Source organism: Cupressus sempervirens, chromosome 9, assembly GCF_028749045.1.
Source record: "Cupressus sempervirens isolate cs-2001-9-10 chromosome 9, ASM2874904v1, whole genome shotgun sequence".
NCBI lineage: Eukaryota > Viridiplantae > Streptophyta > Pinopsida > Cupressales > Cupressaceae > Cupressus > Cupressus sempervirens.
Window position 1 is genome coordinate 131,458,970 of NC_143126.1, and position 72,089 is coordinate 131,531,058.

The 72,089-nt window shown below is 34.9% G+C and overlaps 1 protein-coding gene across 1 annotated transcript; it reads left to right on the forward strand.

The window, feature by feature from the left end:
* Positions 1-17,684: 17,684 nt before the first annotated feature.
* LOC149537874 (origin of replication complex subunit 6-like) lies at positions 17,685-35,534 on the forward strand. The gene is made up of 10 exons (XM_089799271.1): positions 17,685-18,056; positions 18,167-18,213; positions 18,577-18,681; positions 18,797-18,877; positions 19,281-19,392; positions 19,708-19,770; positions 19,928-20,015; positions 20,551-20,645; positions 34,949-35,045; positions 35,125-35,534. The coding sequence occupies exons 1-10, from the start codon at positions 17,937-17,939 to the stop codon at positions 35,202-35,204; spliced, it is 888 nt and encodes a 295-aa protein (XP_089655397.1). The 5' UTR covers positions 17,685-17,936; the 3' UTR covers positions 35,205-35,534.
* The last annotated feature ends 36,555 nt before the right edge of the window (positions 35,535-72,089 follow it).

The window sequence follows — 72,089 nt, forward strand, 5'->3', positions numbered from 1 at the left end:
TATTAATCACATAGAACAAATGCACTATTCAAGTGATGGATGTGCAATACATAGTATCATAAGTGCAGGAACAAGTACATATGCACAAAACTATACGTGATAGCCAAAAATGAAAGTTTACAAATGTTGACTCCAACCTACAACCAAAATAAGCACATCTCCACATTGAGGAGCACCAAGTACACCAATCTCAAGTCAATTACTCTGAGTGAAAAGAATGAAGCCATAAAAACATAAGCAATAATTAAAACTACATACAATAGTACATAAGTGAGAGAAAATTTGCAAGGGGTACATAATGCAATAAAGGGGCAGAATTATAATCGTAGATCATTGAATATTTATTCAATGGTCCCCAATTTTCAATTTTGTGCCATTTATTATGGAGTGACTAATTTCAATAGTATTTTTATATGAAATTATTATCAACAATCTTTGTAATTAAAATTTGAAGTAAAAATTGAAAGCAAGTTTAAAAAAATTGTGAATATACGTGATTTTTTTCAATATACATTTCCCAATCCTTTTTTTTCAAAATATATTTTTAATTCTTAAATATAATTTCTAATATATCTTTTTCCCTTATTAAAAATCTGTACAAGAATGATCACAATAATTTCTAAATTCTAATATGTATTTTTTCTTTAACCAAACTAGAAAAAAAACATTTTTTACTACTTTATTAAAACATGAAATAATATTCAACAATTAAAAAATTTAGAACAATGAAGAGCAGCGAATAGCAAATAATAGCAGTAAATGATCGAGATTCATACAATGAAAATGAAAGTGATTGATTGGGAGGAGGAACATTAATATTACTTAGGCTCTAAATTTTTGTTTTGGAAAAGCCAAACAATGGTCACAAGTTTGAAATGCTGGGAGACTATCTTGCTACCAATGTATACACAAGAATATTTCACAATTATCGATCTACCAAGGAATTTGGTCCGAACATTTAACAATTAATAATTAAAGAGCATTCATACATGCATTGAACCATTAGAACATCTTTTATATCTTTAGTCCCTAAATTATACTACAAAACAACAAATATTATGAGGACAGTTCATCCTAGCTGACAAAACATAAGCACTTTATGCAATAACACTCGAAATAAACAAATCATAACATATTTGGTTATTATTTTGCCTCAACTATATAGAAAGGCTAGGACAAATGAAAAAAAAAACATATTGAAGGCGAATAACGATCAGTTTCCCATGGATAGTTCTTGTCTGGAGAAATATGCAGAGAAGATAGGGGTTTGGTCAGTAATCAATCCAAATGGATATATTAGCATGGTTCAAAGATTTCTGAACCAAAATGTCTCGATTGTGAATAAGGAAAGCTATCCATCTAATATAATTTTTTCTATTGATAGCCTTGACAATCAATTTTGGTTTTTTAATACAAAATATGCTTCCCGCAAGAGATTGCCTCTATATTCCCAACAGATAGGTCCCGCTGATAAACCTTATGTGAATTCCCCCAAAACCCTTGAAGCACATCTTTGTAGGCCTGAATCCTCAAAGTTCAAACCCTCACATAACCTTCCAAATGTTGACATTATAGTCATGTTTTTTATTGGTGACACACACTTATTCAGACAGATAGTATCTACCGAGCTTATTGTACAGTTAATAGTGTTAACCAAGCATTTGAAGCTTTATTGAGTTTTACAGTTGCTATTGAGTTCAAGGAATAGTATTTAGTTTGTGCTGAGTAGTTTCTACCATAATGGTGATTAGTAGTGTAAATCGAGCTTCGTAAGGTTTACCAAGTTCCTCAGTGCAAACCAAGTTGTACAGTGCTTATCGAGTTCACAGTTACAGTGATGTAAATCCAATGTTGATCGAGCCACTTAGTGTTAACCAGGTGATTTAGTTTATACCAAGCTCATTGTGATAACATTGATCAATCTATGCAGTGTGACTCAAGTGATTCAATTTATATGTTGAGTTTCACAGTATTCATCGAGTCACCATTGTAGATCAAGTTCAAACTACTTGGAAGTGATCAGTATGAACTAAGCTTCTATGTCTACCAAATGCATAATGATGCTAAGCATTGACAGTGGATGTCGAGTATCATAACCTCACCGAGTTAGTCTTTAGAACCCAACTTTCTGCAACTGAGCTAACTTTGTGTATTTTTGTGTAAACTTGTATTGTAACCAACTTTGTTGATTTTTAAATTGGATTGGTATATATGTAATATATTGTATCATGTCCAATAAGATATATGTATAGAATGTAACTAAAAGAGAAGAGCAAAAGTGAAAAATACAAAGGCTACAACAATATAAGGACCAGCAAAGATTTATCTATTATAGGAAGGTGATCATCACACTCAAAGGAATCTCATTCAACAAACCAAGTTGTAGATCAGAGATCAGCCACTGCTTCATTCTAACAAGTGGATCAGTTAAATCCTTTCACAATCTAGACTTAATAGTCTTTTTTAAATCTCTTTACTAAGTGCATACTTCATTGTATGTTTGTAAATACTTTTGCAAGGTGGACCTAGCAATCCTTATTGCTCCTAAAGAGGTGGATCATCATAAGTGATCAATATAAGCCTTAACAAGCCAACTTTATAATACAGTACTAAAGCTTGTGGGTATCATCCCCACCCCAATTTTACTTTCTATTTGGAAGGTTTCTGGGTCAACATATTGTTTGTCAAAGTGTTATGAATGTTTTATTGCTTTTAGTTTCTTATGCGTGATCAAAATTCACATGAAGGATTAATTGGTAAACAAATATTAAGTTTTATTAGTTACTAATTCACCCCTTCCCTCTTAGTAACTCAGTCTATCATATATGTTTCCAACAATTGGTATTAGAGCTTTGTGGTTCTCAGGAAATAAGCTTAACAACTTTAGCAAAGATCAGAGGCTATGGAGGTATTCAAAATTGACAAGGCTATTAACAATGAAAAAATGGATTTGGAATTGGCTATTGGACAATTCAAGAAACCAAAGGAGCAACTCTCTCAATCCTTGAAAAGAAGAAAAGATCTTGCAGTACAAATGAATGGCCATCTCTGCATTGAAGAAAGAATTGAAGACATTCATTCATAAAGCAATTCAGATGAAGTTAATGAAGCAATCAAAGAACTATTAGAAAAAGATGGTTCACTTCAAGAAGAAGTTAGGAAATTGAAAAGAGAACAAGAAATTCAATCAGTAAGATTGTGTGAAGTCATGGAAAAGAAAAACAAGATAAGAGATGAGATAGAAGGAAAGAACAATGAAATTCAGCACCTATCCCATCAGTAGGAAAACTTCATTGATTAGCTCACCAATGCAAATGAATAAATCATGAATCTAAGATTAGAAAATGAAAGATTTCAAAATGATCTAAACACTGAAAGGCAAATCAATGAGATGATGATGAGATCTCAAGCAGACATGGATCAACAAAATGAGCAAATCCAATACAGGCAAAAGGGAAAAGCAGGAATTGGATATACAGAAGAAGGTGAATCATCCAAGCAAGGAGCTCAAAAGAATCAAAGACCTACTTGCAATCATTGTAGTAAGATAGGTCATACATCAAACAAATGTTGGAGTAATGGGAAAGCTAAATTAAATAGAAAATGCTACAATTGCAATCAACATGGCCATAGAGTTAATGAATGCAAAGAGAAACCTAAGTTTGAAGGCAAATGTCACAAATGTAAGAAGCATGCAAACAAATCCTCAGAATGCAAAACTAAGATATTGAACCCAGCAGAACAAATTGTAAAAACCACATTTGGTTGGGACTGTAACACTTGGTGTAGATGTCATTACTATGGAGAATTTGGACGCATTGGAATAAATTGTGTAAAACATCACATGAGGACAAGAGACACTACCAGAAGATGTTTCATTTGTACAGAACTTGGTCATCTTGCCAAGAACTATATGAATATTGGAAGAATTGAAGATGAAAAGAAAGTCAAGGGTGATAACATCAGAAAGTAGATGAGATAGCAATGAATTCCAAAATCTTCTAAGAATGTAAGTTTGAGCAATGATGAATGCATCACTCAAGAATTGGGTGACTCAAGCATTTCCACTTGATCTCTCACAAGGACTAGAACTAGGATTTTGAAGAAGACATCTCACATTAGTTCCAATTAGTAGAATGAAAGATCCATATTAGCATTCAAGATGCAAAGAGATCACCGAGAATTCAAGAAGATATCAGTCAATACTGAGCGAGGTTAGGTTGCGGACCCTACCAAGCACAATCGAGAGCTACTAAAATTGTTATGTGGACACTGAGTCATGGATGACTTTGTCGAGCACTTAATGCAAGCAAAGTGGAAGATAGTTTTTCCTTTGATTAAATAATTGTACCAGGCATTTGTGATGATTGGAAGGCAAAATTTGATAAAAGGGAGAAATTGAATTCATTTCTCACCGTGAATTTTTCAAAGATATTTATGCAAAGCAATTTTTGAGTATCCGAGCAATCTAAGCATGTTACTATTAAATATTTTCGTATGCTCTAAAATCCTACCAAGAAAATGGCATCCACTAGTAGCAAATCAAAGAAAGGATCTAATATGTTGGTTCGAGGCATGGAATGGAAGGCATTAGTCTTCAAGCTGAGCTTGACTGTCACAGAAACCCTAGATCCGAGTGAAGCTCCTTCTCAAATTCTATTAAAGGTACTATTGATTAATGATATTCATTTGCATTTTTGTTGTGCTATTCAAGATATTGGAACACTATAAATGGATGAGTCATTGAGATAATTGTGTGTAAATGATGTGTTAAAACAAGAGCATCAACACCTTGAAGCAAAGGGTTTGACTCACATTTCACACATGCCACGAGACTTTCAAATCAAATGGATAAGATTTATCCTTAGCTATGTGCATAATGATCAGCTATGGTTGGAGCAACCCATTTTGATAACAAAGAAGATGATCCATATGATCACTAGTCTTCTTATGCTGGCAAAAGCAAAAATGACTGAAATCCTAAGTCAAGTCAAACTAGAAAAGAAAACCCTTGTCGAGTGGGATGGAAGGGGAATGAAGATTAGTTATGTCACATATATGGAATCGAAGTTTGGGATACATGTCATCATGCATGAAATATATAGCTCAAGAAGACTCAACAATGTATCATGTGAAGTAGTGGATCTCACATACAAAGTGGTCAAGAATAACATGTCACTTGACCTTGTTGAGTTGATATTGAATCAGTTCAACAAAAATATGGAGAGCATAGGAACTTCAAAGAACAATTCTTGTAAGTTTGGTTCACTCTTAACTTATCTATTTTTCTATGTGCAAAATTTTTTCCCATCTAAAGATATAGTCATATGGAGGAAGGATGTACCTGTTCTTTATCAGATCAATGAATATATAGCTAAAATGGGAGAAAACTATGTGAGTATTATGGATAATTACTTTGATGCATATAACGACAAGATGAATAACAGATTCAAGATACCGAAGAAACTTGTTGATGATTACAAAGATAATATTTTTTCATGGTTGATAGTGATAAAGTATATATACAAGTAATAAGACCCAGAATTGTATGGGTCAAGCCTCTAGGTTATGAGGTTAACATAGATGAAACCAAGGACATTATTGAAGCACTAATTACTGAGCCTATTGACCCAAAAGTTGCATACCTTGGAACCTATGATGAAGCAGAAGGTAGAATAGAACTTGAAATAAAAATCCCTTAGGCGGTCAACAAAGGGAAGAAGAGGATAGAAAAATTGAAAACTAGCTCCACTCTTCTATTGATTGAAGGTAAAGGTGATGACATTGAGGATGATTAAGTAGAAGATGAAGAGGAGTCAAAGGAAGAAGAGCCAATAAAGAAGAAAGTTAAGGTTATTATAACCAAATTTGCAAAATCATCTACTGTAGTGTTCACGAGAAGGTCATCCAGGAAGAAACTTGATAAAGAAGGAGGAGAAGTGATCTTTAAATGGCCTCCACCCACCTTTCAAGAAAGGTTGGAAGAAATAGATTCAAGAGTTGACATAACAAACTTCAGATCACTAAGGTATGAGATAAGAACTACAAAGGAGCAGAAGCAAGTAGAAGACATGATAATGTCCAAGATGGGTAAATGGAAATATTCTCCAAACTAGCTTGCTCAGTATATTATGAATGATTTAATGGAGAAAATCAAGCGAATATGGGAGCATGTTATAAAAACTATTAAAGATATTTATGAGCAGACCCCAAGGCAACTAATGCCGAGCTTGAATGACAAGGAGGTGAAAGAATCCATTAAGAAGAATGAAGAAAAACTTACCTTGAGATTCAACACTTGTCTTACATTGATGAATGAAATTGAACATGTGGTAAGGAATGCCACCAACACATGGAAGAAAATTTTCAATCTTCAGAAACATAGTGATGTTGTGGTTCATGTCAGTGACAAGGATGAAGATGATGGTGAATATGACAAGGAAGAGGAAACTAATGATGAAGAGGTAACACATTATGACAATATAGATGATGAGGAATAGGAATAGGGACAAGAAGCTATTGAGGAAGATCTACCTGAAGTTCAGAACATTGAGGAGACTGACCTAGAGAAGATTGCAGTACTGGTCATAGTCTCACTTCCTCATTCTCTGAGTGAAACATTGAAAACATCAAGCTCAGAGAAAGCTACTATGAAATTGATTGTGTCAAACATTGCAAGTACAAGCACTCAATCAATTTTTGCACCTGCTTAGCTCAGTATTTCATTGACAGAAGTGACAAGCACTTCATCTACTGAATAATCAACACTTCCTCCTCCATTAGTTTTGGTTACACAAGGTATTTCTTTAATAAGTATTGTATCTACTTTTTCTGTCAGTCCTACTATTTCTACTATTGTTTCCATTTTGAACAAGCAAATAATAAGTGCAAGGACAATCAAGACCAAGCTTGGTTGAGTACAATTTTTTTGAGTAAAGGTAGAGAGAAGGGAGAAGAAATTGATCTTGATGAGGAATTGTTATTCTGAAATGGGATATCTCCAATCTTAATCTTTGATCAGATGCATATATTTGGAGAACTTCTTCAGAAGAAAGCTAAGTAGTAGAGGTTTATAGATGAAAGAAATAAGGAATTTCAAGTCCTTGAAGATATAAATAATATTCTATCAGAGGCACTGAACATGGAGGTTGACACTTCTCAACCAATTTTGGCTTAGTTAGTAGAGGTAGTCTAGAAATTCAACAAAGATTTGAATAGACAAGAGAAATTGTTGCAGAGAGCAAAGAAGAAATTTGAGAATAAGGTTTTGGAGCTAATTGCTCAAAATATTGCAATTCATCAAGTAGACTTATCTACTATTCTAGGCTCAATGGAGACGTCTTGCAATAATGTGACTTCATTATTCGGTAAACTTTGTGATACTTCAATTTTCAACAAATAAATTAAAAGAAAAACTTTCTAAAATTGATGAAGATCTGAAGGAAAGTATACAATAGTTGCAACTTGACCTTAGTTATAGCTCTACCCAATACACAAAGATCAAATTCTCAACTGATATGTAGGTGTAATTGCTAAGAGAAGGAGCCAGAATAAGAGCTACACTAGTAGATATACAAGGCATGATTCTCCCAAACATGGGTGCATTGCAAAAACATATTGTACATGCTAAAACCCTCATTCATGAGAACAACTTCTCAATTGTAGACCACATGATAGAACTTTTAGCAGAAGTTCAAGTGGCATTGCACACATGCAAGATGTTGCAAGAAAATTCGAACAAGACAATGGCGTTGATTCTAAAGGTACATTCAGATTTCTTGTCACATTTTGGCATTACTGTATAATATATAGCATACATCTTTGGCATTAATGTCAAATGGGGGAGAAGATGGATATTGTAAAGGGAAGAAGATATAATATAATATGTAGTATACATAAAGGGGGAGAAAATGTATATATCAAATGAGAAGATGTAAAAAGATGTAAAGTATATTGTATATATATGTATGGAGGAACATTATCATATTATATATGTATAGATACTCGGAGATACATCTCTTCTAAAGACAATTTTTGAAAAATCTAAAAAACAGAGTATGCTACCGTGTTGAAGACACAAGGTGAAGAATAAAAAGTGTTTTGAACTTTTTGAGTATTTGATTTTGACTGATAAGTGTTTTTGTCACTAATGCCAAAGGGGGGGATTATTGACATTACAGTCATGTTTTTTTATTAGTGTCACACACTTATTCAGACATATAGTATCTATCAAGCTTATTGTATAGTTAATAGTGTTAACCAAGCATTTCAGGCTTTATTGAGTTCTATAGTTGCTACCGAGTTTAAGGAACAATATTTAGTTTGTACCAAGCAGTTTCTACTATAATAGTGATTAGTAATGTAAACCAAGCTTCGTAAGGCTTACTGAGTTCCTCAGTGCAAACTGAGTTGTGCAACGCTTACTGAGTTTTTAGTTACAGTGATGTGAATCCAGTCTTGACTGAGCCACTCAGTGTTAACCAAGTGATTTAGTTTGTATCGAGCTCTTTGTGATAGCATTGACCAAGCTATGCAATATGAATCAAGTGATTCAATTTATATGTCGAGTTTCGTAATATTCATCGAGTCACCAATGTATATTGAGCTCAAACTACTTGGAAGTGATTGGTATGGATCGAGCTTCTATGTCTACTGAATGCATGATGATTTTGAAAATTGACAGTGGATGTCGAGTATTAGAACCTCACCGAGTTAGTCTTCAAAACTCGACTTTTTGCAGTTGAGCCGATTTTGTGTAAACTTGTATTGTAGCCAACTTTATTGATTTGTAAATTGGATTGGTATATATGTAATGTATTGTATCACATCCAATAATATACATGTATGGAATGTAACTAGAAGAGAAGAGAAAAAGTGAGAAATACAAAAGCTACAATAGTATAAGGAGCAACAAAGATTTATCTATCACATCATGGTGATCATTACACTCAAAGGAATCCCATTCAACAAGCTAAGTTGTAGATCAGAGATCAGCCATTGTTTCATCCTAATAGGTGGATTAATTAAATCCTTTCACAAGGTAGACTTAATAGTCTTTTGTAAATCTCTTTACCGAGTGCGTACTTCATTATATTTTTGTAAATCCTTTTTTAAGGTGGACCTAGCAATCCTTATTGCTCCTAACAGGGCAGCTCATCAGAAGTGATCATGGTAAGCCTCAATAGGCCAAATTTATATTGCAGTACTAAAGCTTGTAGGTATCATCCCCACCCCAGTTTTACTTTCTATTTGGAAGGTTTATGGGTCACCATATTGTCTGTCAAAGTGTTATGAATGTTTTATTGCTTTTAGTTTCTTATGCATGATCAAAATTCACATGAAGGATTAATTGATAAATAAAGATTAAGTTTTATTAGTTTGATTCACCCCTCCCCTCTCAGTAACTTAGTCTATCATATATATTTCCAACACCAAAAACATATATTCCCACTTATCATAGGAATATTTTGCTCAATTCTCCCTCTTAATGCCCCAAACAACTTCAAAAGATTGCTCAATCCAATAATAAAGCTAAAGAACAGATACTGATCATCAATAATCCAGACAGTGAAAAGTTGTAGCATGAATGCAAGAATCTCGGTGTTTTTGCACTATGGAATAGGCTAGAACAAGATATGATCAATCTAATTAATTGGCTCTAGGATTTCTATCAAAACCAGGTAAGTATATCTCACCATTCTAAAAGAGTTATGTTCATCCAGTGTAGAGATGAAAATGTCAAAAAAATATTTCTCCTTACCTCTATTTGCTATTTTTATGGTTATGTTGTTAGATTATTGGAACGAACACCAGATTTTAAGGAAAAAATTGTTAAACTTTTCCATTCCAACTTGGGTTTCAATTCACTCACTCCCACTGGAACTTTTGCATATAGAGATTATCAGGAATATAGGTTCATCAATGGGAAACCTGATAGGAATAGACACTTTATACAAATACTGTAATAACATTAATTTTTTATTAACTACAAGATTAATACTCCTGAATTCTAACCTGTTAAGGTAATTTAACCAAAAGATCTATCTATAACTCAAATCCAAATAGATTTGAAGGAAAAATCTTTGAAATAATCAAATTAAATAGTGAAAGAAAGATTACATTTAAATCTATGCAACCAACCTCTAAGCTTAAAGACATCTTCCCTATGATGTGTACAAGGAATAGAAAATAATTTCAGGGGAAGTGCAGTCATTTTACAGCAAGGAAAATAATTGTAGAGTTGGAAGTTGGTAAAACAAGTAAAGAAAAAATAATAGTCATAACTAAAATCACAGACAAAGACCAGAGAGAAACTACGAAAAATCTACAAGAAATGGAAGAAAATGAAGCACAAAATAAAGAAAAGGGAAAGACTTCAATATCAGATGATAGTAAAGAAATGATTGATCTGTCAGATATAAAACAAACTAAAGGCACTAATCCACAGTGGGGAAATGAACTAACCTATGAAGATCAAAGTAATAAAGGTATCAACAGAAGAGATGGAGTAAAAAAAAAACTTAAGACAACTTATATTAGGATGCAAAAGACAACAAACAAATATAGAAGGAATAAAAAGAAACAAAAAAAAATCTCAAACAACGAAGGTTACAAAAGAAATGGGTTGGAAAGAAAAAGCATTAGGGAAAGAACCCAGGTCCCAGGAAAAAAATATTTTGGATAACTCTACCAACACTGTTGAAGAAGTTGAAAATGAAGGTCTCTTCTCTGTTGCATCTCCTAAGAGTAGTAAGGATAAACACAAAAAAGAAGTTCTATTAAAGACAGTTTGTTTTTTTGGCCTTTCTGTTGGCCTCTGTTGTTGGCTAGGCCTTGTGCTTATTATCAGCTGTTAGACTTGTTTTTATCTGGTTGGGCTTCTATTGCTTATTTTTAGCCATGTTTATGTAGCTACTTTTGGGTTTTAGGGTCCCTGTAAAACCTATTTATCTTATCAAAAGCAAACAAAAAAAGTATTAGAGACCCATTGCTACAAAAAGTAGAGTCTATAAAGGAAACCATAGAAACCAACAAAGAGGTAGTCAAGAAGTGTACCAATTTTTGGTAGACACTGAATACAACACAAGAATCTCTAAATAATAATCTTAGTGGGCACATTGTAAGAAAGAACGATCAAAGTAAGATAAAATGAATACCAATACAAGATTTTCATGACTTCTTGAATAATGAGCTATAAGAGAATGACAATTTGGAAATGTCAATGTTAGATGAAGCTTAGAAAGAAAACTACGAACAATTAACAGATGAATTGATATAAGTTTTTAACCACGATAATATTTATAAAAGTAGTAATGTACAAAAAGAGGGACTAATTCAACAAGTTTTGAAATTAGGAGGAGATAAATACACTTTTGAACATTTAAGAAGAGATTTGTTAATCATTGTTGATGAAGATAAGAATAGTAAAGCAGAACAATCAATTGAAGATAAAATACGCTAAGGAAAAGGAGATGTTACAAATGTGAGAAGAAAAGGGAATACACCTAATTTAGCAGTTAATATGAGTACAGATGATCAGATAAATCTTACTGATCAGATTATGATAGAATTAGAAAATGAAGAGATAGATATGAAAGAAGGTAAGCAATCAGAAAGTGTAGCAAATGCACATGAAAACATAGAACATTTAGGTATTCTGATGAATCAAGAAGGGATAAACACCCCTAAATATGGCAGTTAGAAAGCTAAGAAAGGAAGGGAGTCCCTAAAAGAACTAAGAGACATAGATGGGCAGGCAAAAGAACAACAAAAGATAAGGGGAAGAACCTTCCCATAGCAGCATGAAGATCACTACCTATAATGCTAGGGGCTTAAATGCACCTAGCAAGAAACGTTTGCTAAAACATAATTTAAAACAATTTGATTCTAAAATTATAATGTTACAAGAAACAAAACTAAATAAGGAAGAAAGAATTAAGCTAGGAAAGAAATTAGGTAGTTGGGACATCAACTTACATGAATCTAGAGGAGCATCAAGGGGATTAGGAATGATTTGGAATCCTAGGAAAGTAAATATAAATAGTATAAATTCAAACAATTTATGGATGAGTAGCAAAATTAAAAGCATAAAGACTAACTTACAGGTAATTCTAATAAACATCTATGGTCTGATCCCTAACAGAGATAAAAAAATGTTATAGGAAGAAATAAGTCTATTTATAAAAAAATCACAACAATTAACTTATTCTAATAGGTGGAGATTTCAATACTATCATGAATATAGATGAAAAACTTGGGGGTATTCAGAAAATTCCCCAAGCAACTTTGGAATTTATAAAATGGATAGACCTTAATAACCTAGTTGATATCCCTACTAATAATGGTAAGTACACTTGGAATAATAGAAGGAAAGATTTCTCATATATTGTTGAGAAATTGGACAGGTTGTTCCTCAAAGGAGAACTAAGAGGAATAGATTTTGATATTTAGGCCTCAATCCTTCCCATGGCAGGATTAGATCACTATCCAGGCAGGATTGAATTTATTGAACCCCATGAACCTACCAGATACCCTTTTAAATGCAAAAAAAAGTGGTTTTTAGACGAAAAATGTATTTATCTCATTAGAGAATGGTGGAATCAAGGCAATTTTAAAGGTTCCAAAATGTATATATTTGTATCTAAGATGAAAATGCTTAAAGAAAATATATTGAAGTGGAACGAAGAACATTTCGACAATATATTTAAAGAAAAACTAGACATAGAAGAATGTCTAAAGAAATTAAACACATAAGTAATTAAAGAAGGTATGAACAATGAAAACTTCTTTCTAGAAAAAGAATTCTTTGCTAAACATGAAAATATTATAGCAAAGGAAGAAGTCTTTTGGAGGCAAAAATCAAGAGAGAAATGGCTAGAAGAGGGAGATTGTAACACAATTTTTTTTTATGATAGCATGCTAATCAACAAAGTTAAAAGCAAAATTAGTAAAATAAAAAATGCTTCAGGCACTATCACAGAGAATCCTAATAGTATAAAAAAGATTTTGGTAGATTATTTTAAGAATTTATCAAATAATTTTACAAGTTCGAACATGATAGCTCAAACGAAAATGTTGGAAACTATACCAAAAGTGATCGATATAGAAGATAATAAATCATTAAACTCACCCACATCTTTGGAAAAAGTTAGATCAGTGTTATTCAACATAAATCCGGATAGCTCTCCAAGACCAAACGGTTTCTAGGCCTTCTTCTATCAAAAGTGTTGGGATTTTATTGGAACTGATCTCTGGAAAGCCATTGAGGCATCAAGAAATGGTGGATCATTATTATTAGAAATTAACTATACCTTTTTTATGTTGATACCCAAAAAAGTTGATCTTGAAAGCCTAGGGGATTTTAGACCTATAGCTTTTTGCAACACCATCTATAAAATCCTATCCAAAATTTTAGCTAATTGAATGAAAGCATTTCTTCCTAAGCTTATATCAGAAGAACAAATGGGTTTTGTACCAGGAAGATCAATACTAGACAAGATACTCATTATTCAAGAAACATTACACTCACCCAATAAAAATAAAAAGGCAAGCATGTTCATGAAACTGGATATTCAGAAAGCATATGATATTGTTGACTGGAGGTTTTTATGTAAAACCTTAGAAGCTTTCAGATTCTCTCACCAATGGATAAATCTTATCTATCAATGCATATCTTCATCTAAAACATTAATTCTCATTAATGGGACCCCTAAATGCTTTTTTGACACATCTAGAGGTTTAAGACAAGGAGATCCACTAGCCCCTTTCCTATACATTATCATGGCAGAAGCCTTTGGTAGAGCTATTAAAAAAGCGTACTACGATGGCAAAATTAGGGAAATTATTGTTACTGAGAATTTTGCTAATATAACCCATCAACAATATGCAGATGATACCATTTTACCAGGAGAAAGCACTTTAAATGAGGTCTTAAACATTAAGATGATTATTCAACGATACATGGAAGCTTTAGGTCAAAAAGTGAATGTGGAAAAATCAAAATATTTTTCATTAACACTAAACTTGAAATTGAAAAATAGATTTGTAACATTATGGGTATAAAAGAGGTACATTCCCATGTAAATACCTAGGAATAAAGATATAAAAGGCAATAAAACTAACAAAGGATGGCATAATATTCTTGATAGAATGAATAAAAGGATAGGAGGGTGGAAAGATAAATGGCTTACTAAAGTGGGTAAAGTTACTAAGATCAAAGCAGTTTTATTCGCCCTCCCAACATATCCCCTTTCCTGCTTACCATTATCAAAAAATATCAATAAGAAGCTTGAGGCAAAATTCAGAATTTTTTTTGGAATGACATTAACAAACATAAAAAATTGGCGCTTATTAAATGAGAAAATTTATGTAAGCCAAAGGAATTAGGAGGCTTAGGTATCAAAAATTTAAGTTGGCAAAATGAAGCATTGGGACTAAACTTACTTGGCGTCTCTTTGTAGAAAGAGATTATAAACGGTCTAAAATTATATATAATAAATACCTTAATGCAGATGATCCCTATTATGTGTTTAGAATGAGTACCCTCCCTAAAGGATCCAAAAGTTGGAATTTTACAGCAAAAAGCAAAACCCTTATTAGTAAATATCTCACATGGGATGTTGGGAATGGTGATGAAGCTCTCTTCTGACAGGATTCATGGGATTGTTACCCCTCAGTAGATAGCATGGGGATCCCAGCTAGCATCAAAGAGAAATTTGTTAAACTCTGGGGAAGTAAGGTCAACAATTATAAAACTAAAAAAGTTATTAATGGAATTATAAGATAGAAATGGAAATTTGTGCAAAATATAGACGTGGAAACAACAATAAAAAAGACATACAAAAAAATATTCAGAAAAGGAAAATAAAGTAGTTAGAAAGAAATGAAAAATTCATTTGGGCAGTATCAAAAGATGGTAGGTAGTTAAAAATGGATATAGAGTTATCACACACTCCCAAAGGTGGGAAGAAGTAAACATCCCACTTAAACTATGTTGGGATTCATCTTGTCTGTCAAAGGCATGATTCTTTTTGTGGATGACATCTTAGAGTAGGATCCTAACTGTTGATAGACTCATTAAGATGAGTATTGAGGGACCATCAAGATGTGTGCTATGTAAGCATGAAAGTGAAAATCCTGATCATATCTTATATAAATGTCCATATACTCAATATTGTTGGGATTGGCTCAAACAGATGCTAGGTTGGACCACCCTTGTATCGGGATCCATAGATGATTTTCGTAAGGGATGGCCAACAGATAATAATAATTGTATATATAACAAATTATGGAATATTTGTCCATCTATCCTTATGTGGGAATTATGAAAAGAAAGGAACAAAAGAATATTTCGTGACGAGGACATGACAAAAGAAGAGATTATTAACAAAATTGAGGCATGTATAGTTGAAACTTTAAACGCTCACCTGAGGAAAACCCAGAAAGAGAAGGATCATTTTCAATATGGGATGGATTAGTGAAAATGATTTGGAAAAACTTAATTAATCCTCCTTTTATCTATAAAAAGAATAATAAAGAGGCGAGGGACAAGTGTAGATGGATACCACCACCAACTAGGTGGATCAAATTAAATTTTGATGGAGCCTCAAGAGGCAATCCTGGTAATGTTGGAATAGGATGTATAATTAATAATGATTATGGCAAGTGGATCGCGAAAAGGGCTAAATCCATAGGATCAACCAGTAACAACCTTGCGGAACTAGAAGCCCTGCAAAAGGTCTCCAAATTTGCCTAAATCTTGGTGTTTCAAAACTTATCATTGAAGGAGATTCACAGATTGTACTAAGTGACATTATGAAAAGGAAGACGCCTAATTGGGTTTTAAATTCTAAACTAGAAGAAGTACTAAATATTCTAGACCGCTTCGATGATATTCAGATTCTTCATATCTTCTGGGAAGGTAACAAAAAAATAGACCAGCTACCAAATAAGGGTGTTGACGGCGAAAATATTTTAATATATAAGAAATAATAATGTAAATAGGAATAAAAAAACCATACTAATATAAAGGGATTAGGGAAAACTACTTTATTAGCAAAATTAGATTTGGAGGAGTAGTTAGAGATTTAAGGATACATCCACATTACCTTTAGATATCTATTTCTATAAGGGAACAAATGTTGGCTCAAGAATATAGATACATAAAATCTATATATTTAGCTGAATGCGACTTATATTTGTTGGAACATTTGACCCAAATAGTTATCATAGGGATAGTGGGAGAAAATTTATAGCTATTAATCAAGAATTTGAAAGAATCAAAGGCAATTTGAAAACAATTAATCAAAAAATAAAGGTTTAAATTAAAAAAAAAAACAATTAGATAACTTAAGAATTAGGAATTAGTAAATCCTATCTATTAATCTATATTCCTAATTTATTGCTCGGAGGCATTGGTTTATTAATACGTTCAGGGCTTTATGTCTCCCATGCTCTTATCATCATTATGTGACACTAGGCTAAATCTTATTACAGATTTATTCGGTGTCATCTAGCTCACATCAGACGATGATGGCTAACAATCTAGTTGCTTTTGGATCCTTCAAATGAGTTTTAGTTTTCTATTTATATCGACTAGTTATATACGACATATATTGTCCTGTCCATGCCTAGTTTGTTTTTGTTAGTATAGGAAACCACAAACTCAATTCTAAAGTATACAAATTCATAATATGCTAATTGATCTGGCATTAAATTGACATTTAAGGGCATAATTCTATTCATCATTAGGAAACTATTGATCATCAAATTGAAGCCACAACCTTAGATCTAAGTATAAGACTTTTAAATAAAAACAATTTTAATAGGGATTCAGATTAACTGACAAAATCTTAAACTAATCAATGCCGTTAGGATCAAGTTTGTAGTATATGTGGATATCATGTTAGAATTTAAGTAAGATCATTCTTAAAATGTACTACTGATTAATAATCTTTGACATAATGTTAAAGGAAAGAAACATAGGAATCTCTAGCCAGGAATTCAGGGATATCTAAATCAATGTTTTTAATTAATAGTACTAACATTCATTTTGAGTTGCACTACTGATCAACAGGTTAGCTAGGTGTTATCACTCCATCTATAATTGCAAAAGAAGAGTCAAAACGGTCACTCTCATCTCAGATACTGAAGAGTTCAAATGATCATTATAAAGATCATTGGAGCTTGTATAATTCACAAATGGAATTAGTCATTTATATTGTACTCAACAAAAAAAATTGGGAATTGGGAACTGGGGTATGCCCTTTTAATAATGTAATAATAAAAGACTATGGTCTCAGGCAAAATCAGAAGTTTTCTTCTCCGTTCTTTCCTACTAGAATCCGTTTGAACAGAAATACTCTGTTGTATTTTTATCTTTATTCAATTAATATAATAAAAAACTTTGACCCTATCCAAAAACAAAAAACAATTTAAAACTTCCATCCAAAATTTTCTACTTATTTGACCATGTAACTATTTTCCCCTTTGCTACTTATTTTTTATTAGTATATATTTTTCCAGTTATAAATAAGATGAAGAACCAATATGTCATATTATTATTAAAATATTAATGCTTTAAGTCTTTTTAAAACTGAAATTGACTCGATTAATTTAAAAATAGAAAGTGAAAAAATACTTTTTTTTTTTATTGAATTTGCGTAGTTCCAATCGACACGAATTTTACCGGAGACCATTTCCGAAGTGATTTAGCTGCCCCCTTGCAATCCCGGAAGAGGAGTTCACCATCTGTGGATTGCTCCAAAAAAGTCATTTCGTGGGCACATTTTAAAAACTGGCATTTTCCCGCCTTCCTTACCCGCCATCTATCCTTAATTTTTATCTTATAGAACTACAAAGGAATCGATAAATTTACAGAGGTCACATAACCGAAAGAAGGGTAACATTCATTTCCCAGCCATAAGCTGCAGAGAAACATGGACATGGATGGGCTGGGAAGAAAACTGGGCCTTGCAGAAGACAAGAAGGTTATAAGGAAAGCCGAGGAGCTGAGGCGCCTCAGTAATGTGCATTTTAATTCTTCCACTTTTGGTGTGGTATGTTTATCTAAGCAATGCGTCAAATTTAGTGCAATTTTTATCATCTGGAATGCAATTTATTGGGAATATTCATCATTGAGTCCTTTTTTTCCCCTTTTCATCCACAGGGCGAGGTTTGCAAATCGGTTCTCTGCTTTGAACTCGCTGCTACAAAGTAATTTTTTTTGAACCTTACTCAGATCGGTTTATCTGATTTTACATTGAAAAGAATCGGGTCATTTCTCAAATTTATACCATAATCCTTACAACAAAGATCATGCCACATGCCGGCAGTGAGATAATATAACACTGGGTCGAATCTTGTTGATGTCATCTATCGTTGCCATTACACTGCATTCCTCAGGACTGGATCTATGTTGCCCGGGAAGAAATAATTTAACAAGAGGAGAAATTATTCCTTGAACATTAGATGATTCCCATTACTTACCCTTCATGGATTTCCAGTTCTCATTCTTTATGATTTTATTAGCATTGCAACAATGTCATTTAATTTGCAATGATTGCATGCATTGTACAGATTACAAGTTCCCTTTGACAGACAGAAGGCCATTAGGCTAAGTGGAATGTCTGAGAAGGCATATACCAGATCCTTGAATGCAATGCAAAATGCACTTGGAGTCAGGTAGGTTAATTATCTAAATCGAATCAGGTGCAATTCCTTGTCTGTTTGCTCTTTTGATATTAATTGATTATATTAAAAAATGATGATGAGTCTCTACTTTTAATTTGCCTTGCAGGCCAAAGCTGGACATCCGAGAACTTGGAATCCAGTTTGGATGTCTTAGATTGATTGGGTCTGCCCAAAGAGCCTTGTCTTTGTAAGTTATATATTTCCTTGACTCAGTTTTCAGCTCCCAAATGGTCTGTTTACTTAAACTTTGGAACTTACTGGTCAAATATTTATATAGTGGTCTATGGGATTTGAGAAACCAGGTTTCCTTAGTTCAGATTTCAGGACCCAAATGCTTTGTTTTCTTGGATTTCCAATCTTTTAAAATTTATGGTTCAAAGGCTTATAGTATGTTCTGTGCTTGGGGAAATTATTAGGGTGGGCATAATGATTTCATCGGAGTAAGGCCTAAGAGCATACTAAATGAAATCCTATGCTCTTATACTTTGACCTTGAGCTCTTTGATAAGTGCGGGGTTAGCATATGATCCCTGAGTCGTGTCAGCCCAAAATCATGAATGAATATGCAATTCTAATATTAACCTTATATAGATACAAAGAAAGATTTATAGCTGCTCTACCAGAGTCCCGGAGATCAAGTGCTGATTTTGGTCGTCCAGTGTTCACTGCAGTAGCTTTTTACCTATGTGCAAGAAGAAATAAGGTTTGTTTGTACTTGCATTTTTCGATCTTGTTATTAGGCTAATAATAATCCTTTGATTCTATAGTCAATTTGAATGAAGGATATAATCTAGGAACAGTTTTTTTTTCTCTTTTTTCTTTTTTTTTGGGTGAACAACTTAAACAAAATTCAAACCCTTAACTTTTTGTGTTGCTTTTTATCATCACATATATGACAATGCTATAGTAATGGCCTCAAGTTAGTCTTCTCTAAACTTTGGTTTCATGTTTATCCATATACCCACCCTAAGTTCTGGAACTTGCTGTGCAAAAGCCTAACTTATTTATTTGGATGCAGTTAAAAGTTGATAGGATGAAACTGATCGAGATATGTGGTACATCGGACTCCGAGTTTTCAAATGTGAGTTGTCTTTTTGGGTGCATAGAAATCTTGAATGTTTTGTAATATTATTCACATTGTCAATTTGCAGATGCTAACTAAATCAAACAAGGGAACCCTCTTCATGATTTATGTTTGTTCTTAACTACATATATATATTTCTAATTGTTTGGGCTAGGTTGCAACATCTATGAATGATCTCTGTTTTGATGTTGTGGGAATTGCCAAAGAAAAGAAGGATCCAAAATCTGTGAAAAACAATAGAGGTGTGTTTTTTTTAGAGACTATTTTGTTTATGTGATGAAATTGATTTTTTAACCTTTGCATATTTTTCATATGGCAAGTTCTTTTCATTAATTATGGTCAAGTTTAGATTAGGTTCATTCTTTATGGTCAAGTTTAGATTAGGTTCATTCTTGTTACTTAATTGATACATTCTTATATTTTTGTGCTTGCTTGGTGCTGAAAAGTTTGAAATATTATTTTGGGCTTGTTTACATTGTAGCGATTGTGGCCTTTTCAAATTTCTCTTACATAAAATTCTTATGGGCTGGCATATCTCAGATCCTTATTGTTGAAGATTTCAAAGTGTATTGTACTCTTATGTCTTAAATTGGTTTGACAGACCAGTTGCACAATCATTTTTCTGTTCTTTACATGGTTGAATTTATTTCACACCATCTTTAAGTGTTTCTTAGGTTCACATTGATTTAGTATGGCAAATTGGAACAAAAGCTTGGTTTAAATTCTGGTTGTTATGATTGTTGTAGGCAACTAAGTGTATTGGGTGTGTATGGACAGAACTTTTGGATGCATTGCCAAGCAAGAGAATACGTGAAGATGAGGCAGAATCTGACAATAGCGGCGAATCAATTGATGATGAATATGAACTAGAGGTAGCTCTGTTCATATATTATACCTAAAAGTCATGAAGTTGTTTATATATAATTGATGTTATTCCAATGTGGATAGACATGCAATGCATTTGTCATATAATAATTAATAACTAAGGATGTAAAATCAATTTAGCTGCATTGTTTTAGGTGAAAGAATTTGTTTCTTAGTTAAGCATTGGTACTTGAGTGTTTCTTTTATTGATTATTGGAAACACAAGCTTATATTTCTGCATGGTTGAAGGATGCAGTAGTTAAACATAATAATATTTTATTGTAACTATAGTAACATTCCATTTGCATGGTAGTGAAATGGTGTAGGAAAAGTATAAGTGGAATTCAAATATTCACATTTGATTAAAACGCAAGACAAACTTGGGGGTAAATTAAACAAAACACTAGCTTTTATAAAAAACCTACATTCTGTTCTGAGAGCTTGAGAGAGCTGATCTGACAGCAGTGTTTGTATCCCTTGCTTAGTTTCCTAGTTTCAAATTGCAGTCTGGATTATTATGAGATTTTCATATGTTGCCTTTATTGTGAAAAACTTGGCCTTGGATGGTTTAGCCTTTTCAAAGATGACAACAAAATAGCCTGGTTCAATAGTTGATGCTGAAACAGTTAAACTCAGAGCTCTATACAATGACATCACCTGCAAAAATCCAAGGAAGTTTGTTTCAAATGTCCTTCATAAGCTAAAAGTTCTAGGACTCCCTTGGATGTTAACCTTACTCTTGATTTTGATTGTGCCTGCAAATGATTGATATAGCTTATGTTCATTGGGTTCTTTGTTAGGAGGACATCATTTGGAAATGTTCAATATTTGGATCTATATTGTGTGGTCCTCTCATCGATTTAAGTTGAGATTTGTTTTATAGAACTTAACAAAAGCTTTAGTTTAATCACTTTATAATAGTCAATCATAGATGTTCTTAGTTATGGCCCTTATCATGTCCACAAATTTTTTATTGCTGAGATAAAGGATTTTCTGGTCTCTGATCTGCAAGCATGAAATGGCAATTTTGACTTGAATTTTTAGACCAGCCACTAGTATATAGGCCATTCCTATCTACAATGCCACCTCTTTTGGTTGTGTGGTGTAGGTCGAAGTAGATAAATTTTAATTAACTTATTCTTATTGCCAAGTTTGCATGGAGCTTCATATTTCTTAGGATCTCAAAGACTTCAGTAATATGTAAATTGATGGTAGGTACCATATTAGAAGGCTTTGGATATCCATATTATGTGGCAATGAACTCAAAGCTTAATTGTATATTTGCTCAACTTAAGGCAATCTCCTTCCACAAGGTTTCACAACTCTCAATGCAAGTTGTTGATCCTTATGTTGCTAAAGGGCTTAAGTCAAAGCCAAACATAATCGGTTGAAGATGGTGATATAACCTTTGATGAAGTTTTTGAAGCCATGCAAACTTGACATTTTGTGCAACATCGAGGCAATTTAGGAGTCAAATTTTGACCATATAGAACTTCTTAGTGTTATGCATGCTTTTGTGCAACAACATCAAAAGAATGTTTTCAAAATCTAGGGAACCTTCTTAGGCTTAGATTGGAGCCTTTGTAGTGCTTGAATAGGTCACTTGGTGTCATCTATCCTCTTGAATTGTGCCTTGTGAATTTGTGATAGACTTCTTACATATGAGGGTCTTTAAACAAGTATGATTTGCACGATGATGACAAAACTCGTTGATATTGTGTCTTCTCTTATGAATTTTACACAACCTTTTGGGATTTGGTTGGACCATGTTAGTCGAGTTAGCTTGGACGACTCTTTGTCTATATGTGATTATTTAGTAAATAATTGTTTTACTAACTAATTAGTTAGAGTAGGGGCAATTTTTTGTTAAATAATTGATCACTTTTAGAAGCAACTAGCAACCAATTTTGTTAGTTGTTAGGTTGTTTTATTCTCAATTGTAAATTGAGAATCAATCTCAGTCGCTGGTTTTCAAGCAAGAGTAGTATATAAGGGGGTTAAAGGGGCATTTGGAGAACACAAGTTGGTGAAGTATTTGCAATAATAGCAAATAGTCTTGTAGTGTTAGCGAGGGCACAATGTTAGCGTTGGGGATAGTAGTGGCGGAATATTAGCAGGAGAAATAGGGAGATTGTCAGAGTTCTACCAATAAGAGGTAAGGAATTTTGTATCTCTTGATTTGCTGAAGTTAATATAATTCCTCTGTAGTGTAGAATTGGTTTTCCCTTAGGGGTTTTTTAAGGAATGATTTGTTCAAAAATATTGTGTCATTGTGCTGCAAATTTCTTTTCATATTTTATTGGTTAAGTTGCAGTTGTGTTATTTCTTGATATTAGTTGTGAATTAATTTGGATAGTTAAATAATCGTTTGAGATAGGAGATTAATAATTCATGACTACAACAATAGTTTTCAGATCGTTTCAAAGCAGCGTTGAAGGTAAAATTTTTTTGCCCTAGGAAAGAAATTAAGAGTTTATAAAACCTAGGTTGATCTCTTTAGATTCATTATTGCTTTTATGCTTTGAGATGGCTTTTGCTAGTTTGAGAGATCAGGACATATTGGATGATGCCTCAATTTTTGGTGTCTGGAAGGCCAAACTTTCTATGTTGTTGGAAGAGAATGCTATCAAGGATTATGTTACAAGTGTTGTAGTTGTACCTACAGATATGACAACTTGCAACATATAGGAAGGACGATGCCAAGGTGAGGAGGATAATCTTCAATTGTGTCAAGAATCATATTGTTTCGCATATCTCAGAGCTAGATACAACGAAGAAGATGTGGGATGCCATTTTGAATATGTACTAGAATGCTACCACCAACATGAAGATGATTCTCAGAGACAGTTGAAGAATACTCGGATGAACCAAGGAGAAGATGTCACAAGTTACCTCAGTAGGCTTAGACTTGTCAAGGACGAGTTAGCTGTTGTTGGAGATAGTCCCAATGGTGAAGAGCTAGTACGAATAGCCCAGATAGGTTTACTAAGCAGTGAAGTGTCTTTGTTCCAGTTGTTAGTGGAGGAGACAACTTATCGAGTTGGCTTCGAGTATGGAGTAATTTCACTCAAGAGGAGTTTAGACAAAGTCTTGTCAATGGGATCGACAAGAGTTAGAAAAGTGAGGTGGAGCAGGAGAACGTTGCCCTAGTAGGAAAAAGGAAAGCAAAGAAGAGGTCTAGTAAAGGATCAAATTCACCAAGTGAGAAGATGAAGAAGGACTTGTCTAAGATCAAGTGCTTTGGCTGTCATGAGTATGGTCACTTTGTTAGTGATTGCCCAGAGAGAAAGAAGGGAAAGAAGCATGTGGTAGCTTTAAGAAGTGCAAAGAACTCTCTAGTAGAATGGAAGACGAGTTTGCACTCATAGCTTGTATGGTTAGCTCAACCTTATAGTGTGTTTGATATAAGGATAATGAGGTGTCATTTCATATGATAGGAGTTAGAGGGTACTTCTCCAGTTATAAGGAGGAGAGCACTAGTATCCAAACCTCCATGGGAAACTTGTCCAAACTCAACCTAGTTGGGAAAGGGGTTGGTTAGTTTTAGAGGGAGAATCGAAAGATAATTCCACTTCATGATATGTTGCATGGGCCAGGCTTAGGTATGAATCTGGTTTGTATCTGTCCTTTAGGATAAGGGGTATAATACACTCTTTAGAGGGGCACATGTATTGATCAAGCATAAGTATTGGAAGTCACCCATAACTATTGGAGTTAGGAGTGGTTGTCTTTATAGATTGCAATTTGATACTCCTACAACACTTATGAGTAACATCAATCCTAGAGATCTTGGAGACTTATGGCATAGGAGGATGCTTCATATTCATCATGGACCACTTAAATTACCTCGTGAGACATTGACAAGTGCTCCAGAGGTGAGCATAGAGCATGATGATGCATGTAAGGGTTGTGTGTTGGGGAAGTTTGGAAAAGCATCTTTGCCAAGGAGTGACACTAGATTTGAGGGTGTTTTTGATCTTGTACAAAGGAAATGTCTTCTAGGGGTTTTGTACCAGGGAAGGAATCAAGAGAGAGTTAATTGTTCCTTACAATCCATAACAGAATGGAGTAGCAGAGAGCATTAATCATTCTATATCGGAGGTAGCAAGGGCTATGCTACATGACGAGGGCATGTAGAAGTAAACTAGAAAAAAAGGGCACCCTAGGGCTACCAATGGGATTTGAACCCAAACTTCCTAGTAAGTAGGAGAAAGGCAACTTGCCAATCTACTAACGCGTGTAGTACAATAGTTTACATTTAGAACATGGTTCCACACAAGGTGCTAGGGAAGATGACACCAGAGGAATCTTTTACAAGGAAGAAGCTAGATGTTGGTCACTTCAGGGTATTTGAGAGTTTGGCATGTTGTCATATTCCAAATGATACATGTACGAAGTTAGATTAGATTGCAGAGAGAGGGTACCTTGTTGGGTACAATGAAATCTGTAAGGCATATAGAATTTTTATCCTTGGGATCAAAAGGATTATTGCCAAACGTGATGTCAAGTTCATGAAGGACAAGACATTTAGAAGGTCCAGGGATTTGCTACCAAATGACTAGAGTAAATAGCCAATAGAGGCTCTAAGACCAAGTCAAGGGTAGCAAAGATGAAGTACAATTACCAATGCAAGTGTAGGCTCGAGCGGTGAAGGTTCACTAAATATAGAGCAATTGGTGCAATAGGAAATGCATCAAGAAGACATATAGGTTGATATTTCATCCTCTACAGTTGGTAGTAGGAACCATGAGGTTCAAGATACAAACATGGATACTCAAGAGTTTGTGGGAGCTCTTAGGAAGAGTGCTAGACAACGTAGATAACCAACCAAGTTCAATGACTATGTGGCATTAGTTAGTAGTTGGTAGATAGTGAGCCTTCCAACTGTCATGAGGCTGCAAAGCATTAGGTATGGCGAGATGCTTTGGTTGAGGAATATTTCTCAATAATGTAGAATGATGTGTGGGAGGAAGTGCCTAGACCAACAGATACGACAATAGTTGGATCATGCAGGATCTATAAGATAAAACACGATGCTGATGGTAGCATCGAGAAATATAAGGCAAGGTTTGTGGCAAAGGGGCTCTTTTAGAAGGAGGGAGTAGACTATGAGGAGACATTTGCTCCAGTGACCAAGTATATTTCTATACGAGCTGTGAGATCATTTGCAACACTAATAGGATGACAAATCCATCATCCATTGATGGTGATTTGAAAGAGGAGGTTTACATAGATCTACCAAAAGGCTTTGTAGCACACATCAAAGAGAACCTAAAGTAGGCTTCCAGAGTGTAGTATGAGCACATTGATGCTAACCTCTACCATTTGGTAATTGGGAGTGAGATTCTCATTCTTGTTCTATATGTGGATGACTTGTTTCTTATAGGTTCACTAGGGCTTATAGAGGATTGCAAGAGGGACTTTGCAGAAGAGTTTGAGATGAAGGATTTGGGGCTTATGCACTACTCTCTAGGCATGAAGGCGTGGCAAACAAATGAAGAGATTTTCCTCGGTCAAGGGAAATATTGCATTGAAATCTTGAAGAGATTTGGGATGGAGGATTGCAAAGTAATCTCTACACCCAAACTAGATGAAGGTAGATACATCCAAGGAAAAGGATGTAGATCCCACCTTATATGGGCGATTGATTGGTTTGCTAATGTAGTTGTTCAACACTAGGCCAAATATAGCATTCATAGTAAACTCTCTTAGTTCATGGTTGAACCAAAGAGAATGTGTTGGACAACGACTAAGCATGTGCTATGATACTTGCATGGTACGGTTGAGTATGGGATTAGATATGTTCGAGGTGAAGGAATTAGATTGATAGGCTATACTAATGCAAATTGGGTAGGTAGTCTAACGAACAAAAGGAGTACTTTAGGGTGTTGTTTCAATTTGGAATCAAGATTTGTCTCTTGGTTTAGTAGGAGGCAGAAGTCTATGGCTTTGAGTTCAGCAAAAGTAGAATACATGGCAGCTAAAATGGCAACATGTGAAGCTATATGGCTTTGAAAGTTGTTAGTGGCCTTGTTTGGTTAGAAAGTTGAGACTATAGGGATACACTATGACAATAAGAGTTGCATCAAGTTGTCTGAGAATCTAGTGTTTCATGATAGCTCTAAACATATAGATGTCAAATATCACTTCATCAAAGATTGTGTACAACGGGTAGTTGTTCAACTATAGTACATACCTACAGAGTAGCAGGTAGCGGACATTCTGACTAAGGCATTGGGGAAGGCAAAATTCATCTTCTTCAGAGATAAGTTAGGTGTTATGCAAAACAACTTCCTTGCTAAGAGGGAGTGGTAGTTGAGTTAGCTTGGACAAGTGTTTATCCATATGTAAATACTAAGTAAATAATTGTTTTATTAATTGATTAGTTAGAGTAGGGACCACTATTTGTTAAATAATTGACTGCTTTTAGAAGCAACTAGAAACCAATTTTGTTATTGGTTGCTAGGTTGTTTTAATCCCAAGCGTCGATTGAGAATCAATCTTGGATGTTGGTTTTTTAAACAGGAGTAGTATATAAGGGGGTCAGGGGGCATTTGGAGAACACAAGTTTGTGAAGTATTTGTAGTAATAACAAATAGTCTTGTAGTGTTAGCAAGGGCACAGTGTTAGTGTTGGAGATAGCAGTGGAGGAATATCAACAGGAGAAATTGGGAGATTGTCGGAGTTTTGCCAGTAAGTGGCAAGAAATTTTGTATCTCTTGGTTTGCTAAAGTTAATATAATTCCTCATTTGTAGAATTGGATTCTCCTTAGGGTTTTTGCTAGGGATGATTTGTCCGAAAATATTGTCATTGTGTTGCAAATTTCTTTCTATATTTTATTGGTGAAGTTGCAATTATGTTATTTTTTGATATTAGTTGTAAATTAATTTTTGACAGTTAAATAATTGTTTAAGATAGGGAATTGATAATCAAGGATTGCAATAATAATTTTCACAGACAAAACTTGAATCAAATTTATCTCAAGCCATTTCATACCATTTACTTGGGAAAGATGATAAATAAAAGTAATATTTTGTTTATGTGTGAGGTTGAGAATTTGGAGGTCAAAATTAAATATCCATTGCTCTTCATTGTGCATCTTTCAAGATTATTTCTAAAATCCTACCATTTAGAATTAACACTTTATTCCCCACATTTAGGAAGGTTTAGAATGAGGTTATGAACTCTACTTAGATGGTGATTTTCTTCAAGAATCTAAATTAATTATGATAAGGCTTATGCTTGTATTGGGTGGTTGTTAATTTTTACTATGTTAAGTCCCTTAGATATTGGCAATGGTTTTATTTAATCATTTCACATGTTGCTTGGTAACATTATTGCTTACCTCACCATTAATGACATACATGAGCAAGTTTGACTATTTTGCACAATAAAAAATGTGTTCTTTTGTATCTTCTTTCTATGCAATAGTTGTCAAAGGTTTTGATTACCTTTTTCCCAATGAGATGTCACATAAGGTTGTCATAGGAATTTCTTTGGAAAAATCTTGCTTTAGCTTCTTAGTGGACACTTCATTGTTGTTTTTGTCCTCACATTAATTCAAGATGGAAACTTCAAAATGATGTTAAATAAGTTGTCAAGTGCTTAGACATCTTTTGCTTTTCTTTTTGGCTCAAGCGTTTTTGGATCTAGGGCAAAAAATAGCTGATGGAATGGAGTTGCATACTAGAGCTAGGCAAATGTCATGCCCTCTTTTCAAAATAACTAATGAAAATAATCCAATAATGCTATTCTAAGTTGGGCCTAGTTACTTGGTTTTTAAAAAGGCAACTCGAATGTTATCACTCATTTTCAACTTAAAACACTTTGGAAGGAGTTCTAGGAGGGAAAATGACCTTAAAATTGATGTTACAAGAAGACATTTATAAATGGCGGGCAAATTGATCAATAGCATCATCATTCATTTTTGTCATTTGCAATCAAATTCCTTTTGGAGCTTGAGGAAACATGAGGCAAAAAAGCATTTGGTGTGTGGAATTTTAGAGGTCAAAATTTTTCTTGGTACTTATTTTGGATATGAAGGACATAAACATTTTTATCCATTTGGAGGTCACATTGGAGTTGAATTGTGCAGAATTAATTTTAGATTTGAGGCAACTATGGAGTATTTTTGAAAATCTTGTTTTTGTTAGAAAACACAATCAAGTTTTAGACAAGAACAAAGGAAACACTTAGCAAACTTAGGGGCATTGATTGCTGTTTGTTGCTGTTAAGAACTGTCATGCTAGATTAATCTTTTATCACCTCACTTTAGGTGTTGTGACTGGCCTTTCCATCATTTGCCAACCTTTTATTACTGCTGTCCTAGCTTGCAGGTGCCTCACCATCTATAATTGCATTCATTACAATAAAATAATCACAATTTCAGAAGCTATACAATTTTTCAAAGTTTGACTTTGCTTGAGCTGCTAGATTTGCAATCAATGTAGCAGTATGATAGGTTGTGAGTTTTACATTTCATATTGTAAATTCTGAAAAAATTGCTTTCTACCTAATAAGCAAATTAGCTTTGAGGGTTTCATCATTTGGTTTGTTTTGTTGCTATTTAATCTTTGACCTATGTTTTTGCCTTGTGTTGCATATGCTGAAAATAACAAAAAAATTGATTGTAAACATGGAAAGAGACATTACAACTAAAACAAAAGATAAGAGTCCATGTTTCCATAAACAAGGAAAATATTGCATGACACAATCTTGGCCTCAAAGAGGAAACAACTAATCAAAAAGTCATATTTTCAAAATAGCATGATAATAGAAATAACTAAGTAGCAAGAGCTATAACACTTGAAGCTAGAGGAGTCTCATCATCAAGGCTGCCCCAAATTTACAAGGGTATATCTTCTCCAACATCAATAAGCATACACCCAACAAGAGCAATCCCTTGTGGTTGATCAATGAGGTCCTTTGAAATGTGATTATAATCGATTTGAGCATCTTGACATAAGGGCAAGATTGTTAAACTCAAATGGGGAAATTCGTCATGCTCTAAAGGTGGAGCCTACCAAATAGGTGAGAAGAGGCAACAAGAGATTGCTAAAGTCGACATGAGAGAACCAGTGTGAGCTGAAAGGGTAAAAGATTAGCTTATGTGTTGTCTAGTTGGTGGAGGGGAGGGCAATCATCTACATCTTTGATAATAACATTGAGAGGTGTTAGAGTAATCGTGTCTTTGATCTTGTTTAAGTGATTAGTTGTGAGGTGGTGACATTGAGGGTACACATGCCATAGTACATGGGACATAATCTAAGTTGTCAGATTCTCTTGCTTAGTGCTTGGATCTATAAGCAGAGGTATTCAAAGGTAGATGTGTAGGTAAGCTCACGGGGAGTGTTATAGTTCATTGTGGATGCACACCCAAGTACATTGACAAGGAGTCGAAATGCTCCTTACGAGCTTCCCTCAGCATTCGAGCGCATAGAGATGCCCAGGCCAAAAAAATGCCCAAGACTATTGAAGAATTAAATCATTTCACCTAGGCCATGTGCTATATTGACCTTTTTATTTTATTTATTTTACCACTAAACCTTAAAACAACCCTAAAAGAGGCCATTCATTGTTTTAGCATATCATTTTGTTTGCTATTTGACTTTCTTCTCATTTGGTCTCCATATCGACATTTTGAAGGGCATGTGATCATTTTTGAAGAGGACCGTTTTTGGGGAGCGAAATAGCTTCCATAAAGGAGATCTAAGTGTCTAAGGTAAGCATTTGACCCAATTCTTGAGTCTTTTAATGATTTTTTAAAAAAAATCGGGGTGAAATTTCTCTTTTTCTTTTTCATAATTTTTATTCAAAAGAAACAAAGAAATATATTTAGCTCTTTGTTTTAATATTTTTGCATCTTTTTTGCATTGTCCATATATTAATTACATTATAATGAATAGACATGTCCTAGGAAGGGACATGTCTATATATATATATATATATATATATTGTAGGTTTATTTGATTGAAGTTACCAAAAACAATGCCAAATAGGGATCTTATGTTGATGTGTGAAGGGCACAACATTAGGCACAATTGTGAAAGGTTTTTTAGTAGTAATGTTTAGGTTAAGTTTTACCTTCACTCACAGTCAAGAAAACCTAATGGAAATAGACACACTCTCTTTTGAAGAACTTGAGAGCACGGGACAAAGGAATCTTGTCCACTAGTTTTCTTTGGAAGGTCATGGTAGGAAATTTCAATGGAGATTTTTGATCAATGAAAAGGCTAGCTTTGAAGAATCCAACCCTTAAACTAATACTTAATACTTAATTCTTAAGGCCCCACAAAAGCTAATACTTAATGTCATCCCAACCCTTGCAAATGCTCCTCGCAATGAAGAATGCTGTAATTTTAGTAATAGGAGAGATAATCGAGTGAAACTCTAGGTCTTTCCATGTAGTTCTCTCATATGGACACTTGAAAAGATAATGTTCCTCAACAATACTTTCAAGGGTTTATTTCCTTCAATTGCGCACACTACCAACTTGACACAAGGTGCCATTCCTTGCTTGTGAAATATTTTAAGACCCAAGCTACTAGAACCTTTGGGAAGACAACACAAATCCCAAACAACCCCTTTAAAATGTTGTAGTCAAAGTTGGCCAATGGTAAATTGTACATAAGTTTCTAAGGCATCATTGTAAGATGATTTAGAGGACCTCTAGCACGAAGAATAGTATGCTTCTGTAGCAGCAAAGCTTTGCAACTTATCTGGACTTAAAGTGCAAGTGATAGCTGCTGGATAATCCAATAAGCCAACATTTTCCCCTCCTTGTCCACAACGTAATCCCAAAGTGCAGATGGATATGCTTGGAAACCAACAAGAATCCTTGGAAAATATTTCTCCATGAAAGTAACCAGATTTTAACAATCCATTAGTTGCAATACAGTGGCTTCTGGCTTTGATTGTGCATGTGGTTTTTAACATCAAACACAAACACAATTGAAGCTAGAAGTGCTGTATTGTATTTCTCCATGGTTGTTTTGTATCCATCCATAGACTTGAAGCAAGATGATGGGAGAAGTGGGTTATTGTAATAATATACATGCTCTATTTCATCAAATTTTTCCATTTCATATCGAATGTAGTGTGTACTGAAGCATCAACAACTATCATTTGATATGCTTCAGTTCCAGGTAACCTTTAATGTACAAGGCTCTATTTTTTCCGATTTTTGATCCTTGGGACTCTTCACTATTATAGGGTTTATAAGTGTTCTCTAATACTTTGATAGTAAAGGCAATTGCTGTACAGCCTAGTTTTCTAGCATTTAAATCATTTAGTTGCTTCTGGATTTGATTTTGTAACTTTTTTTAGCATCACACTCTGTGACCCATCAGCTGGATATCTAAAGAATGTCAGGATATGTAAGATTGCAAGTTGATCCCAAACACTTCAGAATGCATACTTGTTTCATCTGTTCAGGTTCCATTACAATTGTTTTTTTATTATAAAAAATTCAGTAGTTCATCTGAAATTTATTTTCTTCTCAGATTGGGATTTTTAAACATGGATAAGTTCATATGCACAATTGTGGTTTCTATGTTCAAGTAGTTTGCATTTATATCCCTCTTTTTCAATGAAGGGAAATCATCCTGCTAAAATTATAGATCAAATTTTCACCTGGAAATCATTCTGCAAGTCAAAGAACCAATCCTATACCTACTAACTTACGGCCTTTTTTCCATAAATTAAACCAGTGCTAATTGGGTCCACATTGAAGTCTGCTGGAAGAAAGACTGGGTATTCCTAAACAGATTAGTATTGGACTGAGACACAATCAAAATCAGCCCGTTACTATATATGAAATATTTTGTTTGAAAAAACTCATCTTTTGTGTTCCTGTTTGCATATAAATTGAAGACAGTTACTTTCACATCCCTTCCCCTGAACTGGTTGGGTTATTCATTCTGTCATGGTCAGAAGAAAGATTATCAATTCAGGTGAAAATTCCTTCTTGTCAGTAAGGGATAAGGTGTACATTCTGGGATTTGTCGAGTTCAACTGTGTGAAGATCCTACTATAATTGACATTTCCCAAAAAAAGTCATTGTGATAATAAAAGGTCAATGGATCTCCTGGAAGATATAGATATCCTCCTTGTGCCAGTATTATTTTCATGTACCATCTTGCCTATAAGATAAACATTTTTGTGAATGGAAACACTGTCTGACCAGGGCCTCCTATTGCCGTTTAACCTTTAAAGCAGCATGACTAGTTCTACCTTAATCTTATTTGATCCTGTTGATAATAGATTCTCCTTGCCAAATGTCCAATAATGACTTTCCTGATTTCTGCGGGCCTTTCTGAAATTCCTCCTCCAGCTTTAGAGGTTCTCTGTGGCTCTGCAGCCGTTTTCCTTTCTTTTTGACGTCCCTCTCTTGTTTCAAAATAGAGGCTTTTATATGATTAGATCCTGTTGATACTCCTTCATTTTATTCTGCAAGAACAGGAGAAGAAATGGCATATATTGTAACCCCATATAACAGATTGACATTGCTATTAAATTATGAAGAGCTGGATTGAGGTGATGTTCAATGTTGAGCCCATAGCCGGATTAGCTTTCTATTAACCGGAAGTTCTGTGTTAAACGTCCATCCAGTTTGTTCTTCAAAAAGCAGCAAATGCATAGAAATCAAGGCAAAACAACAATGCTATCAAAGCAAAATCAGCAGCAAGGCTGGTGAATCAGAAGGATAACAAAAAAATAATAATATTTGTTTGATAGGTAATAGGCCGAAGCCTAGATTTATTATTATTTGCTAAGTTAGAGTACACTCAACCCAAGACCTCCGAAATAAGAGCCTCACAATTTACCCTAGTGTTGTAGGCTCTTGTCTAGGATAACAAAAAATATTATTGCTCATGCCATGGATAAATTGTATGCTATTAGCAGAGTACCGACTTAGCATCTGAAATGATTGTTCTCAAATGAAATTTGTCTTTCAATCATATCCCTCCTGCATTTCGCCTTTGTTAATTTACTAGTTTTTTTTGTGCTCAGTAGTTGAGCTGAAATTTAATTTTGAGTGAGATTGATATTTCTAACCATGGATGAGTTTGTATGCACAATTGAGGTTTCTAAGCTCAAGAAGTTTGTATGTATATTTTGCTCTTGGAAGGAATCATTCTAACAATGTCCTAACAATTGCATAGAACATTTTCACAAAGATCTCTTCTCTGACCCAGAGAACTAATCCTACACCTGATAGATTTATGACCTTCCACCATGAAAAAACTAAATTTAAATTGTACTAAGCAGATCAATATTAGAGTACTGGAAGAAAGAATGGGTATTTCTAAACCATAGAATCCACACTCACCATGAGTTGGGCGAGTATCCTGGGTCGGCGAGTTGGGTAAGCCCTGCTGGGTCCAGGCAACCTGTGACCCTGGCTCGCCAGGTCACGGTGGCTAAACTTCAAGGGTTTTGTTGCTTTGCTGAGTCACTGCCGAGTTTGAGCCAGTTCATGAGTTGAGTTACCCTTGCCGAGTCAGGGCCGGGTCCGAGTCTGGGAACTTTGTCTTAAACAGATCAGGATTGGGCTGAGAGGGACTGTCAAAATCAACAGGATACTATATATGAAAACCTCTAGAAAAAGCAAAACAATTGTGGTGCTGTTTGGATCAATAAATAAGAATTCAACATTGGTTGAGCACAATGATAAGCTCTTTTATTATGCATTCATGAGGTGACAAGTCCCGTGGAGATGATTTGGTCAGTTTCAACTCCTAGGTAAACAAATTGGATCTATCTGCTTGTGGCAGTGGCAACAGATGAGTTCTGGTTTACATGTGTGCTCCCTCATAAAGTTTATAATTGGCCATGTAAGGGCAGAGATGCCAATATCTATATGATCCAATGTTACCATAGGAAAAGGGAGGGTTTCTGTGCTTTGAATGTTCCAGCCCTAGGCTAGCTAGGTGAAAAAACTGAGTTGCCATATTGTGATACATGAAATTAATGTTGTGGTAGGCTTTAGAAGGTAGTTAATTAGCACTTCAATTTCTAGCTGGGACTGTTAGTAGTATTTCTTACTCAAATAGCTACATCTTCTTTAAGTTATAGCCAGGACATCTAAAATAAAGCCTGACTCTCTATAATGTGTTTGGTGTGTGAGCCAAGTTCATTGCTATAAGAAATTGTATAGCCGAATTCCTATATCTAGTTGTGTTCCAAGTTCATATTCTAAAGAATATGATTTCCTTAAAAATAACTTGTAGATGCCCTTGAAATAATTACTGAGAGTGTAGTGTTTTCATGATGTATGTTATTAACCTATGAACTCTGGAACATTTTCAGGTGCCTGGTTTGAAAAGGAGAAAGAAAATACCAGAGCATGTCTATGAAGAGTGGAAAGATTCAGTCTTGACATCAAATAAAGTCTTTAATGACACAGGTAGCTTAAATGCTATTTTATTGATACATCTGTGCATGACATTGTACAGAAGACTGACTATTTCTATGTAAATGTGTAGGACTTGAAAAGAAGACAAAACAATTGCCTCTCAGTTTTGCACAGAAGCCTTCACAAACTGTACGCCTTGAAGGCTCATAGCATATCTCAGATCACAATTGATATCCTCCCAGTGTTAATCCTCATTGAGTGGTTCATCAGTTGTGTGAAATGTTCACACTAATTGATGCCAGTCCTTGCAAAAGCTATATTGTTCTGTAGAAATACATGGTTGTATTCATCTTTAGAAAGAAAAGTATCCTATGTCATCTAGTTGACTTGGTACCTTTACGTGTGTTCCAAATGCCCATGTTATTTAGATACAGGAATTGGTCCAATAGTAGGTACTTAAAGAGAAATTCATTGTCTTTCAATTACACTAGTCATACGTGTTATTCTATCTGGAAAAGGAAATAAAAACATTTCTTAGCATCTTACTGAATAAGGTGATATCTTTGCATGCAATAAAATTAACAAGGAAATGCTCTTGTGCGTCACATATTAGACAGTTGTTTCCTTGATCATATGAGAAAAGGAGCAAATAAGCTGTTCTCTTGTATGTTTATCTTTCCGAGTGTAATATTGATGGGGCTCATATGTCTCAATGAAATTCATACTTTCTTAAATTAACTTTTGGCTTCTGCATATGAACAAGGACCATTAATTGTATATACAAATGCTTCCAGTTAATTGAGAGAGTATTGTTTTAATATTGTTGGAATCAGGATGTAAGTAAACTCCTGCCCTTTTGGTATGTGTAGTTATTGAATGTGCTGCTTCACTGCTTCATCAGTATTAACTGAGCTTTCGTTTCAAACAATTTAGGGGTTGATTGAATCGGTATAATATTTGATGTCAAGAGAAATTTAAAAAGCTCAAATAAACTATCTACCCGTCTTGAAATTGAGCTTGGAATATTTTTACGATTTCAACAAATTCTACATTGAATAAATTGGGACAATTGGAAACAGTAAATGATGCCATAAACTAGTGGTATGAAATTGCGTGTAAATGAGAAAATAATTGCAATATTTATTTTTCCATGTTAAGGTTGTGGCTCCTATTATTCTGATCCATGAAACTTGTCATGTTCCCTCTTTTTAAGTGGGACCAATTCATGGTTCATCCTTACAGCTCATGGTTGTTGTGAGCTAATTGTTTGTGATAGGACCCAATTTGTGGTCACTTTCCTTAATGTGCAGACCTATTTATCAGTTCAAATTATGACGCCATATCATGTTTTTTCAACTTATTTTTGAAATGAATTGACACCATACATATATCTGCATTGAGAGAGCATCTCAGTTGCTGATCAGCTTTCGTATCCATTTGTCTTAATAATTCTGCATAGGAATTCATTAGGAGATTGGTATTTTTAAGGTGAGATGTCCTCCGTAATCCAGTACCAGCGAAGATCATTGTGACATCTACACATTGAACATCCTCCCATCAACACATTGGGCACGCTGAGATTGTCTTTATGTGACTTACAACGTGGAATAATCATTAGAAGACCAAGGTGCAAGGTTTCTTGAGATTTGCGATGAATATAAGAAGCAGATATAATTGTTTGAACAGTAATGGATGTCGCAGTGTTGATGTATAATTGTATTTCTTGTTAATTTGTTCTTGTGCATGCTTGGGATATTTCAAAGCTCTTAACTGAAAGTTGATGTAATAGAATGCAAGGAGGCATGCCCATAAAGCAATCGATCCCATGGGGAAGTAGTGGCATTTCATGACAAGTAATATTTACTCAGCTCAGAGGACAAATTGTAAGGTAATCATACCCAGGACTTTAATAAATTTGATATAGAGAGCACTAGTTTATATCAGCAGGTAATTTTCGATCATATTTACAGTAATTGATGCAGTGGGGAAGATGGTGCAGGAGCACCCACACAAAACATTTTGGAGGTGATTTCTAAATGAAGAATTTAATTTGATTTTGTCATTACAATAAGATTTTTTTCTTGGGATTCATATAGATCATTGTGGGGTCATTCTTCCCCATTCTATATCAACCTAGAGTATTTTATAGACCGTTTTTCCTATTTTGTAATAATCTAGAATTTTTCGTAGATTGTCTTAGCAAGTATAAATAGAGTTTTAGGTTTATGTTTAGGTTTAGGGCAAGTCTTTGGAATATAAAATTATGGAAGAAGAAATTTTTAGGAGAGCAAATGTGTTTACTGTTTATTTGAAGAATTAATTAAGAAGAAATTTTAATATATATTTTTTGTTGGTGCTGGTTCTTTTTTGATATTGCTTTTGTTGAATTTATCTCTACATCATTTTTGGTATCAGAGCTTGGAAAAAGCTCTTGAGGCAATTAGATTTTATGTTTGAATTGAAGTCAGAAGTTGAAACATCAAACATGGTCACCAATGTTGGATTGACAAAGAAGATGCAAGAACATGAGAAAATCAATAAGTGGTTATTAGATGAATTTGAGAAGATGAAGCGCTGGATGGAAAAGACAACAAAGATTTCCTCAGAGCAAGAGGAAGAAGGGGAAGAAGAGGATACCTTTGAGCAGGAGGTGGTTAGCTTACCTGCAGACTAGAGATACTTCACAGAGGCCCTTGAAAGAGTTGGGAAGAAGGATGCCAAAGGTGACCTACCCATCTTCTCAAGAAAGATGGATGCTGATGCTGTTGTGGATTAGATAGAAGCTTTGAACAACCATTTTGAATGTGAAAATATAGCAGAGAAGGATAAGGTAAAAATTGCCAAGTCAAAGTTGAAGGGACTAGCTCTCACTTAGTGGAATTTCATTCAAGGAGAAAGGGTCAAAGAAGGTAAGAACATGATAACTTCATGGAAAAGGATGTGTGCCAAGGTGAGAGAAACATGCTTACTTGAGGATTATGAAATCCAACTTCATCGAATGAGACAAAGTTTAAGACAAAAGGAGTTAGATGTCACTGCCTATACTGAAGAATTCCAAAAACTAAGGCTAAGGGCAAAGCAAAGTGAATGTGAAAGTGTAAAAGTTGCTAGATATCTCAATGGATTGAGGTTGAACATTCAAGAAGAACTTAATTTATTGTGTCTTGATACAGTACAAAAATGTTATCAACTGGCATTGAAAGTGGAAGCCAAATTAAAAAGAAGGCAAGAGCAAAATAGTAGAGGAAGAGGAAGAAATCAAAGGGGAAGGGGAAATTTCTAAGGAAGAGGACAAAACCATGAAGATCATAAGGAGATAAAGCAAGAAACAAGTCAAAGCGAAGGAAATTTCAGAGGTAACTTTAGAGGTAGAAGAGGTAGTTCAAGAGGTGGATTTAGTGGTAGAAGGGCAAGTCTGATTATTTGTTTCAATTGCAATAAGGAGGGACATTATGCATCTAGGTGTCTGGATAGAGCAAGTTCAAGTTCACAAAGTGAAAGAAGAATACATTTGGTACAAGATGATGAATACCAAGAGAAGGAGATAGCTGACTCATATAGTGTACTTGAAAGAGGAGAAAATTTAATGATGAAAAGAACACTTTTGAAAGTGCCTACTACCATGGAACCACCACAAAGGAAAACTATCTTTAGGATTGCTTGCAAATCTGGAGGTAAGGTATGTAAAGTCATTATTGACTCAGGATCCACTGAAAATTTAGTTTCTCTTGAGATGGTTCAGAAGTTAAAACTTAGGAGGATACCTCATCCTTTTCCTTATAAGGTTTCATGGCTAACAAAGGGTCAACAAACTCTTGTAAATGAGCAAGCATGGGTTGATTTTTAGATTGGAAAGTATAAGGACATAATTTTGTGTGATATAGTTGACATGGATGCATGCCACCTATTATTTGGTAGGCCCTGGCAGTATGATTTGCAAGCACAACATGATGGAAAACTCAATATATACACCATTAAAAAGGATGGAAAAGTGATTAGATTGATTCCATTTGCTGATCATGAGGAAGTGGAAAAAAATAAAGAGAGGGAAGCCAAAATTATGATGGTTGATAAAAAGGAATTCTTACAGGACATGAAGGATGAACCTAAGCCTTGTTTTCTTTTGATGCTTAGCCCACAACCACAAGAACCCATTGGAAATGACAGAAAGGAGGTTGAAACAAAGAAGGCAATTCCTAATGAAGTGAAAGAACTTTTGAATAAATATGAAGGTTTGATTTCAGAAGGTATGCCAAAGTCTTTACCACCTATACGAGACATTAGTCATTGTATTGATTTCATTCCTGGAGCTACTTTACCCAATAAGGCTGCATACAAGATGACACCACAACAAAATGAAGAGATTGCTAGACAAGTAAAGGAGTTACTCGATTTTGGCTTGATTACAAAAAGCTTAAGTCCATGTGCTGTACCTACTATTTTGGCACCCAAAAAGGAAGGAACCTGAAGGTTGTGCGTTGATTCTAGAGCCATTAATAAGATTACAATCAGATATAGGTTTCCAATGCCAAGAATTGAAGATTTGCTTGATTGTTTGGGAGGTGCAAAGTATTTCTCCAAGATTGACTTAAAATGTGGGTACCATCAAATAAGGATAAGAGCTGGAGATGAGTGGAAGACAACATTCAAAACCAATGATGGATTAAATGAATGGAAGGTAATGCCATTTGGACTCTCTAATGCTCCTAGTACCTTCATGAGACTTATGAATGAAATACTCAAAGACTTCAATGGCAAGTTCATCATAGTATATTTAGATGATATATTAATTTTCAGCAAGACAAATGAAGAACACCTAGAGCACATTGACATGGTTTTGAGAAGACTTCATTAAGAGAAATTGGTAATAAATTTGGAAAAGTGTTTGTTCATGCAAGAGGAGCTGACATATCTTGATTTTGTGATCTCCCAGGGTAGCCTGAAGATGGATAAAGATAGGGTAAGTGCTATACTATCTTGGCCACCCCTGAGAACAGTTGGAGATGTTAGAAGCTTTCATGGTCTTGCTACATTTTATAGGAAATTCATAAGAAATTTCAGTCATATATGTGCTCCTATGTTAGAAACTATTAAAAGAGGAAGGAAGTGTAAGTTTGCATGGAGTCAATCAACAAATGAAGCTTTTGAATTGCTTAAGAAAAAGGTTAATGAGCAACCAATTCTTTCTTTACTTGATTTTAACAAAGTTTTTCAAGTAGAATGTGATGCTAGCAAGGTTGCTATAGGGGCAGTTCTTAGTCAAGAAGGAAAACCAGTGGCTTTCTCAAGTGAAAAACTCAATGAAGCCAAGCAAAAATACTCTTCATATGACCTAGAAATGTATGCATTGGTTCAAGCTCTCAAAAGGTGGAGACACTACTTGTTGCCAAAGGAGTTTGTTGTATATACCAATAACCAAGCACTCAGTTTTTTGAATAGCCAAGACAAATTAAGTCATAGGCACATGAAATGGAGTATTTATAGGTCTATACCTTCACCATCAAGCATAAGAAGGGCATATTAAACAAGGTTGCTGATGCTCTTAGTAGAAGGAATTTGACTGTCTCCCAGATATAGCTAGAAAGTGTGGGAATTGAAATACTCAAGGACATGTATGTAGCAGATCCAGATTTTGGCGACATCTACAAGGTATGTATGGAGTTTGGTGAAAGATACCATGCTGATTTTCCTGATTTTTCGATACAAGACATACTTCTTTTCAAAGGAGGACAACTATGTGTACCCAGGTGCTCTATGAGAACAAACATTATCAAAGAGAAGCACAGTGGAACAATGGGTGGACATTTTGGTTTGGATAAAACCTTAGAATTGGTTAGAGGGTACTACATTTGGCCTAAACTTCAGACTGATGTTAGAAACTTTGTGGAAAAATGTATGATTTGTCAAAGGGCCAAAGGAAGGACTACAAATACAGGGCTTTATCAACCTTTGCCAATACCATCTAGACCTTGGGAAAGCATAACGATGGATTTTTTAATGAGGCTGCCACGAACACAAAAGGGGCATGATAGTGTATTTGTTGTAGTAGATAGGTTCAGCAAAATGGCTCACTTCTTACCATGTAAGTCGATCAATGATGCTTCTCATATAGCAGATCTCTTTTTCAAGGAAGTCATAAGGATTCACGGGTTATCTCTCAACATAGTTTCAGACAAGGATGTGAAGTTTGTAGGACACTTTTGGAGAACTTTATGGAGGAAACTTGGAATCAATTTATCATTCTCATCAGCCTACCACCCTCAAACTGATGGCCAAACAGAGGTAGTTAATAGAACTTTGGGCAATTTGTTAAGAACACTCACAAGACAACATGCAACAAAATGGGATGTAATCCTTCCCCAAGTTGAGTTTGCATATAATGACTCCATCAATAGAAGTATAGGAAAGTCACCATTTCAAGTGGTATACGAAATTCATCCTGGAGGGATTTTTGAGTTAAGAGATATGAGTTCACAGCAACAAGTTAGTGCCCAAGGAGAAGAATTTGCTACAACCATAAAAGAAATCCATGATGAAGTCAAAGCACAACTCCAACAAACCTCTGACAAGTATAAGAAGCATGTAGATCAGAAATAGAGACACTTAGAATTTGAAGTGGGAGATTTAGTATGGGCAAATCTCAAGAAAGAGAGGCTACCAAAAGACAAATCTACCAAGCTTAAGTTGTGAAAACTAGGTCCTTGTCAAATATTGAAGAAGTTTGAAACCAATGCTTATAAGATTCGATTGCCACTTGAGATTGGCATTTCTCCCATCTTCAATGTAGCAAATCTCACACCATTCAAAACACCCACTGAAGAAATTGATACATGATAGATTGCTGATACAAAAGACATGTCTACCATTTAAGCAGACACCACAACTAGAAAGGATACTTGACACCAAAGTCATAAAGTAGAGAAGAGGAAACGAGTCCAAGCAGTATTTGGTAAAACTCAAAGGTTATTCAGATGCAGATGCTGTGTGGATGACTAAACAAGATATCAAGAAGCAAGATACCACTCTACAAGCGCTCATCTCAAGTGGGCTTGAGATAAAATTTCCTGGGGATTATGGTGCAGGAGCACCCACATAAAATATTTTGGAGGTGATTTTTAAATGAAGAATTTATCCCAATTTTGTCATTACATTAAGAATTTTTTTCCTTGGGATTCGAATAGATCATTGTGGGGTCATTCTTCCCCATTCTATATCAATCTAGAGTATTCTATAGACTGTTTTTCCTATTTTGTAATAGCCTAGAATTTTTCGTAGACCATCTTAGCAAGTATAAATAGAGTTTTAGGTTTAGGTTTAGGTTTAGGGCAAGTCTTTGGAATATGAAATTACGGGAGAAGAAATCTTTAGGAGAGCAAGTGTATTTACTGTTCATTTGAAGAATTAATTAAGAAATTTTTTTAATATATATTTCTTGCTGGTGCTGGTTCCTTTTTGATATTGCTTCCGTTGAATTTATCTTTGCATCAGATGGCTTTGCCTATCTTGTATACATTTGCGACTTATCTTGTTTACACGAAGGATTATATAGACGAGTCAAACATAAATCATTACAAGTTCATGGGTTTTAAATCACGGAATCACAACCTTTTTGAATCTTTTACAGCCCAAAAAATCAAATACTTTTTTCCACAGTTTGTTTGGGATTGGCAAATGCTGATATAATCCCGTGCTTTGGCTAGAGCCTTCTCATTATTGAGATATTAAACAACCCTGCAACATATTCTTTACATCCTTATTCATTTATGTTCGTTAATATCCTTTCCTAAGCTGCTCCCATGTTTTGTTTACTCCAATGTGTCCTCCAAGTACCCCATTATGCTTATTTTCTAATTACATTTTCTGTGATCCTCTAGGAATGCATAACTGCTGTCCCTCAAATAATAATCCTTTTTGATGAAATATTCCAGCCATTTGGTTCTATCCTTTTCAATTGGATCCTTCCCATACATTGTGGGCATGTCATGTGTCATAATTGGCCTAAACAATACAAATATATATTTAAATAAATACATACACTTTATTTAAATACCTTATTACTATTATTGATAATATGATATTAAACATTAAATAATAATCAATATAATATTAATAATCATATAGTATAATTTATTATCATATTATAATAGTGCATGATATATTAATATGAGAATTAAATGTTATATTAGGCAATAAAATATAAATTTTAGATTAATAATATATAAACTAAATATAATATGCATTATATGTAATGGCATTAATATTAATATAAGAAATATAATTGATATATTATCAATACAATATAGTTTATAATCTAATCATTAATTTAATTATAATATCAATATAATATAATTATATAATAAATGAAAAGACATGACTCTTAGAATAAAAAACTATATATATAGAATTCTAACATTGAGAATCATAGAAAAATATGGAGAAAAATAAAAGAAAATGAAAGAGATCAATGGGCAATCAAATATTGTAGAGAAGTGCAGAAAGAAAAAAATTGAGATATTTGATCTGTGAAGGGAAATTGCATTAAGAATTTTTAATGTCCCCGTTGGGGGACATTATAGTGGTACCAGAGCTAACATCCTACCAGCTTGTGAAAATAAATTTAGAAATTTCAAAACAAAAATGTCGATAGTTGATCATACATTAATATTTGAATTACAGTACAAGATTGTAAAACATGGAATCAACAATATTACTAGTTATTGGTCAACTACGAGATGCCTGCATATGCTCGATTATTAAAAGAATATGGATTTTGGTATATCGACAACTCTTTTCCTTCATTCTAAATTTCTTGAAGCAATCAATTATCCTATTCTACAACATATGGAATTTAGAATGATAATTGCTTAGAAATTGGTCGTTGAGTAATGGCTTCAACTGAAAAGGCCTACACCGTCAATGCTATTTTTCATTAAACTTCTGAACAACACAACTAAAATTGGAGGGTTTGATGGTTCTGCACTTACAAAAAATTATCTAAGGTAGAGTGTAATGAAATGGAACGATCATCTGGAGGACTTACGTCTCGTTAGTCATACCAACTCATCGCAGACAAGTTTCACGTGGAAAATTAGTAAGGCAGTCTAGATAAATTGGTTATGATAAAGATAAAGCAACTTGTATACATCTTGATAGAGTCAATTATCAATAAGCATTGGCAAGTATGAAGATTAGTAGTTTAATATGAAATGATAAAATAATGAGAAATACAATCAAGATACTGAACAAGATGTGAAATAGGGAAAGGAAAGGAAAGGTGGTTTTATAGTCCACGACACTATGCCATAGTTTTTGGGTTTACGTATGGTGACAGTGATATGGGACTACTTCGTACTCTTTTTCGAGAGGCGCTACAAACGAGGCGTACATACCCTATCCCCCAGTGGGATTTGAACTTGTGACCTCTCTTTTAAGAATACAAGTTCTCCACCACTAGGCCAACTCAGGAAGAAAAAAGAAATGTTCCCACCTTACGCCAAAATAGTTACAACTCCTCAAGACACTAACAGAAGATAGTTGGATAAAGGCAGTGTAATGTCTGGAGAAGGAATAGTCAAAAGTAGAGACCAGTTACTACAAGAGGATGAAAACACATTGGAGTGAAGTCTCATTTGTAAATTATGAAAAGGACATAGGAAGGATGAGAAGTTTATAACAAATAAACAATCTAAATTGAGCGATGTGGAAAAATGCCAATTTGACTTGGCCCAAGATGAGTGGAATCATAACTACATAAGACTGGTATGGTAACCTCCATATAGAGATAAGCACATGAAGGACAATAGAGACAACAAACGACTTGAATGAATAGGGCAATGACGTGGATAGGAGGAAAGCATAAGAAAAGAAAATAAAAGAAAAGAAACTCTGAGAAAGTTGCAGACATGATAAGTCGCCCATTCACATAAGTTTGAATTATAAAAAAAAATGGAACCATACGATTGCAGGAAAATAACATCGCAAGTATTGGAAGAAGCTTTTTTTATTTACAAACATGGAATTCCATATATGAAGGCATCCAATAACAGTATAATCCCATCAAAATTGCATATTATTTATTGCCTATGTTTATCCAATACATGTTACGATTGGATTCAACCTATGATGAAATTGGTGGTATCATTTTAAGGGTCATGTATAAGATGATGATGAAAGAATGGTTTAATGAAAAATGCACATTTATGCAATCGCCAATCAGTTACCTCAATTCGATATGCAATCAAATTATCAACTAAATCAAACAAATGTATTTTGATGTTTCTCGATTGGTAGAATATACAAATTACAGATTCCCATGTTAGTGATTCTACCAAATTAAATTAGTGATTCCAAACTAATTTATGTGTATTATTCAGTGACATTTCCATGAAACTAATTTAAACTTGTGGAAAAATTACTGAAAATAAATCTAAAAATCTACAGTCTAAACTAAGAGATGAGTGATACACCAAAAGTGACATGAAAGTTTGGGTACAAATGACACAGAAGGACTATTCAGCTACTTAAAATACAAATAAAACACTTCTTTCTGTAAAGATTTGCATAAGTGATTTGTAATAAGGTTTTCAAGAACACAGATTACAACCTGCAAATAGACTTACTCCTCTACAACTAGGTGCTTGAATGAGACAAAATAACAAAGACCAATAACACTTCACAAATTGTTTTATCAAATCACTCTAACACTACACATAGAATTACAGAAAGAAAGAAGGCTCAAAAATTGACACAAAGTAGCATAAACTCAATTGCTGTCACTTGTATTTGAACTTCCAAAATGAATGACAAAATTTTGCAAATAAAAGTTAAGTACTTAAAAATAGTCACAAAAACTTCTCTGCATAATTAGAACTCCCTCCAAATGAGTTCAAAAACTCACTAAATACAATGCCCAACTCTTGGGTCGAATGCAGAAAGATAGCCCAGAAATGAGGACTTAATGACTCATGAAATAAAGACCTATCTCAGAAAAAGCTCCTCAAAGTCATTAGGAACCTTATGACTCACATAATACTACCCCAAAAAATCTCCAATAGTCAATAAAGACCCTCAAACTAACTTGGCAAAGTCAAACTCGACCCCCAGGTTCCCTCCTAAAAAGACTCCTGATGTTTGCAAACTGACTCTTCCAATTAAGACCATAAATATGGAATTAATTCAGTCACCTCTTTTTTTGCATTGAGAATAGAAGAAATATTAAATGATGCATAATTTATATCATTTAAATATTTTCCTCTTTACAATAATAACTTATGCAAAAAAGAAAAAATAAACAAAACACTTTCACATAATACCTAAGTCAAAAGACCCCCACCCCTTTACAATACAAATATAAAAACCTTCAAAAGGGATTAAAATCCCATGAAATGCCTGTAGACTTCAAAATTTTGTGAAAAAGGGAAAAGGGTGTGATATAAGTTTCAATACCCTAAAAGGTCTTCATTTTTTTGCATTTCATTTGAAGAGTCTGGAAAGGCCTATTGGTGGAGAACTAGGGTTCCTTGCGGCCTCCATGAAAAACTTATTGGTTTTTTTGAAGGTCGAAGCCGCCATTGTTGAAGGATTTGCAGGTCTTTTTGCACGCAGTTGTCGAGCTTTAAAAGGTATTTTAAAATATCTGTTATGTATACATTATTTTGAAATTTGAGGGGCTGCCCTCTTCTCTGCAGTGTTTTCCTGTTATGGAGGTGGAATTTCCCTATTTTCCTTTTCGCTGCCACTATGTTATTTGTTGGAGCTAGAGATAAAGCTCGAATTTTGCTTTTTTCCAGTATAAGCTGTGAGCATACAAACTTTTAACTGGGTCCATTATGACTAATGTTTAAAATGCAAGCTATTAGTTTCCATGTTAGTTTTTTGCTGTCTCTGGATTTCTTGAAAATTGCCATTGCTTAATCTTGTTATTCAAGCCGCTTGCAAGGGTTTTGCTGCATGTATATGATATTTTGTTGTTTCTTCTACAGGGAAGGTAAGGTTTAATGATTCCCATTGTTGAATCTATTGAAGCTTCAAATTTTGTTTTCTCTAGCATGAGCATTTGCATGCATATATGAAATATGCATTTCAATTTTCAACATTCTTTATATAGAGGTTTTTCCTTTTAAAATCCCAAATGGGGTTTCTGCAATGTATTTCTGTGAAGTTCATCTTTCGAAGAAGATATTTTGTTGTTTTTCTCATGGGCTTTTATTCTCTTTCATAGCTTCATGAGCTCCATATCTAGCATCCATTTATACAAGCCGTATTGGGATAGCTAAAATAGCTCTAGCTGGTACAAAGATTTCTATGTGAATATTTCATGCGTTTGTGACTTATAGGAGCTTTCTTTGTGACTGTTGCTAGAGCATAAACACAATTCTTTCCAGATGCAACTGTTCTACCTTCATCACAGAGCGCAAACCTTCCAAGTTTTGGAATATCAGAGAACTTCTCAACACAAATTGAAGCATTGACCTGAATACAACAACCTTAGTTTCAGTCGAGCCATCTTTGATTAAGCTGTAATAGTGCCTGACTAACTATTGCATCAAGATTTACATTTTTCAAGCTTTTGATGAAGCCCTTCAATTTCTTCTTCCTGTTTAGCTAGCACATCACACTCCTTACTTTTGTTCCTTGAACTCATAAATTACTTGTAAATAATCTGATTCCAAGGGCTTTTAAAAGTTTTAACAAAATTATTCTAGATGATATTGAATTTCACCCTTCATGGATCCTCGAGCATTGTTGTGCTGCACTTTAAAGCCCACATCGGATTGTAGTATGCAATCATGTTATTCTTCATTTTGTTAAGGTAATTGATTGATGTCACTATGTCTAGAAAGCTGCTGAGTGGAAACTAAAGAAAGCTCGGATTTCGTTTTCTTTACGTTTGCTAGTAGACAAAGCCTCCCTTATAAAAGTTCAAAGCCAGAATTGTGTGTACAGTCTAAAAACCCTTGCAACCATTTGTTCATGAATTTGGAGAGCTTGATCAGATTTTCCAGCTTTCATATACCGTTTTATGATTGTTTGGTACATTGACATTGATGGCTTTGGACCAAATGATTTCATTTGTCTAAATATGGATTTAGCCCTTTTGTAGTCTCTTGCCCTTCCATATGCCTCCAAAAATAGTTGCAGCACAAGATTACCAAAGTCTCCTACCTGTTTGTTGAGAAGAAATACTCTGATGCCATCAAGATAGAATGCTTTTAAGACTAATAAATGATATGTAACTATATTAATTTGGAATGAATTACCCAAACAACACAAGTGATTAGTAGGACAAGAAATTCAATGAGTGTGACATCTTTCAAATCCTAGTATGAGTTATATCCCATGAAGTTCTAGAGGGACCAACCATACCAAATTACACTCTTAACACTTGTCAAGTATGTATTTCTGTGCATTATCTCATTAATTCTGTTCTTAATCTTCAACATATTTTTGCTTCTACTTGAAATTAGCTCTTTCACTGTAGTAATGTTCTATGGTGTCTCCATACTTGATCCTTCCTGCGGCAAGTTATGCAATCTTTTCATCATATTTTGAAACAAACCTTGAGTGCTGAATTATCCCATGAGGTTATATTTTAAAGAGTATTCCATGAGGTTTGAGCACGGGCTCGTGACACTCATAAACTACCTTTCTGTGATCTGTATATATTCCTTATGAGAACAACATGCCTATTTTTTAATTATAATGAAAGGTTTCATATCAAATTAATATGTCCCTTTAACATTAAATTTTTTCTTTTTTGCATTTAAGCACTTAGAATACACTTTGCTATTTTTTGTATGTATTCAGAATAGGAAAGATATTGCATATGTGGGTACATAGTTGTAGATAATCAGTCATTGCTTAGATCTTTTAAGATCTAACCCAACTTTTTCGTATGCAGGAGAACGAAGACCCGGAGTTGTCAGATCGAGAGCTGGGCTAGGAGCAACATCGAAGATCACATAACCAGTCAAACACTAAAAAAGCAATGACTGGTTACCTCTAACTCTACCTTCTTGTGCTATGTTTTTCTTATTCTCAATATGTATAAAAGGCAGTAGTTAGACTCGTGGCTTGTGTGAGATATTTCATTTCCAACATTTTTCCATTCATTTCATACTTTGTAAAAATGGAAATTGTACATATCAATTGATGATTTATACAATGAACAATGTATCTCCTTTTGCTCATGATTTTTGTATATGATTGCAAAATGATGAAATGTAAATGAATAGAAAATGAATATTTCCTTTTGCAATGTTACTTGAAGTAAAATTCAACATGTGTAGAATTTTAGTAACAGTAACCTTAAGGAGACATTATTCAAAATATTTGCGCTTAAATTCATGATGGATAGGGAGTGTGCACAGGGGGAGGAGTAAATCGGTCGCAATAGGACAAGAAAATCCCAATATGGATAAAGATCTAAGGGAGCCCCAAATTGAGCGTGTCCAACCTCAAGAAGTAGTAAATCTACCATCCACATCAAATTAAACATGTTCTTAGTGGGTAAGGAATGTGCATAGGGGGAGGAGTAAATCAGTCACGTTGAGGCAAGAAAATCCCAATATGGATAAAGATATGAGGGAGCCCCAAGATGAGTGTGTCCAACCTTGAGAAACAGTAAATGTACCATCTACATTAGAATTAAATAGGTTCCTAGTGGGTAGGGAGTGTGCACAGGGGGAGGAGTGAATTGGTCACATTGGGGCAAGAGAATCCCAATATGGATACAAAATCTAAGGGAGCCCCAAACTGAGCGTGTCCAAACTTGAGCAGTAGTAAATCTACCATCCACTATGGAATTATACACCCTATTATAGTACTAGTTATAGAAAAGTTGTTAAAATATACATCTTCAAAAATTTTTGACTTCGAGATAGGGGAAAGGAGCGTAACTTTCACGATCAATGTGGTAAAACATTTCCTTACCCTTTCTTGTTTCAAATTGTAAACATGATTATAACATGTATACTATGTGTCTACATCGTGTCTTCATGCATTAATATGTTTGCTCGGTGTCTTCTTCGTGTCTTCATGCATTCGTGTGTCTACCTTGTATTTACAACTGGTAATGTCCCCCAACCGGGACATTAAAATTTCTTTATGCAATTTCTTTTCACAGATCAAATCTCTCATTTTTTTTCCTTCTGCACTTCTCTACAATATTTGATTGCCCATTGATCCCTTTCATTTTCCTTTATATTTCTCCATATTTTTCCATCATTATCTCTCAATGTTAGAATTCTTATATATAGTTTTTTATTCTAAGAGTTGTGTCTTTTCATTTATTATATAATTATATTATATCGATATTATAATTACATTAATGATTAGATCATAAAATATATTGTATTGATAATATATCAATTATATTTCTTATATTAATATTAATACAATTACATATAATGCATAATATATTTAGTTTATGTATTATTAATCTAAATTTTATATTTTATTGCCTATTATAACATTTAATTCTCATATTAATATATCATGCACTATTATAATATGATAATAAATTATACTATATGATTATTAATATTATATTGATTATTATTTAATGTTTAATATCATACTTATCAATAATAGTAATAAGATATTCAAATAAAGCGTATGTATTTATTTAAATATATATTTGTATCGTTCACACCAATTAGGGCTCATGATAGGGCACCTTATTCTTTTATGAGGTTTCTTAATCCCAACTTTGGGAATTTGTATTGAGAGTGTTTTTGGGTGCTGGTTGTCCACATTTGCTCTTTGCTCTGGGTAACTAGTATAGCCATGATGGGGGTAGCAGAAAGAGAAAGTAACCTTTGTTGTGCGAGAATTGGAAGAAGAAAACCAGTGTTTGCAAGGTTTCAGAGGTGGGTGGAATGACTCCCTTCATGGGGTGTTTGCATGTGGAAAACCCTACTATTACCAAGTTTGTTAAGGCGGAATGGAAAGAAGGAAAGATGATAATTGCTGAGAGGAAAGATAAAATTGATAAGGGGATTATTGCTGAAGTCATTGGTATGCTCTGTGCTAGCAAATATTACAAAGATAGAAAACTATTAAACTAGGCTATGAAGAAATTCCCCAAGGAGGAGGAAAGGGATAAGCTTGTCAAAATTGACAAGACCTATTACTCCTTGTCAGCTATAAATAAAGTATGGAGGAAGATGTTGAGAGTCATCATGCAATATATCAATTTGGATGATAGATTTTTGCGGGCTTATGGTACCACTTTGTTATTCTTAACCATTTCTACCACAATTAAAAGGAATCTCTTCCTTACTATCTTCAACGTTCTTTGAGTGCTAGTATTAAGAGCATTAGGGCTAAGGAGGATAGTGATTCCATCCTTCATGAAGGGCTTATGGTCTTGATTGTAGAATATTTTAAAACTAACACCATTGAGCATACCATACATGATCATTTTGTCGCTGAGGACACAAAGTCGTCTGATGAATCCGAGGAGGGTTATTCAAACACTGATTTAGGGGAGAAGTCAGATTTTGAAGGTTCTCTTAAGCTCCTTGTTAATGGAAAGCGGAAGGGTAAGGTTTAAAGCTCTGGTAAGAAAAAATCCCCTAAAATGATCAAGTAGGATAGTAGGAAAATTAAGGAGCAGTAAGAGCATATATTAGAAGATGATAGGGTTGGGGGAAGTCATGTACACAAATTTAGAGGAAAGTGAATTTATCCCCTCTGAGAAAATAGGATAAGACTATTGAGAAAACTAAAAGCCACAATGGGGGTGCGTATAATTCCCCGAAGCTTTCCCCTACTCGTGTGCCTCAAAGTCCTAGAAAAATTGGTAATGTGGATTTTAATGTTCTCAATGATTTTGCCGACCCTCCCACTCTTGTGTGTGTTAATAAGGAGTTAGTTGCCCCCTTTCAACCCATAGTTCCAAAGCAAAAATTTATCGTTGCATCTAGTTTGCCTTCTATTGTGGAAAATAATAGGGTTTAGTTGACCCTAGACGAGACTCACCCTTGTTAGTGTTGGATGATTTTATCAATAGTCAACCAATTGAACAAAGTTTCAACCTCTCAAATGCTTGTCATAAAATAAATTGAGTAGGTGTAATGGATACCCCTAAGATCTGCTTACAAGTATTCACAACTATATGGTAATTTTATCAAACACTTAGCTTGTAGTCTCTAATTCCCTGTTATGTGCTACAACCCGTATGGTTCTAAAAGGTTTGTTTTCATAAACATACATCGCAAAAATAACCAACACACTATAATTATATTGAATTCCACATTAATAAACAAGTGCAATGCTGACTCACTGAATACTCCAGTAATTAATCAGAACAAACATTGTTTACATCAAATAGTCGAGGGTTTAGCCATTGCCTTGACTTGCTGTGAACAGTATGTGGCTTCTACAGTGATGTGGCTGCTATAGCAACATGACTGCTATAGTGACATGACTGCTACAGTGACACGACTGCTACAGTGACACGACTGCTATAGTGACATGGCTACTACAGTGACACAACTGCTACAAAATGCGACTGCTACAGTACCTCGGTTGTAGCTGAAAATGCACCCAATTTGCTTGATAATGAAGCTGATAGTAATGAATTCCAAAGGCCAAACCCCAAGGGAATGACATCTAGAATGACACAAGAGAAGATAGACGTCCTCTAATGCCAAGAACAAATCTGAAACTGACGCATTGATTTCTTCTCATATTCAACCTCTAGAATGAAGCCACTAACACTCCCTTTTATTCTTTCTCCAAGGGTTGATTCAATTCTCATGAGCAATGTGGGATAAAAGATGTGCAATATCAAACATATTAAAATAATCACTTATGTCTCCCTTAGGCACCCCTTTTGATTTGTGTACATTCCCATAAAATTTAATATAAAAGTAACATTTTAATATTTTACAACTAAATTAAATGTTACTTTAATAATATTTTAGACATAAAAATATATTAGCTATCGAACTCTGAATAACACAAGTGATAGCTCGTTGGAAAGCTCTCGCTGAGGAGTATCAAATCCAATCACCAAAACTAGCCTCCCCTGTGTCCTGCTAACTTAGTAAAAATAGTAGGTATGCCTAAGATTGAGTAAATCTACTCCGTTTTGGCCCAAACTGGAGATGACTAGGCCAAAATACTCTAAGATCCCTTTAAATCCTTTGTTAGCCCTCAGGACCATGTAGAACTAGGCTAATACACACACACACTTGGTCAACTTCTAAAGTGGGGACATTGCAGTTCACCCCCCTTGGAATTGTTTGTCCTCAAGCAATCTCAATCCAACTTGCTGAATAACCTGCTCACTCTCCCATGTAGCGTCCTCCTCCGATAGGTCTTTCCACTTGACCAAATACTCCTTCACTATCCTGGTTTTGAGTTTCCTCTCTCGGGTGTCCAAAATAGTCTCAAGTACTAACATGAGCTTCCCCTCCTCATCCAAAGGGGGTAAATCTGTAGAAGGAACTATAATCTGACCAATGGCTTTCTTAAGCCTCGACACATGAAATACATTGTGCACCCGACTGCCCTCTAGAAGCTCAAGCTCATAAGGGACTTCACCCACTCTATGAATCACCCTGTAGGGACCATAAAATCTAGGGTTCAACTTCTCTGCTTCACTCTTCTTGAGCGATGACTGCCTATATGGTTGTAGCCTCAAATACACCATATCCCCTACCTCAAAATTGTGCTCTACACTATGCTAATCATCATACAACTTTTGCTGATTTTGAGCTTGTTGTATGTTCTCCTTGAGTGCTCTCAGGATATCCTAACTATCTTGCAACATGTCTTTGGCTTTGGGCACTTGGCTGTTCCTCAAAACTAAATCCATGAAGCTAGGTGCTTCATACCCATTTAATGCCATAATGAAGTCATCCTGATGGTCATGTGATATGTGGTATTGTAACAATACTGCCCCCAACCCCCCCCTCCCCCCCATGTATAACCACTTGACCCACGCTCTCTGCTGCGTAGTTACATAGTTCCACAAATAGCCTTTCACCCATTTATTTACTATCTTTGTTTGCCCATTTGTCTCAGGGTGGTAACTTGTACTAGGTGTGAGATCTGTACTACACAGCCTAAACAATGTTTGCCAAAAGGTGCTCGTGAACTTGCTATCCCTGTCACTAACAATAAATCTCGGTATCCCATGCAACTTGAAAACCTCTCTGAAGAATAAATCTACCGTCTGAGTTGCTGTATAAGTAGAAGGGATAGAAAAGAAGTGAGAAAACTTTGTCAATCTATCTACCACCACATAAATACAATCTCTTCCTTGTACTCATGGTAAACTAGTGATGAAGTCCATAGAAATACTTTTCCATTTCTTATCTAGAATGGGCAAGGGCTGTAGCGAACCTATAGGAGCTGTGTGCCCTCCCTTATTCTACTAACAAATTGCACACTCCATGACATACCTCTGAACATCATCCTTGGGTCCTCTCCATGAGAACCGCTCTCGGATTTGCTTGTAGGTCTCAAAGACCCCAGGATGCCCAGCTGTAGGTGCATCATAAAATGCCCTTAGAATCTCCTCTCTAAATTGTGATATAGAGATCAAATAAACCCTGTCTTGAAATCTAATCAACCCATCCAACACCACATACCTATCATCGTGAATGGTGCCCTCAACTATCCCAAAAGCCTAATAATCTCTTGTGCACTCCATTGCAATCTGATCTCTTTAATCTCTTGAAACCTCTACCAAAGCACATAAGTGAGGTCTCTGAGATAAAAAGCATCAACCACCACATTTTTCTTACCTTTGACAAAATCTATATCAAAGTCATAAGCCTACAATTTAGTAACTCATTTCTGTTGCAGGTCATTAAGATCACGCTGGCTCATGAAGTATTTAATACTACTATGATCAGTCTTGATCACAAAACGCCCACCTACCAAATATGATCAAAATTTGGCCAAAGCATGCATTATGGCCAACATTTCCCTATCATAGATAAAATAGCTCCTCTCAACTCCTCGGAGCTTCCTACTCTGAAATGCAATGGGTGTCTCTCCTGTATCAATACTACTCCTATCGTGTCTCCTAAAGCATCACATTGTAGTTCAAATGGATTTGTGAAATTAGGTAGAGCTGGAACCAGACAAGATGACATCACCTATTTGAAGTGGTCAAAACATCTTTGCACTGCCTTTGTCCATGTGAAGGATCATTTCCTGGTGAGATTTGTCAAAGGTGCAACAATCTGTGAGAACTCCCTAACAAACCTCCTGGTAAAACCACATAAACCAAAGAACATCTTAAGTTGTGTGAGGTTTGTGGGAGTAGGCCAATCCACAATAACTCTAATATTTCTAGGATCGACATGAACACCATTGACACTAATGATATGCCAAAGGTAAAGGAGCTTGGTCATGCCAAACTCACATTTTGATTCCTTGGCATACAATGACTCTCTATCCAAAATAGATAACACCTCCTCCAGATGTTGCAAGTGCTCCTCGTAGGTCTTACTAAAGACCAAGATGTCATCAAAGAAGATCAAGATGAATGTCTTCAACTGCCCCTTGAACACTTGGCTCATACAACTCTAAAATGTGGCAGTGCATTTGTTAGCCCAAATGGCATAACCACAAACTTGAAGTGGCCATAGTGACATCAGAAAGTTGTCTTCTTAATGTCCTCTTCTCTCATCCTGATTTGGTGGTATCTGAATCATAAATCAATTTTTGTGAAGAAGTGTGCACCATGCAACTCATCAATCCTAGGAATGATATACTTGTTTTTAATTGTTTTCTTATTCAGTGCCCTATAATCAATGTACATGTACATCGTCCCATCCTTCTTCTTCACTAGAACTATTCCTGATGCAAAAGGGCTTTTGCTAGATGTAATGTGCCCCATCTCCAATAGCTCCTTAATTGCCTTCTATATCTCATCCATATGTTTCTTAGGATGACGATAGGGGGTGATCATGATGGGTTTGGCTCCCTCCTCAAACTTTATAACATGCTCTATTCCCTTGTCAAGAAGAACCCCATGTGGAATATTGCCAAATACTTTGGCATGCCTATCAAGTATCTCTTGGATATCTGGTGGATGAATCTTTACCTATGGCTCTTGTGGAGCTAGCATAATGAAACATTCTGCTGCCCACTCTGTGTTATTATGCCGAAAAAGATCTCTACATTCTCCTCAGCAAGACTACTCTGCAACTCCAGTTTGAAAGTCCTCTGAGTACAACAATTCTACCCTCATGCTGGAATCTCATCTCTAGTTTTACTAGGTTGAGTTTGAACTCAACTAGCTAGGCCATCCATGTCATATCGAGGATGACATCATAGTCTCCCATGTATACTACATAGAACTCATCCTCCAACTCATAACCATCTCCAAACCTGATGTGAAGATTAGATATCTCCTGATTGCATAATAATTTGTCACCATTAGCTACCATGAATCTAAACCCATCATGCTCCTCAGTTTGTAAACCTCTCGTGGCTACCAGCTATGCATCTATGAAGTTATGTGTAGCCCCAGTGTCAATGAGAGAGATCACTTTTTGTCCCTAGATAGTACATCTGACCCTAAATGTGATCACCATTTAAGCCCTTGTTAATTGTGTTAACAAAAAATCATCCTTAGGAATGTCATTCTCCTCCAAAGTGCTACTCTCATCTGAATCAGACTGTTGATCCTCCCCCTTTGATTGTGATTCCTCTATTGAAAAATACTCCATTTTATTTGCCTTAGCCTTGAGAGGGCACTTATGAGATAAGCCCCAAGGCTCTCTACAATAAAAACACAACTTCTTCCTCCTCAACTCATTTAGAGTGTCATTATCCAATTTCCTATTATCCCCTTTTGGTTGTACGTCTTGGTTAAAAGGTTTATTGTCCTTATCCTTATCCTTCTTCGTCTGTGAATCCTTAGGCTGAAATTTACTCTTAAAAGAAGAAGATGCTAAGTCACGAGCCTTCTTAGTGGCCTCCTGTAATTTAGCAGGGTCATGCCCCTTGATCCAACCCCTCAAGGGATCTAAGAGTCTATCCATAAAAAACACTACTAATCTCCTCTTTGAAATATCTTGGACCCATATAGCTAACCTCTGAAATTCATTGATATAGGTCTCAACTGACCCCCATTGCTTGAGTTGCGTGAACTCTTTAAAGTGTAACTTGGTATCTTTGGTATCAAATCTCTCTATGAGCCTCTCAGTGAACTCTTCGTAAGATGTGATTTGATTATTCCCCAAGGTTACCATGCCATGGTGCCACCACTCATGCACTGGGCCCTCCAAATGAATAGTCACATATTTGATAGCCTCCTCTTCAGGCATAGGATTTATTTGCGAGTATGTATCTACCTTATACACCCAAGATCGTGCAACCATCTTCCTCAAAGCATCATAATAAGGTAATGAAAGTTTTTCAACTTTCCTTCTTAGCTCAAAGTTTTGATTCCTCCCTCCTGCTCTAGGCATATGTCTCATCCTCAAGTCCATATAATCTCTAAGGGTAATATCTGCCTAAAAATTTGGTGTATTAGCCTCCTAGTCCTTCCTGAACTGAACCTGTAACTCAGTAATCTCTAGTTTGTTCATTGGTTAAACCAAATCTTTGGGTGGGAATGTGGGTAGAAGAGGTCTCAAGCTTGCTATCCAAGCTAGGCATGCAATGTGTCTAAAGTTATTAGCCTCATTTCGATTGTTTCCTTGTCCATCATTATTACCATTGATATTATTCTTAGGACCATTGTTGTTGCCTCAACCTCCATTATTATCATTTCCCCCATTGTTATTGTTTCCATTGTTTGCATCACCTGGATTAATATGGACGCCCATCTATCTAGCTATAAGCTACAACATCATATCCATTTGCTTATTCTGCTCTTGTTGCATATGTTGCCCCTGCCCTAACGTACCTAGTAATCATTTGAATATTACCTCCTCCTGATTTGGACTGACATTCTTGCTTCCACCTAGTCTTGTATTCTTGTCATCTCGATCACCCATACTACCATCTTGTTCAAAGAATATCTGCCCTTTGTCTATATGACTGGATTCTATGTCCACCTACATAGATGTACTAGACTGCTCACTCTCCGAATCTTTGTTGTCTTGCTTTGGTATGGCAGAAGTTAACGACCTCTGTCACATGCTCGAACATACATTCTTAACATGTTTTTATTTTTAAATTTAGTGTTTTGACATTTTGTCAAATACTTTTCCCTCTATCCGGCTGTTCCAAATTTCTTGTTAGGCCTCCACAAGATGGCAAGACAATTAGGCTATGATACCATTGTAATGGATACCCCCAAAATCTACTTACAAGTATTCACAACTATATGATAATTTTATCAAACACTTAGCTTTTTGTCTCTAATTTCCCATTATGTGCTACAACCCTTATGGCTGTAAAAGGTTTATCTGTATTGTGTTGTGTTTGGCATGTAACATGAATATAGGAATTGAAAAGCATAAACATACATCACTAAAATAACCAACACACTATATTTATATTGATTTCCAAATTAATAAACAAGTGCAATGTCGACTCACTGAGTACTCCAATAATTAATTGAAATAAACATTGTTTACATCAAATAGTTGAGGGCTTAGCCATTACCTTGATCTGCTACAAATAGTATGTAACTACTACAGTATGTGGATACTATAGTAACACGATTGCTATAGTGACATGGTTGCTACAAAAACGTGGTTTCTAGAGTGACATGGCTGCTATAGTAACATGACTACTATAGTGACACGACTACTACAATGACACAGTTACTATAGGATGCGGCTACTACAATAACTCGACTACTACAGTAATTCAGCTATAGCTGGAAATGCACCCAATCTGCTTGATAATGAAGTTGATAGCAATGAATTCCAAAGGCCAAACCCCAAGGGACTGATGTCTAGAATGCCACAAGAGAGGATAGACATCCTCTAATGCCAAGAAGGGATCTGCAACTCACACATTGATTTCTTCTCATATTCAACCTCTTGAATGAAGCCACTAACGCTCCCTTTTATTCTTTCTCCAAGGGTCGATTCAACTCTCATGAGCAATGTGGGATAAAAGATGTGCAATCTCAAACATATTAAAATAATCACTCATGTCTCCCTTAGGCACCCCTTTTGATTTGCACACATTCCCATAAAATTTAATATTAAAGTAGCACTTTAATATTTTACAACTAAATTAAATGTTACTTTAATAATACTTTAGGCATACAAATATATTAGCTATCAGACTCTGAACAACACGAGTGATAGCTCGTCGAGAAGCTCTTTCCGAGGAATATCAAATCCACTTACCAAAACTAGCCTCCTCTGTGTCCTGTTGACTTACTAAAAATAGTAAGTATGCATGAGACTGAGTAAATCAACTCCATTTTGGCCCAAACTGGAGATGACTAGGCCAAAACACTCTAAGATCCCTTTAAACCCTTCGTTAGCTCTTGAAACCATGTAGAACTAGGGTAACGTGCACACACTTGGTCAATTGCTAAAGTGGGGACATTGCAATAGGAGCAAATGAAAACTCAAACATATGAGCACACCCTCATTGAAACACTTGATGGAAATATTTGGTTATGTGGAAACCCAGTTTGGGTGAAAACCATAGTGGGAATTAGTACCCACAAATTATGCACTCTTCAGAAGTACACCCTTTTGTAGTTTGCAAAGACACTGTTAGATGCCACCAAATTAAGGAATTTACTTCTAGCCCTATAAGGAGCTTTACCCTATTGAGAATAGCTTTGTAGGAGAACTTAGAAAACTAGCTAAAGTGCCACCCTACTAAAGGATTTACAATAAAGGAGTTGTTAGGATACACTCGATCAAGGAATTTTACCACTACAACTATTAGAGAAGAACATATAGAACGACTTGCTAAAACAATAGCTCCTTTGCTTGATCAAATCCAATATAATGCACACAATCACTTCACTTCATACTTTGCTACCTCCTAGCTTGACCACACCCTCACATTAATGATCTCTACATGATCAACACAATTCTTTTACCTTCATCAAATATATAATGTTCACCAAACCCTAAAGTATTCCACTACCTTAAATTTACCCTAACACATTTTGGTTTTAATTTCAAACATAGTGGTCGCATACCACAGACCCAAAAGCACATCTCGTTGCATACAACAAATTTTCTATACCACATTGTCCTACAATTAACTTTACATTCAAATTCATGAAGAACAGTCAAATGTGTTTTGACCGAACAAAACCTTCTAGAATATTCATGAGACATATGCATCAATCACTTGAATGCAAAATCATCATCTCCAATCATTAAGACATATCACCACATCGTGAGCAACTCAACAACATTCACCACATCATCGATACTAGTTACTAATCCAAGATCTATTATTGATAACTCAAGAACACACACACTTTATCCAAAAACTTCATTTATCACTGCAACATTTTCTCATCGGTCATCCAAAGGAGTTACAATTGCAACCATAACCCATAAGGACCATTTTACACCTTCTCCTATGACCAACCCACTTAATTCTTTATAGATTTCAGAAATCAATCAAATCACCTATCGCTTGTCACTAACTATTCTAGCAGTTGCACTGTCAACCTTCATGTGATCATAACTTGGTCCACATTACTTCAAAAGCAACAATCATACATTTGACATTTAGAGACACCCCTATGTCTCTCATAAGGATCACTTCCACTAAACTCACAACATACCTTGTTCATCATATTTATACTTAATAACATACTAGGAACACTTGGTCAATACTTGACACTAATGACAACTCAATAACTCATCATCATGGAGCCATATCTATAACATGTCAACACTATACATCACCTACCATCACTACATCAGCTATGCCAATACCTAAAGGATATGAAATGCATCACATCACATATGACTTTGAAAATGGGGACCCCCTTTTTTTCTTTTAAGTCATGGGAACCTTCTCCTTAAAACATGGTATTTTTTGAGACACCTCAAGAAGCAGGACTTTTGACCTAGGTCTACAGGCTAGGAAAAGAAATCATCTATGAATTTGGCAATTGAAGGAGAAATTTAAAAAGCACTAACATAAAGTACCCATCTTTGTAAGGTGCACATCTTCCCCAAGTCCCCTTACTCAAGAAGTGTGGAGGTACGCACATACGTACCTTGCACAAGTGCACAACTCCCCACCATGCACAGACTCCCCCACCTATAAATATAAGTGATCCCTCTTTGGGTCATCTCATTGTTATCCTTGAGCCCCCTAATTGCAAACTTGCACATGTGCACACTCTATAGACCTACGCAAGTGCACAACATGCACACCTCCCCCAAACAATAAACCATATAGGCTATTGACCAAACACTTTTGTGCCAACTGTAGTGTGCGCAGTTGCACACCTTGCACACTTGTGGTGTGCAACTATGCATGGTGTCATGTCCCCTAATCTTAGACTTCCCTCTTATGTGGTGTACTTACTGGTAGTTGGGGCTGCAACATATCCAAAAATTGCAAGGGGATGAAGTATACAAGATCCCAATGCTTGGCTGCACATTGTTTATCCATAGTTGGTGCATAACAAGCTCCCAGATGAGAGGCCTGAATAAAAAATAGTGAATGATGCCTTTACCTTTGCAATAATCCATTTCATAGAAGGGGATTATGTGAAAAGGCTATATGAGTTGAGGTAGTGGCTAAGGTTACACAAGTGGGTGGATATTTCATGCAATATAACACTTTCACTTACACCTGAGTGGCTAGAACCCTCTTTAACCCAAAGAAGCTACCACACTATCCTTCAAATATACTTGTACTACTAGAGATTTATTGACAATTAGCCTTTGCATATGACAGGTTTCAAAAGAAGCATAGAAAGAAATGGGTAGGAAATTTCACCAATGGGTTGTATGAGGTAAAATATAAGCAAGACATATGCACCTATGCGGTAGAATGAGAGAAATATCTTCTTGAGGAGTACCTAGTGGCCCGCCCCTATTTTGATAAAATAGGGATGTTTAAGCATATTTATTGAAAAGATTTTATTTCAAACTAAACTATCGAAGATCACTAGCTAAATTGTGTTAACAACTATGAAGTCTAGATAAGGGACTAGTGCAGAATGGAGTTGACATTGGCTGAAAAGGTGTTGACCTTGTAGATACCCCTCAAGGTGTGGAATAAGGATAACACCAATATCATAGATCCAAACTATAATAGGGACAAGATGTTTGAGTTCCCTATCATGAATGCAGAGGTGAATCACGAGGAGAATGGTGACATCCAACATCAAGCCTGACATGTTAATTTGACAAGGGAATATTGGGTATGAAAGCACTTCCACTTGGATTCTTTGCCCAATATTCCAATATTGAAGACAACAACAAGACCAAAGAAAAGAAAAGGGACCAAAGTCACGATCTCGACCTACAATGAGAATTCTTCAGTTAGACTCGAGATAATACATGGGAATGAAAGGGAGGTGGTTTATCTGCAGGGAAGAGAAGTCCAAGGGTAAGAAGAAGCAGAAGGTGGTAGAGCAAGAAGAAACACAATAAGAGGAACCCCTAGTTCAAACAAAAGCCTCCTCATCAATCCCTAAGAAGAATTTAACAAAGACTGTGGTAATTTGAGAGAAGAGGAGAAGTTCAAAGAAAAAGAGCACTCCACCTCACATCCTTGAGACTATTTTGAAGGCTGAGGAGGAAGGAGAACAAGAGGATGAGATTGACTATCTTCCTTTGAATAAAAGTACATGTTCAACCAGGACCACTAAAGAGGAAATGAGGAGAAGAACATACACCTCTGGCTATGTAAGAACAACCTATCTAGATTGAGAAATCCACAGATCAGGAGTAGGAAAGATGAATTGAGTCCATAGTAGGGGATGGGTCAAAAGTGTTTCATTTTGCCAACTTTGAATTCATGCCCATGGAAACCCATATGGAGGATGAAGCAATAAGGGATATGCTGCACGAAGAACCACTAGGCGATGATTAGAATATGCTTCCTCCACTCCCACACGATCTAGTAGGGATACCTCCTCCACCCCCAAGAAGGATGGAGACATCACCTTTGCCTCCATCAGAACAAGATACCGTGCCAGTGCCTCCTCCAAATTCAGAGGAAATGAGTCAAGGCATAATCGAGGAGTTATATTTAGTGCATAAAAAGGAAAGTATCAAAGAAGGATAGGTTACTACAATAGAGAACAAGCTCCTCCTACTGTGCAACCACTTTCTTCTCCTCCTAGAATCATAATGGCCACTCATGTAGTGGAACAACCAAGAGTAGAATAAACCTCAAAAAGGAAAGGTAAAGAAAAGGGACTAGCATTAATGACAACTTCATCACCTAATTAGTACATGCCTCTGATGGGAACTACTCCAACATGGCTAAAGTAGGTTGTGGAGACTCAACATAGGAGGTATGTAAAGACTCCCAAGGAAGGCATGGCAATTTTGACAAAGGCCGTACAATCAACAAGGCCCACTCTAGAGACTCCACAACAAATGAATTTTATCATGAAGAATAAGAAAATAGATTTGGTCACACATATAGCCAATCCTCTGCCCCATGTAGATCTGAGGACCATAACCCTCAGGACTATCAAATGCAAGAGATTCTTTTGGGGAAGGCTACCAAGGACACAATCAAAGTGTTGACAACCATGGGTCTTCGGTAGGTATTTCGACAGTTAGATCAAGGTGAAGAGGTCAAAATTCAAGTTTTTAGGAAATATAATGAGATTCTATGGAGGTTGTGAAAGAGGTAGTGGGCCCCATTGACCTAGCTCATCCTGAGATTGCTTTGGCAACTACCCTAAAAAAAGGAGCTCTGACACCTACACCAAGTGACTCATTTTTGGATCTTTGTAAGAGATGGTGTCTCAATTTTGAAGAAAAGGGAGTAGAGATTATAGAGGAAAATATGCATTTGTTACATAGCATATAGAAGAATGCAAATAAGTTAGCAATTGTGATCAACCGAGATTTTGGGTTAGTAGATGAAGTGTCCAGATGGACTAATGATCTAGATGCATTATGGAAAATAAAGGAGTAGAGATACATGATGCTGATAAATGTTTACACATGAGAAGAATTAGATAAGATCTATGATTGGATTGATAAGGTAAGAGTTGGGAACAAGGTCATGTTATCTTTCTATGAAGATATCCAGGATATGTAGGGAAGAACACACACCCAATTGCTAGAAGCGAATAAATACCATAGTGCGAGTAGCCTAGAGATCTTTGACAATGACCCCAAAGAAAACATATGCTCAATGGAAATAGTTGTACAATAGTTCCAAGCATCTTTTGATGTGGTGTCCTTTGAGGATATGTTCGATGCATGTTTAAGCCGAGGAGAAATTAAAGGAGTTTGATTCCAAAATGGATGATTTTTTTGAAGTGCAACAAGGCCAAGTATCAAGATTTAGATTTTATGGATCCCCAATAAATCACTTTTCAATACAAAATTTTGAGGCAACTCATCCAGACATCGTTTTGGTAAAAAATAAACAATACCTAGATGCTGGAAATTGAGATTTTGGACTTAGGAATATATCATCTTATGTTAGAAAAGAAAATATTAAGTTGGAAGCTTTTAAGAAAAAGAAAACCTTATAGATTTAAGTTATAGAGTTTTTTTGGTTTAAGAAATAATAAGTATGTTGAATTCTATATCTAGAGATATTTGGCTAATAATTATGCATGGAAGAAGTCCAACTAGGAACTCTCATTTGGTAATTGGCTAATATCTATAGAAGGATTGAAATCTACATGTGAATTTTGTTTGGTGAAGTATTTCAATCTAATGGGTCTTTACCAACAACTTCATTTGTAAATTTATGTTTAAGATTAAAATATTAGATTGCTTAATGTATTCTGTTAAAATATTTTATTTTATTTGTTTATATTTAATATATTAGTAACTTGCTAATGTAAAATCAATTGAAAGGGACATTTTGGAAAATTATTTTCCATTTATTTATTGCAAATAAGATAGAACCATGTATAAATATTTATTAAGTATATCATTGTTTAGGTTGTTAATAAGAAATCATTATTATCAAAATGAAAAATCAAATAAAAGAAACAAATTATTCCCTAATAGGTCACGATTAGTTGGCAAGAATATTTTCATTTACTTATTACAAAAAATAAGATTGAAGTATACATAAATATTTAAATATATTATTGCTTACGTTGATAGTTTAACCTAAAAAAGGAAGCACTAATTATATCCACTACTTTCAACTAAGAAATTCAATATTATATCACAAATATAGTTTCTATAATAGGTGAATGTGTTATTATGTATTTTTTCACATTTAACTAGGGTTATTTGTTAATTAGTTAGGTGCCTAATACTAACCTTAATTGTATATAGTGATTACAACCATCAAATAAACCTTAAAGCTAACTATGATCACAATGTTAAACCCTAAAATCTAACCCTATAAATAATACAAAACACAATGTAAACATTAATTACAACTATAATCCTAAATATACTCACAATTATAAACACAACCTATTCATATCCCTATAAAGCTATAACCATAACCCAAATCCTAATCCTAATTAGTATCTAAATATTTTAAACCCTAATTCTTAATTTTATCCCTAGCCCCAAACCCTGACCTAAATATTAATTTTCAACCCTAAACATAATAATAACCATGATATAAGCCCTAGAAATAAAAATGACCATAATCCTACACCCTAGTTATAACCTTAATCATAAAACTAACCTTGAATTCTAACCCTAATTGAAGATCTAGCCCTAACAATAGTAACAACCATGATGTAAACCCTTACCCCAACCATAATACTAACTACAATCCTATCAATAATTGTAACCTTAAGCACAATCCTAACCTTACATGTTACCAAAGTCCTAATCCTAATCATTAGGGTAATGTTGATCTAAACACTAAAATTAACCAAAAAAAAACTCTAATGCTAACCATAGTCCTTATCCTAAACAAATATATTGTTACAAACTATAAACCCAACCATAACTCTTACCATGATATAAAGCTAAATCATTATCCTAAGCTAAATCATTATCCTAATCTTAAGCCTAAACTTTAATCCTAATAAAAAAAAAAAACTGAAAATAATTCCAACTAAGGTATAAACCCTAAATCTAACTATAATTTAATACTAAATAATGAATATTATCATATTATTAAACTCTAACCTTGATCATAATCCTATTTCTAAAACCTAAGTCCAAATCCTAACCCTAACCCTAATTAAAGTTAAAGTAATAGCTATGGTATAAATCCTAATCATAATTATTTTCCAAATCATAAACTCTAACCACGAGCATAATTCTAACATAATTAATATAAGTGCCCCGCCTTAAAAATAATCTAAATCCCACACCTTTATTCCCAATCATAAACCTTATCCCAAGTCATAACCCTAATCAAAACGTGAACCCTAACCCTAATACTAACCCTAAGGCCAATCCTACCCGTAACCCTAATCAAAATCTTAATCCTTACCATATACTAATGATGATAGAAACTATAAGCTTAATTATAATGTTATTACTAATAGAATGTATACCATAATAATAACCTTAACTTAAACATTAAACCCTAACCCAACCTTAACAATAATCTTAATCCTAATCCTAAAAAAGAGCATAAAAAACCCTAATTAACCCAACCTTATTCCTTATCATGATAGAAAACTTAACCCTAACCCTAATGAAATTCCTCATCTAGAATTAATTCAAACCAAGATGTAAATCCTAATCGTAACCATGACTTTAATTTTAAATATAAAATCATCCCAACCCTGAATCCTAACACTAACAATAATGCCAACCTTAATGTAAACCATATAACTCTAATCATAATCCTTATCCTAAACTCTAAACCCAAATCTTTAACCTAACTTTGATCAAAACCCAAAGAATAACCACATGAAAATAACCATGATATAAAACCTAATCCTAAACTATAGTCTATAACTCTATCCCTAACATAAATATCAGGTATAGGATTGCTCTAGCAAATATACAACCTATATATAAAAAACACCGAGCTATAAATTTTTTCACCATTCAACTTTAGTAAAAGTTGAAAAAATTCAATGCCTTGAGACATCTCTAATACTGACATTAATCATATATCTAATCCTAACCCTAGCCCTTACTCTAACCATAAATGTAAGCATATATTTACCTTAACTCTAACTATAACCATAGTTAAACTCCTATCCATTACATTACCCATTACATTTGTGTATGTCTTATAGAAATCTTAACTATACCAATATATATAATATAAAACCCTAACCTAATCCTATTACTATCCATAAGCCTAACTATAATCTTCAACTACATGTTTGACTCTTAGTATAATTATAACCCAAACAATAACCGTATTCATAAGAGTAACTCAAACCCTAGCCCAAATTCTAAATATAACCCTTTCCCCAACCATGTTTCCTAAGCCTTACATCTAATTGTAAGTCAATTAGTCTTATAGGTCTAACCCTAATGTTAACCCTATTTCTAACCCTAAACCTAACCCTAACCTAACCCTAGCCTTACCTTAACACTAACCCTAACTCTAATCCTATATATAACCATGTCTTTAACGTTAAGTCTAACTTTAACCATAGTTGTGCTCCTATCCATTACATTACCCATTACGGTCCTTTACCTTTCCGTAAGTCTTATAGAAATCTTAACTACAATAATATGAATAATCTAAAACCTTAAACCTAACCTTACAACTAATTTTCACCTTGATTATAATCTTGAACAACTACATGTGTGACCCTTACTCTAATAATAAAACTAACCATAACCCTGCTCTTAATCCTAAGTGTAACTGATATCCTAACCCAACTTGCTAAATGCTATCCTTTCTCCAATCATGTTTCCTAAGTCTTACATCTAGTTGTAAGTCAATTAGTATATTAAGTCCTAACCCTAACACTAACCTTATCCCTATCCCTGACCTTAACCCTAATCTATCCCTAACCTTACCACTAACCCTAACCCTAACCCTATATATAACCATTTATTTAACCTTAACTCTAACTTCAACCACAGTTGTGCTCCTATCCATTACATTATCCATTATGATCCATTACCATTGCCTAACTCTTATAGAAAACATAGCTATAAAAATACATATAATCTAAAATCCTAATCCTAACCCTATTGTTGTAAGCTAATTATAATCCTAAAATACTACATGTTTGAGCCTTACTATAATTATGACCCTTACCCTAACTCTTCTCCTAATCATAACTGTAACTATAACCCTAACCCAACTTCTAAATGTAACCCTTTCCTTACATGTTTCTTATGCCTTAAAACTAATTGTAAGTGACTTAGTTTATAGGTCCTATCCCTAACTATAACCCTAACTGTCATCCTAACTATAATCCTAACCCTAATTATAAACCTAAGTCAAGCCCTAACCCTAACCCTAATTCTAATTGTAACCATAGCTGTACTCCTATCCATTACATTACCCATTACCTTTGGAAGTGTTATAGAAAGCTTAACTATATAACAATACATATAATCTAAAACCCTAACTCTAACTCTACTTCTATCTGCAATCCCTATTATAATATTAAAAACTACATGTTTGACCATTACTCTAATTATAACCCTAACCATAACCCTACTCCTAATCAAGTGTAACTGTGACCTTAACCCAAGTTCTAAATGTAACCCTTTCCCCAATGATGTCTCTTAAGCCTTACATCTACATGCAAGTCAATCAGTATTAAAGGTCCTAACCCTAGCGCTAACCTATATGTAACCATGTCTTTAACCTTTACTCTACCTTAACCATAGTTTAACTATAACCCTAACCCAACTTGTAAATGTAACCCTTTCCCTATTCATGTTTTGTAATCCTTAAATCTAACTGTAAGTCAGTTAGTATTATAGGCATAATTTGGATTGAAGTTATGAAAATTAAACACCATATATAGAATTAAAAAATAAAATGTTGAAGAATATTAGATTTTTTCAAGTTATTCTTTTGATGAAATTAAGTTTAATTAGTTTTACCTATAAAATTATTTTATAAATTGCTTAAGTTTTTTTTTTTTGCTTTAATTGAAGCTCATCATCGATGATAATGGTGAAAAAGGTTTTTTTCGCTCTCTATTTGTGATGCATCAACTTCCGAGAGTCATACATTTTGACTTAGATATGGGTTATGGCTGAAATTTTATAGGTAGTTGCATGAGGAGTAGTTATTTGGATTACCGATGGAGCTAAGCTTGATAGATGACCGTTTCAACATTTTTTTGGGAGCTCAAAATATTGTCTTGACCTCTGAAATTGAGTTTTTGTATTTTTTTTCCAGTTATTTAGAAAGTTGTTTTTGTAATACATCTGAAATCATATTCTTGAATTCGTAGATCAGTTGACAATTCATCTTTCCTTAGTTGGGGGCTTTTCTTGGGTAAAATTGAGATCGATAGGATGGGTTTTGGAAATTACAAAAAATAGAAAATTCTATTTTTTTTTGAAAATCTACCAAATATGGTAATTTTTTGAATTGTCATAAGTAGGCATTTTCTTTCATTGTAAAGTAGAGTACAGTTGGAGAAGTTTAATGAAGAATCTGGTACTCTAAAAATCTGTGTTGTGTTAATATTTTTTGAGTATTATTTTGAAAGGGTTTGGGCTACATCATTTGGTAGTAGAGTGGGAAGATGGCGAGAAGAGGAAGAGGAAGAGGAAGAGGAGGTGTCACTCCAATGCAAAGATTTATGTTGGATATGTAGAGGCAAATTGAATGACTGAATGAGAGGATGGATAATCAAGGAATACCAGTAGCACAAGGAGAGGACAAATTAGATGAAGAGGGAAATAAAAAAGGTGTTAATCAAAATGAAGAAAATGAAGAAGAACCCTTGGAAGAGTTGAGCTATGAAGATAGAGTGCTTTGGGATTTAGAAGGAAAAAATGAAGGGATCAAGATCGAATTCTTAGACTATGCTGGTAGTCTTAAGCCAGAAGAGTTGATAGACTAGCTAAAAGAGATGGGTAAATTTTTTGAATGGAAGCCTATGGTAGAAGGAAAGAAGATGAAGTTTGCTTGCACACAATTAAAGGGACATGCAATGATATGGTGGGATCACTTCTAGAAGGAATGAACTAGAAAAAAGAAGGAAAAGATCAAAATGTGGAGCAAGATGGAGAAAAACCTTTGGGAAAAGTTCTTACCCTTAGATTACTCACAAATCCTATTTCGTAAGTTCCAAGATTTGAAGCAAAATCTGTCTTCTGTACAAGAGTACACAAATGAGTTCTATAAGTTATCCATGAGAATAGAGCATCAAGAAGATGATGAGCAGGTGGCTGCTAGATATATGAATGGCCTTAAATTCTCTATCCAAGATGAGTTGAGCATGCATTGTGTTAACAATATGGAAGAAGCCTACCAATTAGCTCTAAAGGCTAAAGAAAAGAAAAATTGACAGTACAATCAGAGGAATAGAGGAGGAAGAAGGGGTCTCTCAACATTGTTTTGAGGAGGTTCTAACTATGACCGAGGAGAATACTCCCAAGGATTCAGAAGAAATATAGATTCTAGACAAGATCCTGCAAAATATGAAAGAGGAAGGGGATTTCAGCAAGGACGAGGCTATGGTAGCAGAAGAAGATGGGAAAACCAATGGAGGCCCTTTACCTATTTCAGACATGGAGAAGGACATAGAGCCTTTGAATGCTCAAATTATAACATGCCAAAAATAAATCAAGGAAGACAACCTAGAGTAAACCTGGCTTAGCCAGAAGAGGAGGAGCAAGAAGTTTCACTAGATGTGGGAGAAACCCTCATGATGAGGAGATCAATGATCATACCAGAAAAAGATGAAGTTCTTGCAAAGAACTTTGACGATTCGTGGCTCCCGACCAACATTTTCAGAACTAGATGCACTTATGGTGGAAAGGTATGTCAAGTTATTGTTGATGGGGATAGTTGTGAGAATATGTTATCTAGAGAAATGATAGAGAAATTAAATTTACAATGTGAGAAGCACCCTCACCCTTATCGTATTGGATGGTTTAAGAAAGGAAATGAAGTAACATTTGATAAAAGATGTTTAGTCAGATTTACCATAGGAAATTTTTATAAGGATGAGATATGGTGTGATGTTATCCCTATGGATGATTGCCATATGTTGTTGGGAAGACCATGGCAGTATGATAGGAAGGTCATGCATGATGGGGAGAAAAATACTTACACATTTTGGAAGGATGGCTCTAAAGTGGTTCCATTACTTGCTTAACAATGAAAAGAAGAATGAAACCATGTTGTTTGCAAAAGAAGTTATCAAAGAAATGAAAGTAACAAGTTTTTGTTATACATTAGTACTAAAAAGAGGAAAAGAACAAGAAAACTTGGTGCCACCCGAGGCAATGAAGGTGCTGGAGGAGTTTGTTGATGTTGCTCATGAGAAATTACCTGATGGTCTCCCACCCAAAAGAGATACTCAACATCACCTTGATCTTATTCTTGGAGCAACTTTGCCTAATCAAGCAGCCCATCGGTTGAATCCAACACATCATGAAAAGTTGAATAAACAAGTGATAGAAATGATGCGAAAGGGTCTAGTTAGAGAAAGCATGAGTCAGTGTGCAGTACCCGCATTGTTGACTCCAAAGAAGGATGGCACATGGAGGATGTGCACTGATAGTAGAGAAATCAATAAGCTTACCATTAAGTACCAGTTTCCTATTCCTCAGATAGAGGACACGATGCATGAATTAGTGGGGGCTAAGTACTTCAACAGGATTGATCTCCAAAGTGGCTACCACCATGTCTACATTCAAGAGGGAGATGAATGGAAGACAACATTTAAGACAAGAGATGGTTTGTATAAATGAATGGTTATGCCTTTTGGGCTTTTGAACGCACCTAGCACATTTATACAGTTGATGACCATAGTACTGTGACCTTACATTGGTAAGTTTGTTTTAGTTTACTTTGATGATATTCTGATCTATAGTAGAAGAAAGGAAGAACACTTACAACGCCTGAGGATAATCTTGAGTATCTTAAGGAAGGAGAAGCTCTTTGCGAACTTGAAGAAGTGTAGGTTCATGTAAACTAGTT

Excerpts from the sequence above, each read along its gene's own strand:
- LOC149537874 (XM_089799271.1), top strand. The coding sequence starts at position 17,937 with ATGGACATGGATGGGCTGGGAAGAAAACTGGGCCTTGCAGAAGACAAG. Across the intron at positions 18,878-19,280 it reads GCCCAAAGAGCCTTGTCTTT|ATACAAAGAAAGATTTATAG; the intron begins GTAAGTTATATA and ends AACCTTATATAG. Across the intron at positions 19,393-19,707 it reads TATGTGCAAGAAGAAATAAG|TTAAAAGTTGATAGGATGAA; the intron begins GTTTGTTTGTAC and ends ATTTGGATGCAG.